This window comes from Dermacentor variabilis, chromosome 2 (assembly GCF_050947875.1).
Source record: "Dermacentor variabilis isolate Ectoservices chromosome 2, ASM5094787v1, whole genome shotgun sequence".
Classification (NCBI taxonomy): Eukaryota; Metazoa; Arthropoda; class Arachnida; order Ixodida; family Ixodidae; genus Dermacentor; species Dermacentor variabilis.
In genome coordinates, this window is record NC_134569.1 from 205,261,420 (window position 1) to 205,333,508 (window position 72,089).

General features: G+C 48.8%; 1 protein-coding gene across 1 annotated transcript; it reads left to right on the plus strand.

Moving 5' to 3' along the window:
- Positions 1 to 11,292: 11,292 nt before the first annotated feature.
- Positions 11,293 to 36,165, plus strand: LOC142570643 (neprilysin-2-like). Its single transcript, XM_075679004.1, has 4 exons — positions 11,293 to 11,870; positions 19,036 to 19,255; positions 22,860 to 22,993; positions 33,217 to 36,165. Exons 1-4 carry the CDS (start codon positions 11,346 to 11,348, stop codon positions 35,293 to 35,295), a joined length of 2,958 nt encoding a protein of 985 aa, XP_075535119.1. The 5' UTR covers positions 11,293 to 11,345; the 3' UTR covers positions 35,296 to 36,165.
- The last annotated feature ends 35,924 nt before the right edge of the window (positions 36,166 to 72,089 follow it).

The window sequence follows — 72,089 nt, forward strand, 5'->3', positions numbered from 1 at the left end:
AAACGGATAACCATCCTCGTTAGTCATGGGTAGATAACGTATTCCATGAGGGTCGAGGGGAAATTGTTTCTTTAACGTTCTTTGTAGTACGTCCCAATATAATACCCCTCCCCAACAATGAAGAAAAACGTGCTCTATCGTTTCTGGTTGTTTGCAGATAAGGCAGTGAGATCCCCATGGAAGAAATAAGCCCTTTTCCTGTAAAAACATTTTTACTGGCAACGTTCCAGTGTGTAACTTAAAAAAAAAGGCTTTAACCCCTGGCGCAACTTGCATTTTCTTCTCATGGCTGAGTGAATATTTTCTTTACTCACTCAGCCGTGAGTTCGATGCTTCAAAGCTGGGACAAATGCGCCTCTAGTGAATGCGGTGTTGCCTTAGAAACGGCCGTAGAAAGTTATACTGCGGTGTATATCCGTAATTATGAGCATGTAAATTACAGAAGTCGCAGTTAAACGCGTAGCGAAGTACGTTTCCGCTACATTTCTTGTGCGCTTGCCCCGCACGCAGAGCCATCTTGCGGCAAACACACAAGACCCCCTCCTCGCAATGTACGGCGCTGCCCCTACAGCTGGCGTGCCACTCGTCCGCGCGATGCGCCTCCTCTTTCCGCTCACAGCGCGATTCCTAGGTGCAGCGTCCGATGCGGGACGCCTCTGACGTGATTGCAGCGCCGTAGCGCGTCTGGTGGGAAAGCGCCCCCTGCGAAGTGTGCCATGCTGCTGGCGTGGTGCTCCCAAGCGAGATAGAGGACAATCCCATCGAAGCGTCAGCCCCATGATCGCGTCCGCCTACATGGCGCGTCGCGGCCCAGCTGCCCGTGCCGATCACAACGTTTGGCTCGCGTAGATCGGTTCGCCCTCCGAGACACCGAGTTCTTTGGTTCGTTCCGCTTGCTCAGCCGCACGTTTCGTCGTTGTGTGACTCAAGAGCATGCCGAGCCAATGAGTGGGTGGTACGAACGGGGTGCGATAACTCTATCGAGTTCCAGTCTTGAAGGCGAAGCTTAAGCGTCCTCCAATTTTTTTGCACCACGTATGCGGTTTAATGAAAAATAATACAGTCACTTTAACTTGAATTTGATCCAAAGCAAGTTTCTGGCGCGAAATATAGTTTACCGCCCACTCTTTCGATGCGGTGTCATCGCAGCCGGAATTTTGAAATATTATATACATATTCCATTGCTCTTCGCGTTTCGTGCGTGGTCAGAGCGGTGCTTCGGCCGCGTTATTAAGGAATTTCTGTTACCAGTGTGATCAATCGGCTTTGAGAGATGGATAATAAGTGTGACGTAGAAATGAGAGCAAGGCATAGCTTCGAAGCCGCGAAACCTGCCGCTGGTGCTCCTTCCGTACCATTACCAAGGTGATGCGCTGTCTCTTCGGGTTTGCGACAGGCAAACCAGTTACTTTCAATCAGCTTATTGGAGGGCGTACTTTATTATGCGGGTGGGAGCGCAGTTACATGGTATTTTTCATTTCCCGTGATGTTTCTTTCCCAGTTCGAAAAAAATTGTACGCAATTAGTACATCGCTTAAAACACCACCGTTCGGTGTCATTTGGGCGTGCGTAGAGATGCCTCATTGACACTTTGGTAATTACGACAGTACTTCTCGAGTTATGTAATTAAATATAGTCATCTGATTAAATCTCAGCAACAAAAAACTTTCTGGCGGCTACTCCTCTGTGCTGCTAACAATATGCACTAGGTTTTCGTCGAGTAACACAATTGCTCATTTTAAAAAAAAATCTTCGTGCATGATAGTTAAAACACCCTGTGATATTCACTCAGTAACCGAAATGAGAAAAAAGAATTAAATAATGGGGTTTTACGTGCCAAAACCACTTTCTGATTATGAGGCACGCCGTAGTGGAGCACTCCGGAAATTTTGACCATCTGGGGTTCTTTAACGTGCACCTAAATCTAAGCACACGGGTGTTTTCGCATTTCTCCTCCATCGAAATGCGGCCGCCGTGGCCGGGATTCGATCCCACGACCTCGTGCGCAGCAGCGGAACACCATAGCCACTGAGCAACCACGGCGGGAGCCGAAATGAGATCAAGCCGGTTTCCCTCTAAATCAGAATCAACAGCAGTCATGCGCAGCAGCGCTTATAGTCGGACTCACAGAAAATAGGAGAGAGATTGGATTGGAAAAACTTTAATAAAAGTCCTGCAGGACGCACGTCAGCGCGCAGTGGGCGTCTCCCACGCAGGGACCGACAGGGAGTACCTGGCCGCCGCTGCGCGAACCTGCTGGACGGTGTTGCGTTTCGCCTGCGACACGCGGTTTTGCCGGCGCGACTGAGGCGGGGCGGCAGACATTTTGGCCCGTTCGGCGTCGCCGCAACGCTCCCCGCCAGGCGTTTCCAGGCGTTTCCAGGCATGTTCCGATGCCACGTGTCTTCATGTGCGTGTGTGAGTGTATGTGCCATTGTGCCCGAACCAGGCGATGCGAAAGCAAGGGGTCACCCTCTCCTTCCAGTCTTTGTGCCCGACCGGCGGCAGTGTGCGTCACCTTAGCCCATTGTACAATCACGTGCTCGTCTATTGAGGGGTTCCTTCTTGCCCTCAACTGCGAGAGTATAAAAACAGCTGCCCCCGGACGCCAAAGGAGGGCTCCGATTTCTTCTGTTGAGTAAAGTGCTCTCCCGTCTCTCTACTTCGGTCAACCTGACCGCCAACTCTTTGCGATGTTAAAATAAACAAGTTGTTTTGTTGTTACCAGTCGACTCATGCTTTGCCGGGACCTTCGGATGCTTCCAGTTGTACCCCAGGCCGCCAGGCCAACGCTACCCTTGGGGCTTGCGACCCAGGTACAACCACGGGCGTCAGCGCCGAGTTCCCAACAACCGATGCCATCGGTGGGATCGAAACATCTGGTTGGCAGCGGTGAGATCGCCTCCGACTCGAAACAACTGTCTGCCAGCGGTGAGATCGCGACAACGGAGGCCAGCAGCGAAGAGACGCAGTTGACTGTATGCTGAGCAGCTCAACGACGATCCGGGAGCAGTGCAACGAGCCCTGTGTGATGACTGGTTGCCTGCAGCGGAACGACTGCGCTGGACTCTTGGCTGCGAGGTTTGGTGAGTGCGGGACTTTCTTCTTCTGAGCTTTGCCAGGCTTTTGTTAGTGTCAGAAACAGAGCTGGTAATTGTGGTTGTCGTTGCTGCCGGGTTAGTTTGCGGCAAGACAATAGTAAGCAGTAGAGAAAGCAGCATTCAGAGCAGCCATGGATTTGAAGTCGTTGCGCAAACCGAAATTGTTGGAGCTTGCAAGAGAGTTGGGTCTGGATGTCTGAGACAAACTCAGAAAACCAGAACTGCTGAAGGCTATTCTTGAGTTAGAGGCTGAGGATGACGAGCTGTCGGAATGCCTTGAGACTATTGAGGAGAGGTCAAAAAGACAGGAGCGCGAACTTAAAGAGCAAAAAGAGAAACAGGAGCGCGAACTTAAAGAGCAGAAAGAAAAAGAAGAGCGCGAACACGCTTTGGAAATGAAGCGTCTCGAGGTAGAGATGGAACGCGCTCGTAATGGAAGTCAGGCACACGGTGCAGGAGAACGCGTATTGTTCAAAATGACTGACCTGATGCGGCCGTTTAAGCTTGGAGAGGACATTGGTTTGTTCCTGGTTAACTTTGAGCGAACGTGCGAGAAGCAGGGGTTCTCTCGGGAAACGTGGCCACAGCGCTTGCTCACTTTGTTACCCGGCGAGGCGGCCGACGTAGTCGCTCGCTTGGATAGAGAGGAGGCAGAGGATTTCGACAAAGTGAAATCGAGTCTGCTAAAAAAGTACCGGCTGTCTGCGGAGGCGTTCCGTCGGAAGTTTCGGGAAAATGAGAAAGGCAGAAGTGAGTCATATACAGAGTTTGCGTATAGGCTTATGTCAAACATGCAGGAGTGGCTCAAAGAAGAGAAAGCGTTCGGTGACCACGATAAAGTTCTGCAGTGTTTCGGGCTAGAACAGTTTTATAGTCGGTTACCGGAGAACGTGCGATACTGGGTCTTGGATAGGCCAGACGTTTGTACGGTGGCTAAAGCCGCTGAGCTAGCCGAGGAGTTTGTGACGCGTCGGGCTCGCGGAGCTAAGGACGGTCAAAAGGGTGAATTTGGCTCGAAGTTTGAGAGGCCGAAGTTCACGCCCATGAGATTAAAGGGGGACACACGTAGTGCGGATGCGAGTGAAAGCAGTCCGACAAAACGTAAGGAGACGGCGGCAGCCGAAGCCAATCGCAGAAAGCGGTTCGAGATGAGGCATGCGCGCGTGTGTTATACGTGCCAGAAGCCGGGTCACTTTTCGGCGCAGTGTCCGGAAACAAAACCAAAAGTTGTGTTTTTATCAATAGGCAGCACTGACGAGAACATGAAGCTTCTCGAGCCTTACATGCGAGACCTCCTCGTGAACGGGAAAGAGTGCCGAGTGCTTCGCGATTCCGCAGCTACGATGGATGTAGTTCACCCCTCCTACGTAGAACCCGATATGTTCACAGGCGAGTGCGCATGGATCAAGCAAGCCGTGGAAGCTCATAGTGTGTGTCTGCCGGTAGCAAAAGTGCTTATTGAAGGACCTTTCGGAGCGCTTGAGACGGAGGCGGCAGTGTCATCTATGCTGCCCCCCCAGTACCCGTACCTATTTTCGAACAGGTCTGATCACCTCCTGCGCGAGAAGGGGCTTTTGTTTGGTGAGGCTAGCGTTCAGGCCTTAACCAGATCGAAGGTTCGGGAGCTCGCTGCAAAGGCGGTAGTTGCGGGGCCGACGTTATCGAACAATGAGAAAGGGTCAGAGGCGCAGCAAGGTGATATTCAGAGCACGCCCGAACTGAATAAACTTGAGTCTGTAACGTTAAAGGCACCAGATACCGGAGAGGAAATTGCCGATGCGGGAAAGTTAGAAGAGCTATCTGCAGATTTGCTCATCGCGCCTACGTCAGACGGACTTGATAGGTTGCTAAAAGTCAGCCGGTCGGCTTTGATAGCCGAGCAAAAAAAGGATGGCAGCCTAGAACACATACGCTGCATTGTCAAGGAAGGTATCGCCAGGAAAAATGCGCGTTTTGTGGAAAGAGGTGGAGTCCTGTACCGGAAGTATCTAGACCGCAGAGGAGTGGAGTTCGATCAGCTGATCGTGCCTCAATGCTATCGTCAGGATCTGTTGCGCTTGACGCATGGGGGTTCGCGGTCCGGACACCTAGGAGTTAAGAAAACTAAGGACCGTCTCTTGCAAGAGTACTATTGGCCAGGGTGTTTTCGGGACGCAGACCACTTCGTGAGGTCATGTGACACCTGTCAGCGGGTGGGCAAACCAGGGGACAAATCGAGGGCGCCGTTGAAATTGGTACCTATCATTACGGAGCCTTTTAGACGGCTCGTTATTGATACAGTGGGACCTCTGCCGGTAACAGCCACGGGGTACAGACACATTTTGACTGTGATCTGCCCAGCGACAAAGTTCCCTGAAGCAGTGCCGCTTAAAGAACTCAGCTCAGTTGAGATAGTCAATGCACTACTGTCCATATTTGCGCGAGTTGGTTTTCCTGCGGAAATCCAATCAGATCAGGGCACAGTGTTTACTAGCGCTTTGACGACAACTTTTCTCGAAAGGTGTGGGGTAAAGCTGCTACACAGCTCAGTGTACCACCCACAGTCGAATTCCGTTGAGAAGCTCCACTCCGTCATGAAGCGCGTGTTGAGAGCGTTGTGTTTTGAACATCGAACTGACTGGGAGCTGTGTCTGCCTGGGGTGATGTTTGCTTTAAGGACCGCGCCGCATGCGGCTACGGGGTTTTCGCCAGCTGAACTGGTGTACGGTCGCTCGCTTCGATCTCCGCTTCGCATGCTTCGAGAATCATGGGAAGGCAGGGGCGACGACCCAGTCGTGGTGGAACACGTGCTTAAGCTCCTCGAACGCTTAAGAAGGGCACAGGAGTTGTCAGGTGAAGCAATGGCAAAGGCCCAGCAGAGGGCCAAGGTTTATTATGATCGGACAGCCAGGGCCCGTCGTTTTGAGGTGGGCGATGAGGTCATGATATTGCGCACATCGCTAAACAACAAACTAGACGTGCAGTGGGAGGGCCCAGCACGAATTGTTCAGAAACTGTCGGACGTTAACTACGTGGTAAGTCTGCCAGGAAAGCGGAAAGCACAGCAAGTTTACCACTGTAATCTGCTCAAACCTTATAGACAAAGGGAAGCAGTGGTGTGCATGATGGTAAACGTTCCTGAAGAGCTTCCGGTCGAGCTTCCGGGACTAGGCTCAGTGACGAACAGGGAAGACACCGGTCAAGTCATTAGTGACCTTATCAGTAAAGCACCGCTGTCGCCCGAGCAGAAAACCGAACTACACCAGCTATTACAAGAGTTTCAAGGTCTGTTCTCTGAGAGGCCTGGTAGGACTTCTGTACTTACTCATGATATAGAACTTACCTCCCCAGAGCCAGTACGATCCAAGGCGTATCGGGTGTCACCCCGCCAGAGCGATATTATGGAGGCTGAGGTAAAGAAAATGCTACAGCTCGGTGTTATTGAGGCAGGTGAGAGTGATTATACCTCCCCTTTGATTTTAGTTGAGGTACCGGGCAAGGAACCTCGTCCTTGCGTCGACTACCGCAGGCTTAATTCCATCACTAAGGATCAAATTTATCCGATCCCTAACATCGAGGAGCGCCTTGAGAAAGTTAGTAGCGCTCAGTTTATTTCCACCCTAGATCTTGTCAGGGGTTATTGGCAGGTTCCACTTACAGAAGAGGCTAGTAGGTATGCGGCGTTCATTTCACCAATGGGAACATTCCGTCCTAAAGTGTTGAGTTTTGGTTTGAAGAACGCGCCATACTGTTTTTCAAGCCTCATGGATAAAGTGTTGCGGGGACAGCAAGAATTCGCTTTACCGTATCTAGACGACGTAGCGATATTCTCCGCATCCTGGTCTGAGCATATGACACACTTGCGGGCAGTGCTAACCCGCCTGCGCGAAGCGGGCTTGACAGTCAAGGCTCCTAAGTGCCAGTTAGCACAGGCCGAGGTTGTCTACCTCGGTCACGTGATTGGTCAGGGTCGTCGCCGCCCCTCTGAAATAAAGGTGGCCGCTGTGCGAGACTTCCCGCAACCGCGCACGAAGACCGATATTCGGTCGTTCTTAGGTGTCGCCGGCTACTATCAGAGGTACATCCCCAGGTACTCTGATATCGCGGCTCCCCTGACGGATGCTCTAAGAAAGTCAGAGCCTCAAACAGTCGTCTGGGACGAGACAAAGGAAAGAGCTTTTAGCGCCCTAAAGAGTGCCCTAACAAACCAGCCTGTGCTACGATCGCCAGACTATACAAAAGGGTTCATTGTTCAGTGCGATGCTAGTGAGCGAGGCATGGGCGTTGTACTGGGCCAACGGGAAAAGGGAGAAGTAGAACACCCCGTCCTGTATGCTAGTCGTAAGCTGACCAGTCGTGAGCAGGCGTATAGCGCCACCGAGAAAGAGTGTGCATGTCTCGTGTGGGCCGTTCAGAAATTGTCATGCTATCTAGCCGGCTCGAGGTTTATCATTGAGACGGATCACTGCCCTCTCCAATGGCTGCAGACCATCTCTCCCAAAAATGACCGCCTCCTGCGCTGGAGCCTCGCTTTACAACAATATTCCTTTGAGGTGCGTTACAAAAAGGGGAGTCTCAACGGTAACGCCGATGGCTTAAGTCGAAGCCCCTAACGTAGGAATCAGCCTCAAAATTGTTTGTTACTGATGTTTTTCTTCCTGAGGCAGGATTTTTTTTAACATATTGCTTTTGTTTAGTGTTTCAAAGTGATGATATGCTTTCTAGTGCAATTTTCCAATTTGTGGACGCGTTCTGAGTGATGCTAGACTACTGTAAAGAACTAGGCAGTGGTATAAAAAGGGGAAAGAGCCTGGCAGGGCTTAGTGAGGGTTGTGCCGTGCTTGCTGACTGAGCGGTTGAGTTTCAGCGTAGTTCTAACGCTTGCCGGGAACGAGAACAAAAATGTGAACTCTCCCGAAGTCACTTTGCAGTGTCCCGTGCGAACCTGAACGAGAGAACGAGGCCTTCTCTGTGCGCTGCGCTCAAGAAACGTCGAGGGACGCCCGACTTCGGTTATGAGCATCATCGAGCGACATCCCTCCGGACAGCGGATGCAGTCCCCTGTCCATCGGGATCTCCTTCCCCCGGCGGGGCGGTCTGTTGCGTTTCGCCTGCGACACGCGGTTTTGCCGGCGCGACTGCGGCGGGGCGGCAGACATTTTGGCCCGTTCGGCGTCGCCGCAACGCTCCCCGCCAGGCGTTTCCAGGCGTTTCCAGGCATGTTCCGATGCCACGTGTCTTCATGTGCGTGTGTGAGTGTATGTGCCATTGTGCCCGAACCAGGCGATGCGAAAGCAAGGGGTCACCCTCTCCTTCCAGTCTTTGTGCCCGACCGGCGGCAGTGTGCGTCACCTTAGCCCATTGTACAATCACGTGCTCGTCTATTGAGGGGTTCCTTCTTGCCCTCAACTGCGAGAGTATAAAAACAGCTGCCCCCGGACGCCAAAGGAGGGCTCCGATTTCTTCTGTTGAGTAAAGTGCTCTCCCGTCTCTCTACTTCGGTCAACCTGACCGCCAACTCTTTGCGATGTTAAAATAAACAAGTTGTTTTGTTGTTACCAGTCGACTCATGCTTTGCCGGGACCTTCGGATGCTTCCAGTTGTACCCCAGGCCGCCAGGCCAACGCTACCCTTGGGGCTTGCGACCCAGGTACAACCACGGGCGTCAGCGCCGAGTTCCCAACAACCGATGCCACCGGTGGGATCCAAACAACGGCCGATGGCTGGTCTTCTAGGAGCGGGCTTCGTATGGTCTTCTCCCACTTGTCGCAGGTAGAGTCGGGCGGAGAGTTTCTGCACTCCCTGAGCACGTGTGCGAGTGTCGCCGTGACCACGCTCGAGGGGCACGCATCGTCTAGGTGGACGTCCGGGTAGATTATGTGTAAGGTGGCGGGGTTTGGATAGGTATCAGTCCGTAATAAGCGTAGCGTTATTGCCTGCGGCCTGTTTAGTTTGGAGTGAGTGGGCGGAAAGAGACGTCGTCCCAAGTGTTTGGTGGTTTCATTGTATGTTACTCCATTCAAATATTATTAATAAAGATGTTTTACTCTCTCCAACTCATCGAGACGTGGTTGGCCGGGCGTGACGGCGCGGTCGGTAAGCGCGCGTGCAGCGTCGTGGGCTGTCTCGTTGAGGTTGGGCGGGGCGCCCGGGATCCGACCCAGGTGGGCGGGAAACCAGATGACGGGGTGATGTTTGAGGGTGTTCGGATCAGCGCCACGGAGGACGCATAACGCCTTGTCGGAGACGACTCCTATCTTGAACGCTTTGATGGCCGGTCTCGAGTGGCTGAATATTGTCGTTCGCTTATCGCTATGGCATCTTGCTTCACAACCTCGGGGTCACGTGTGCGTACCATGGCGGCGTTTAAAGTCCGTTGCGAGGTCGAGACCGCTACCGCGACGAAGGCTCGGTTGCATCCGTAGGCGGCGGCGTCCACGAAAGTGACGTCGTCCGCTTTATTGTTTATTCGTTTGAGGAATGCGGTGGCCCGGGCTAGGCGCCTGCCGCGATTGTGTTCCGGATGGACGTTTCGCGGAATGGGTGTGATCGTCATCAGGTCGCGGAGCTCACGGGGAACCGGCGTAAACACCGGTGGATCCTGGGTGTTGGGTGGGAAGTACCCGAGCTCGCGCAAGATGTGACGGCTGGTCTTCTTCATCGCCAGTCGTATCATCTGCGCTCTCTCCTGAGCCTCAGCTATCTCTTCGAGGGTATTGTGCACTCCGAGCTCGAGGAGTCGATACGTCGGCGTCGTGATCGGGAGCCCAAGGGCCCGCTTCACTACCTTTCGAATGAGTGTACTGAGCTTGTCACTCTCCGATTGTTTCCACTTATACATTGCTGCGACATAGCTGAAGTGACATAGGACGAACGCGTGTACGAGACGCAGAAGATTGTCTTCTTTGAGGCCGTGGTGACCGTTGGCCACCCTGCGTACGAGTCGCACTGCGTTCTCCGTCTTTGTCGTCAGCTTGCGGACCGTTTGGATATTTGATCCGCCTGCCTCGATAATCATTCCTAGTACTCGGACGGAGTCGACCCGGGGACTGGGCGACCGTCTCTGGTGCGGACGGTGATGTTGCGCTCGGTCGGTGGTTTCCATCCCTTAGGCCTTTTGCCTTGTCGTTTTGGGCTGTACAACAACAGCTCCGATTTGGCGGAGGAGCACTTGAGGCCTGTGTGGTCGAGGTAGGATTCGGCACTTTCGACTGCCTCCTGCAGAGCGGATTCGATAAAGCCGTCTGACCCCGCGGAGCTCCTCATGGTGATGTCGTCCCCGTATACCCTATGGTTGAGGCCTTGTATCTTGGCGAGGCGTTTGGAGAGCCCAATCATGACCAGGTTCAACAGCGTCGGCGAGAGGACGGAGCCCTGGGGGGTGCCACGCCGTCAGAGCTCGATTTCTCCCGACGGGAGGTCTTCGAAACCGGCGCCCGAGCCCTAAGTCCGCGATCGCCTTAAGTATTGCTGAGTGCTGGATTTTATCGAAAGCCTTCTCCAGGTCCAGGCCGAGTATGGCGCGGGTGCCCCAAGTAGCTTCGAGGTCTAGGATCTGGTGTTTCAGAAGAAGCATCGTATCCGGCGTCGAGAGCCCTGGTCGGAAGCCGATCATGTGGTGTGTGAGAGAGATCATTTAAGGCCGCAACTTCAGTGAACACTTCTTTGAGGGCACACGAAATTTCAAGTGCAAGATATATATATATATATATATATATATATATATATACCTGCGTGTGGGGGGGCTGAAGCCTGGTGGGGCCCAAATCCACCACGCCCCGGAGCAATGAAAACTTACCGGCGTGCCCATTTTGGGAGCTTTTATTGCGGCACGACACTTAGCGCGCATACAGCTGACGAAGCATTGTTTGTTTGCTATGACCACAAGTTAGTCACCTACGTGTCCCTTATTTGAAGGTGATTGAATGCCACCCGATGCTTCGCCAATACGCCATGATGGCTGTGCGCCATGTCTAAAAAAAGAAATCGAAACGCTTTCGTTGTTCAAAATGTCACCAACCTCGTCAGTTACAATTTTCACCATTTCGTTTTCTGAAATTTGACGTTTATAGCTAGTCGTTTCATTTGCCTCCGTGTAGCCGATCCTCCTGGTGGGCGTGTGCGACGCTTCAAGAAATCAACATCAACGTTTAGTAGGCACGCGCGCGGGACCCACGAGCGAGATTAGAAGAAGAAGAGCGAAGCACCAGACCGGTTGCGAGCTGCTCCGTTTTCTCTTTCTTACCGCAGTGAACCGCAAACGCCATGACCTCAAACTCACTGCCGCCGCAGACGGCCGCTCCAGATGAGGTTGGGTCGCCCCTGACGCACCCACCAGGACGGCCAGAAGCTTTGTCGGTTGGTGAAGCGCCAGCTGAGGACTTGGCTCAACCGCTGGCCGGCGAGCGACCCGCCATCACCCTCGCGATGCCCCGAGAAAACGAAGCCGCCACAAAGGCTTCGTCTCTGACGCGTGGTCGGCGCCCGAGACGTCGCAGGCGGCACGCGTCTTCGGTGTCTTCCACCTCCTCCTCCTCTGGCCGCTCAAGGGAACCGCGGCGGGTCTCGGCGGCCACAGCACGCAGCGACATCAGCACGAGGGACACCCCGCACGACTTGCCGCTGCTGCCACCGAGTGACACGACTGCGAGAGACGCGCGACGATATTCGGCACCAGACGGCCGCGCTTCACATCTGCATACGGAGCGCACCGCTGTGCCTCGGGTGTCGATCGAGCTGAAACCTGCAGCGCCTGTCTCCACTCAGTCGTCCCTAAAGCAATGGCAGCAGGTGGGCGCTGTTTACTTTGTTGTATGCTAGCGCCTAGTTCATCATATATATATATATATATATATATATATATATATATATATATATATATATATATATATATATAGAAAGAGAGAGGAGACAATTTGTAATTGCCACTTACACTAATGTTATAGTATCGTCAGTTGTTTGTTCCAGATAATTTGTTTACACGGATTGGGGGTGGTTTTCTAATTTCATTGAAGTTGTTTATTTATTTATTTATTTATTTATTTATTTATTTATTTATTTATGCAGTTATTTATTTATTTATTCATACCTCAAACGCGCCACTTGGGATTTTACATGAGGAGTGGGCATATCTAGGTCTTATTTTCAATGAATGCCTTGGGCGATAAATGACTGGAGTGGTGCACCACTTCAGCAAGTTGATGATTCCTGTCCTTCGCATATTGAACTAAGAAACAGTTCAGATGAGCGGCGGTGGGAGCTGGAGGGCGATAAAGGGCCTTTGAATGGATATGATGACATGAAGTGTGATGCGCCGGCGTGATGCCGGTCTGGTGAAGCAGTGAGTGACAAAACTTTTAAAAGAGACATAGCCTTGCTGTTTTGCGGCGGTGCTGGGGCGTCGGAAGTTTCATTGGTGACGCTGTGCTGTGTTAAGAGTAGTCGGAGTAAATAAACCTTGCTGCGGGGCTTTGTATGAATTCCAATGCTGTTTCCAAGTTAGATTGGTATGGGTCCCACATGTAGCATGCGCATTCTAGTTTGGGTCGAACAGGTGTTAAATATGCTAGTAGTTTTACTGAAGGCGGAACAAGACGTAGATTACGGCGCAAGTAGCATAGAACACGACTGGCATCATTGTTAGTGATGAAAATTTGAGAGGACCAACCGAGATTACTAGTCATGTTCATAACAACGTATTTATAAGCAGTAGCGGCACATATTTCAGAACCGGTGATAACGTAATTACCGTATTTTCGCGATTCTAAGCACCCCCCGATTCTAAGCTACCCCCCTCTATTTTCGCGAAAAGATTGGGTAAAAAGTTTGCATGCGAATCTAAGCACCCCCGTATTTGTTAGGAAGCGCGCATAGCGAAGGCCGCCAAGCGCGCTTGCTCACACGGTCATCGAGCCGGAGCTGTCGGAGTGCCGAGGTGGAACGGCGTCCGCGGTGCGAGTACGCGTACAGTCGGACCGTGCGGATGTATGGCGAAAGCTACAGAAAGCGTCCCCATCAACCATCGCAAAGTGGATTTCGGACGCGTGGAAGCGGGTCCAAGTGGACGTTGTGGTCAAATCATTTAAGAACTGCTCGATCACAAACCACTTCGACGGAACGGAAGACGACCTGCTGTGGGATAACGAGAGCGGCGGTTCAAGCGGTGCGACGAATTCGAGTGGCAGTGATAGTAACTGAGCATCCGACACAAGCGGTGGGTTCACTGTGTGCACCGATTTTTCTTTTGAATGTTTGCAAAATAAAATGTTATTATCGCGCCCGTCTCGTCATGATGTCGCAGCGAAAAGATGCCGGGGGGGCGGGGTCATTCTAGATTTTTCAAATCTAAGCACCCCCCCCCCCCCCCTCACTTTGGGCATCGCGATCGTGAAAAAAAGGGGGTGCTTATAATCGAGTAAATACGGTAGGTGAAATAAATTATTGGCTGTGGAAAGTAAGTAGCAACGATTTTGTGTTTTGTTTTTGACGTTGAGAGACATTAACCAATTATATTGCACCAGGTTTGAATGAAGTTAAGGTAAGACTGGAGAACACGAGAATCAACGTCGTTAGTAATAGGACGATGCATTACAAATCATTATCAAATAAACAAATTTTCGAAGGACGACTTCTCGGTAAGCCGTTAAATCATATTAAGAAGGATGGTGGTCGCAGGACAGTACCTTGCGGCACGCCGGAGATAGCGGGTGATAAGTTAGACCAGCAAAGGTTAGCGTAAATAAACTGTTGACGGTCTGTCAGAAAGTTGCGTACAAATTAGAGAACACAAGGGTTAAGATTAAGACGCCATAGCTTTAGAAGGAGCCGTTCCTGGGGAACCTTGCCGAATGTCTTTTGGAAATCTAAATAGAGGGCCTCTATAGGTAAGTTTTTAACAAGGTATGAGCTGATGTCATTAACGAAGAAAGCTAGTTGAGTCTTGGAGCACATGCCTTTCTGAAAACTATGTTGATTAGGCTTAATAAATTTAGCGAATGTTAGACACTTTACAATAGAGGAATAGATTATGTGCTCCGTTATATTAGAGCAAACACTAATGAGTGAAACTGGATGGTAAATGTGGCACGATGACGATAATCATTTTTCTGGCACTGGAGTTATCTTGCCTCTTTTACAGTCTTGCGGCACCACTCCAGGTGAAAACGATTACTGAAAGATATGACACAAAAATACACTAGAGATGTGCCCAGGGTTCCTACACATTTTGGAATTCCATTGATGCCGGCCGAGGTTATTAATTTCAGGCGTTCTATTTGTTTGGTGATACCGTATGCCTCAAGTGTTATGTCTGGCACGGTTGGGTGGTTGAGGTAAGGACAGTTTGGCTGGGAGATCAGTCTTAGGTTCAGAAGTGAACACGGAAGGCAAGACACAGTTTAGTACTTCAAGTTGTTTGTGGCCAGGAACACGCTTATTGCAATCATCATATAATAATAAAGGTTTATATTTATCGTAGTTGATGTGTTTCGAGAATTGTTTCAGATAATAATGGTTTATAGTTATCGAAGTTGATGTGTTTTCAGAATTGTTTGAGATTGTTTTACAAGATGGTAGGGAGTTTTGTTGAGTAAAAGGTTTGTTTATGTGCTGCAGCGAATGAATCAAACGCCTTTTCACCGGCGTGATATTCATCCCAGCCAGAAGGGGTATCGGAATCTTTGGCTTTGCAAAATAATCTTTTTTTTATTGCTTACTCGTCTTTATGTGTTTTTACAAGCATGGGGAAGAACGTCGCTCTACCTATAACTGACCAATGACACTTTTGTCAGCTGCATTGCAGTCAGCAGTCCTTCTTGAAGGGGACTTTTCGAGGAAATGAACCGGAATATCGATTAAGATTAGAAACTCCCTTGTAGAGTGACAATAATAAAGTAACAAGCATGTACCTTATAGCTGTACAATCAATGGCGAATGAGCAGCCGGCCAACTTTGACGGTTTTAGACAGTGCTTTTGGCATTCTGCTTAATTCCGAATTAAAAAAAAATGATGAGAACAATGCACAGTCGTACTTGCAATTTTATTTGCGCAACCTTCTGGGGAAATTTATTTTTACACTGTACTGGATGTTATGGGTGACTTTGACCGCATGGCATTCTTGGCGCTTGCTGTAAGGTGGCTATCGACTTCTTACCCGAAACTAGTCGGGCGACCTCAGTGCCAAGTCAAGACTAAAGATCTTCTGGCGCTTTTGATCAGCAGTGGAATACGCTACTGGCGATTGTCATGGACCAAATTGTAGTCTATGACGATGCCTATTCCTATGCTACCTTCTAGGTGTAGCATTTACCCTTTTCATGGCGACTCTATGGCCTCTGCCATGTTTGATCACGTGGTGACGCGTCCATTCCTTCCCTCAGCCGCCTCCGTTGCCTCCGTCTTTACAATGGATGTGCATGGCCCCAGTGTAGCCCAGTTAGCCTGTATTTCGGCGGTTATCATGGACAGTGACTGAGTGGACGACACGAAGCTTTGGCCACAGCTTCATAGGACATGTAACGCTATCGGATCTCATTACGGCTTGCCCAAATATGGTAGCAGCGTGTATACTGTGCTTGTGCTAAAAACGGGGCTAGAAATGTATTTCAAGATAACCAAACTTTCCCCTCACGAATTAAATCAGGATCAGCGTGTTTTATCCTAGTTCTTTATTTGCAAAGGACATTAAACAAGTGGCTTGTCATGTTTGTGACTCCATAAAGTTCCTCGGTGCGTCCACTATCAGATTGTTTATTTTCAGCCTAATCGCTCCCGGGTGCGCCCAGTTGCGATAAATTTTCCTTTCTACGTTCAAGGCTCGGAACGTAGATGTTCTGCACTTTGTAATAGCTTGTAGCAACGATGCATTATCGCTATTAACTAGCTTACTCGGCAGACCGTCGCGAAACGTTCAACTTCGAACATTCGTTCGCTGTCGCTGTGGTCTCCGTCACCCACAGTCGCCGTCACCCGTGCTTCGGCAGATTGATTCAAGAGTGCGCCCACTCACTCATTTTCGATACGTTTGCGACAGAGTGGGCGTAACTTTGCGTATGAGCTAGGTTGGACAGGTGCAAATAACGTGCGGGAGCTTTAAAGCCGGAAGCGGCGCTACTCCTTTTGTCACTATGTAACGAGCAGTACTCACTCTTGCTGATGTTCGGTGGTTGAAATCCTTGCTGGGAGCGGGTTAGCCATACAACGCAGACGGATCAGTCATTTTCTTTTTCTCGAGGAAAGCTGCGCATCGCGAAGCGCCGGCAACGCAAGCAGTCGTTATGTAGCAGCGGTCTGTGAACTTTGGCACGCAGATTAATTCCATTCCTTAGAATGCTGGTCATTATTTTTTGTAACCAACAAAACTGGCTTCTTTCATGTTTTCTTTTTTTTTCAGAGAACTAGGAAAAACTGAAACGAAATTACGATTGCGCACAGAGCTATGAAAAACCCGACACCTTTATTTCTCTAGCAGTAAAAAGAGATATTTGTTACATTATTACATCACAAAAGTCCCAGCAGAGCTTCCGGATTCAATAGCTAGGCACGATTTCACGTCGCGCATTGGTTCCACATCGAAGCGCAAAGACCGATAGTTGTGTCAACCTGAGTCCGATTCATTTCCACTTGACGCGTCAACGCGTCACTGTGCAGCGGAAGAAGCATTCCGGACGTTCAGGTTCGAGTGCACGCACAAAAGGTTTGGCACGCGATCCCTTGCGAGCAAGTTGCGTAGTTTGGCGTGCACATTACCAAACTCGGACCATCTTCTTTCACATGGTGCAATAGACGGCGGAATCTGCAGTGCACAACAAGCGAGGGGGCTCAAGTATTGGTTGAAACAAAGTCCTTGTCACCACGTGGATGGATCCACGTGGTGCAACAGAAGAATTCCGCAACAGAAGAGTTCTGGGGGGAAGCACTCTTCGTTTTAATTTGATCCCGTTTCAAAACAAAAAAAAAAGAACTCGTTTTCCCCCCGAAATATTCATTGCATATTCTTTTTTCAACCGCATACATCTCTAAGGCCGACACGGTAATGGTTTCTTATTCGTGCGCTTTCGCTGAGGCAATGTGTGGCGCGACGGCGAAAGTGCCATTTATTCCCTCTAGAGTTAACAGCCCAGCGAAAAGGGTCACCACGCTCGTGTAAAACAACACTCCTGAGCCAAAAAAAAAGAAAAAAAATATCGAGGACGCTAACGCTTCCCGTTTAAGAGTGGAGCGCGATAGCATCCAAATACCCCTGACTGCTTCTCACGCTTCCCGCTAACTGGAGCGTGTGTAACCGTAATGTTTATTCGACAAGCGAAGCCTGCGGCATCGACAGCGGACTTTCTGCGACACGGTGTCCTTAACGCTTTCGCGTTAGTACATGACGAGAGTGTGGCACAAAGCAAGGAAAAAAAATTAAATAATCGGTTTTTACGTGCCAAAACCACTTTCTGATTATGAGGCACGCCGTTGTGGAGGACTCCGGAAATTTCGACCACCTGGGGTTCTTTAACGTGCACCTAAATCTAAGTACACGGGTGTTTTCGCATTTCACCCCCATCGAAATGCCGCCGTGCCCGGGTTTCGATCCCGCGACCTCGTGCTCCACAAAACAAGGACGACCAGGGAAGCTCGTGTCAAGATTTACGCCGCGTCGCATCTGCACCATGCCCTCTGGATGCCTAACTAGGCAGAATCCCTCACAAAAGCTGTGTAGGAGCTGCCATGCCTGTCTCCATGCTCATCCCCAACAGCAACGACAGTAGTGGGAGTAGGTGGGGAGAATGTTAGTCAGGGTGAAGAGAGAGAGAGAGAGAGGAGGCAGTTTTGTGAGCTACTATACTAACATCCAGAATGGCACAGAAACGTGCACTGAGTGCCGACGAGACGAAGGCTCGCATAAAGCGACGAGCGGAGCAAGAACAACAAATACAAGCGCAGCAGACAAGGTAACATTTCACATCCCGTCCCGACTGGATGCTGCTGATGCTGCTGCTGCTGCTGCAGCAGCATCACGTTATGCCCTTTGGAGCTGCCTGGCCTTCGCCACTTAGCTTACTAAGGTGCGATTCCAGAGGGGACGTAGGTAGAACTCTAGAGAGGAGCGAGAAGTGGCAGTTCCCATAGAAGGGAGGGGGAAGGGACATGAGAAGTCAAGCAAACATTGCTACTATACGACGGCGATTGTGAGAAAACTAGATAAGCTTATGTTCAAGGTACGGTACATTACGTGGCTGCTATTTCTGAAAAGTAAACACCAGGGAAATATGTGAAGCAGACAAACCACGCAGGGCATGCAGAAACAGTGCCGTATTAATTAAAGCGCACCGCAGGGTCCATGCGAAACTACGAATGCGGTCGACCGTCATATCAACACTTATGTGCCCGCCACGTTAGCTTTGCGGTTACGGCATTACTAGAGGTTGTGGATTTGATGGCAACCGCAGCAGCCGCATTTCGACGGGGGCGCAATAGAAAACGCACGTGCACTTAGGTTTTGGGACACGCTAATGAACATCACAGTGTCAAAATTAATCCGGAGTCTGCCACTACGGCTTGCCTCATAATCCGTGTGTGGTTTTGGCTCGTACAGCCCCATTATCCAATTCAAGTTTAATAGTTCTGCCACAATGCTATGTGCCATGTGAGGAAATGACTACGCTCAACCCTCTCAGAGGTTATCAAAGGTGGCGCACAACAACGCCTCAAGCAAACACCTATCCCTGTGTGTTGTGTGTACTACGCAGACAAACAGCAGTGGTGCACCGAAGGTAACTTTTAACATAAACTCACAACTCTCGTCTTAGATTAAACGTTGAAGAAATCATTCTTAAGCTGTCAACATCACCGCTAATTATCGTAGTTCAAAGCATCCTGCATGGAAAGCTTCGCTTTCATTGATTCCAACTGTGCATGGGATCTGCATAATGTTTAATCTCTTACGTTGTCACCGTGCACGCGCCACAGCCCTCCGATGCACCTGCACCTAAGCGAGCCTCCATCATTAAGTGCACCGCTACCCGATCGTCGAGCGCCAACCCGGTAGTGGCGGACAATCTTTCGAAATCCGGCGGCCTGGCGCCCTCGTATTTTGGGTCGGAGGACGCGCTGCCACGCAGGTCGTCCATGGCCCGGCGACGTTCGCTGGACAGGTGGTTTGCGAGGAAGATGGAAGACCAAGCACAAGGTGATCACTTATATATATAGATATATATATTTAGTTTTATGTTTGATTTCAACTATTTAGAGGCTAACAGCTCCGTGAGCAAAAATAACTACCAAAGCAAGAAAGAATGCGTCACGCAGTCCCCGGCCTTTGTGGCACGTTCAGCATTTTATAGTAAAACTGCTTTATAACGCAGTGAGCCTTACCCGGCATATCTCTCGTTTTATAGGTTACAGCGTGGTAAAGCTGGTCTCTCAGGGAACTAAAGAAGGTGACACAAGCGTGCTTACACCGACCAAATTTTATCGTGAGCAGGCTGGGAGGCTCCGTGTTCCTTTTTGCTATAAACACCGCGTCGCAGAAAAATGCGTGCTCCAAGGAATTGTTATTGCGCTCAAAATAAAAAGGAAACGGGGTTCTACACGCGCAAAAAAGACAAGCCCTTTTTTGTTATGGTAAGGTTTTTAAATAGATATGAACTACCTGGACCAGGAAGGAGCCATCCTGTTGACCACCCCCGAACTGATACTGTTGGCGGAGCGTGTTCAGTTGTGAGTGCCGGCAGAGATGCACAGAACAGCCATACGTAGCTGAACAATGCTTTTCAGCTCCGGGGCCTCAAGGAAAGATGGAAGGTGTCCTTTGCGTGACTCTATTATTAAAGCACTGGCTCGACTTGCACGCTGCCAACGCAAATTCACAAGAAACTCCGCGTAGGCGCTTTGGTGTAACCTCGTTCTGAAACACCGAAATATGACCATAGGCGCGCGTAAATTATTAGCTTAAAAGGCAATTTCTTTTTAAAATTATTCTTTAAAGTAGTGCTCCCAATACATCTATGGTAGAGAAAGTCGGCCAGATCCTGCTGTCCACTTCAAGACAGGGGTAAATTTGTAGTATAGGCGAACGTTCTAACAACTTCTGATTCTACCGCGAAGAGTTATCAAAATTTGCAGGCTAGGATGGCTTCCTCACAAGCAAGACAGAGGTAGTTTGAGTTCGACAAACTTTCAATCTGCAGTGAACCTAATGGGAGATTATAGAGAAAACTAAGCTGAGACAAGCAGGTTACTATTATAAGATGGCAAGTAAATCAGTGTTACCTAGAGCGGAGCCTTGACACGAAGCAGTGAATGCGAAAACTTAATGCTTAAAGCCATTTGAAGTTCCCGCATCCGCGCCGCGACACATAATCTTTTTAAAAGCATCAGCGTTATGTTTCTTATTCTTCATCAGCAAAATAGAATACTTGGCGCAACTACTGATACTTGGTACATGGCACAACTACTGGAGCTATGAAATTTTGCCCACTATCATTAGACAAAAAATGCTGGCTCTCCCGTAACTGACAGTAGATGGAAGCATGAAATGACTACCGGCAAAGCAGATTGGTTAAAGTAATTACGACCATTACTCACAGCCACAACGCATCCATGTTCGGTGCGCCGAACGTTGAGGCCTGGTCATAGAGTTATTGCCTCGTTACATGCATGAGGTAGCCTGTTCACGCAGTGTTGCGCAATCTGTCGAAGGAGGCGGCGCAAAACCTGCGCCGCAGAACTCACGGACCACTGGCACAGCGGACCGTGAGCACAGGCAACTCTGTCTCAGCGGCAAAAGATGACATTGAAGTGTATGGTGCATTATATTTGCCTTTTGAACGTTGCTATTGAAAATATTGGAAACCACAAATATTTATCGTAGTAGAAGTTACAGCTTGATCGACATTGCGAACAAACATTAAAAAGAACTTGGAAGCAATATTTTCTGTAACTTCCTTGGTCAGTAAATAGCGTATGTAATGCGGTATTGTACACATGGTTGGGGGCCAGAGACCGCATTTTCTTAAGTTTTGACTCATTGCCCGGGTGGTCTTGTTTTGTTCTCGCAACGATGCCCAGATTTTCTCGTTTCGTTCTTATTTTGAGTATCCCAGGTGAAGGCTCAGTGTTTTTCGCTCAAGTTCACTTGAAGGTCACTGGGAAAGGGAGATAGAAACATTTCATGCTTAAAAAAGCCATTGCTTTGTCGATGAACCGTAGGCGGTTTCTGTTCGCCTTTTCTTTTACCTGTCACATCGGCACAGTAATCTATTAGTGGTACCACTTAGAATTTATGTGGGCAGCCTCGATCATGCTCTCATCTTTCCTCCTCTTCCAAAGGCGCCTCGATTACGCTCTCATCTTTATACGTGTCTGAGTGCTTCCTAATCCGTGTCCACAGCAGGACCATTGCCTCTACCAGCTATCTACAGTTACCTGTTTTGCGTCCACCGGCTACATTATATGCCTGCAAATGCGAAAACATGCAAATAATTCCCTAATATAAATTTGTCACCTAGACCTCTGCTGTTGTCGACTGCGTTTACCTTCACAAGGCGCACACACTGGCACGCCTTAAAGAGCACGGATTATCAGCTCTGGAGAGTACAACAGCTGCTAAACTGCACTTCGCCATGATATAAAGTTTTTGCTCTTTGAGCACTCTTCGCGTCTCCCTTAAGGTTGTACCTACAAATTTCTGTTTTATCGCTGGCTGCGCGATATTTAGCTTCTGCTCGACTTTCACGCACTGCGACACTACAAACCTGCCGACAAGTATGAGCAGTGGTTCTTTCCCTGTGGGCGGAAAAAGGCCTGGTGGCCACTTATAGCGCGACCGATAAGAAATACGCCCTAGGTCACCAAAATGTCCTGGAGCTCGCATTATGTCCGCTTCCAATACGGGTACCAGCAGAATGTGCCTACATGCCCATATTCGCTATAACTCTAACAAGTATTATTTGTTTCTAGCCGCAGTAGCCTACAGGATCAAACTACCAGAAGTAGTCGCTTGCCTTGCCTAATTTTGCCGCGTGTTTTAAGGTTACTGCAGACATGAACTTCTGTATGTGACGTGTTTATATTACATGAGCTAATTAAATATATGTTGCTTATTTGTATTACATTGCGAGTAGCTTTCTTGTGAGACTGTTATCTTAATATAGCGTTCCATGTATCGCTGTTTACTCCTGCGCTTTTGCTAGGACCCGACCAGGGCCAGGATCACGTGTAAATAAAAAAAGAATGACTGTCAAAGCTATGCGCACTCCCCCACTCTCACAGCTTAGATACCTTATTCAACTTCCATTACGACCCCTTCAGCGGAGCGCGACAATGCATCTGTTCGTCGCTTTTGCAGCAAAACGCTCTGCCAGCCTCTAAAGACACGTCGACGCCAGAGAAGCGCATGCGCGTTGATGTTGTGGAGCACGACGACGGCGGTGCTGCGCCGTCGTGCTGATACGCCTCAGCTATTGCACGCCCCTTCTCACCTGCTGGCGAGACCGCGCGTACAGGCACTCGTTCGCCACGCTTCAGGCTCAGGTTGCATTCCTAGTAGGTGCTAGATTTTATCAGTTAGTTCTGCGCGGTCGTGGTATCTAGTATAGACAGAAAGACCAAAACGGGGTAAGGTAGCCTAAGAAGTGACGCTCTTGAAAAGCGCATCTGCTCCTGATAAAGCAATCGCTTCGGAAGGACCTAACTGGCACATATCCGAGCCGCTTATCATTGAGTGTTCGCGCTAACCACTGTGCTACAGGTGATGTTCTGAATAAATCGGTGCTTATACGTTTCTGCCGCAGCCTTCGCCACTTCGCGCGAGAGGGCCTTCTCGGGCAACTGGCGGAGCACGAGCGATAGTGCAGCGTCGAGGGCCGCCACAGTGGCGCAGCAAACCCTCAAGGGACTTCAACGCTGGTCCAGTTACCGACATCCGGTGAATATTCGCGGCGACAGCAGCGTAACGCACGCTCCGCGCGGTTTTCGCCGATGCATGCGTGAGCTTTACGTATCCGTGTAACATGTTACACGTGTCCCACTTAAAGAAAAATTTTTTTGCCACACCGGTCGTAATTTGCAGTCGCGATTCCAGCGGACATATGACAATGGTTGTCATATATCCGCTTATACAATCAATACACATATACTAGGTGTGCTTCTTTTCTGAAACATTTCTGGAACAAACTTTGAAAATCTCCTGCGGCAGGTGGAGTCTCGTTTGCGCTTTGTACGCATCTCGTCTGCATATATTCTGCCTACTTGGGCACAGGCATCGAGGATACTATGCTGGCCTTCCGTACGGCCACATCAGTAAATACAAAAACAATTAATTCTTCCGTACCTGTCCTTGTTACAGCTCTAAACCCCTTCCCACGCAAGAAAATGAGGGAACATTGACATAGGGGAAGTTTATTACCTGTTTCAGTGTCGCGTAACAGTTAAGAAACTTTACATCATTAAGCTAGCCGTACGAAACTGGCCAGCAATCATACAAAGAAACGACAAAGTGAGGTTATTATCGGCCGTCTTAAGGTACACCACACTTATGGCACACAATGCGACCTGTTGACGTGTGATGAATGTTCGGTCCGCGATAAATGTAGGGAGACGCTAACAGAACTTCACGTGTTGTAAGAGTGCCGAGAAGTAGACGATCAAAAAAACTACTCTGATCGGCATACTGGCAACAAATTTCCGTCCACCAGGCAATGTTTCAGAAGAATTTCACTTTGGCCTAGTTGGTATTTACTGCATATCATATTGACCGCAAATAAAGACGGGGACAGAGGGAGAGAACACATAAACAGCACGGGCGGTAACTTTCAACTGTTTAATTCACAGCAGCCCGTGAGCATATATAGGCAAATAGAACATGCGCAGATCGCAGCAAACAAGAATATACATCAGCTTTGCGTGGCAACCAATTATCAAAAAAATCTATTTCCGATTGAAACAACCTAATGGAGGTATCGCTAACACAGCCGTGGCCTTTCATTTTTATGTGATAAGCCTCCATTAGTTCACGCGCAGTCTGGTCATGGCTTCTCCCCAGAATCTTTATCTCCTCAAAAAGAGGTGCACAGCGACAGGCATTGCAGTGCGCAGGTAAGTGCACCAATTCATCTTTCGTTAACTTTTGTTCATGTTCCCTGGCTCGATCATTTAGGCACCGCCCAGTCTGCCCTATGTAGGACTTGCCACACGCCAGGGGGATTTCGTACACAACTCCTACATTGCATTTTGCATACGCCTTGGTGTGGTTCTTACCACAACCTTGCCTTCCTTTAGGAACACGGGAGGTGCGGGGGCAGAGCCGCGACAGCTTAAAAGGGGCTGAAAAGACAAGGGTGACTCCAAACCTGCCTGCCACTTTCCTTAGGTTGTGAGCGACCCTGTGAATATACGGCACCACTTCAGGTCTTACGGCCATAGTAGTCGTCTTCACCCTTGCTTTGCCCCTAGATCCTTTTACCTTCTGCAGGAGGGTTTCCACGACTGGCGTTACCATCGAGTCAGGGAACCCTGCCGTCTTAAGACGGGAAATCTGATTGTCACAGGCAAGCTGCATCTTGTGCACACACGATTTGCGGAGAGCCGATTCTAAGCAGAGCATCGCTACTCCTCGTTTAACAATCTTTTTCTGGGAGGAATCATATGGCACCAAGTCCTTCTGTGCCCGAGGGAAGTACTGCCAGCACGCGTGGCCTTTAGCAAAGGAAATGCGTAGGTCTAAAAAACGCAGGGAATAGTCGAGTGGAAGTTCGTGAGTAAAAAAAAAGCCCTTTCCCAAGTTGTTTAAAAACAGCTAAAATGCTGTCACAAGAAGTTAAACTTCCTTGCCCGTTAAAAACAATTAAAAAGTCATCCATATACCTAAAAACTTTTAAAATGTTTAAAAACGCCCCCCCCAAATGCCTGATCAAGCGCTTTGTCAATGGTAGCTAAAAAAGTGTTACACAAAAGCGGCGCAATGCACGAGCCGATGCAGATTCCACGTTTCTGCAAATAGAACTGTTCGTCATAACTGATAAAAGTGCTATTAAGATAGGTTTCTAAAAGAGTTAGAAAATCTTCCACCGAAATACCAACTGCGTTCTGGAAGGGAATGGAGCCGTTTTCTTCAATACACATCCTCACAGCAACAAACAAATCTCTATGAGGAACGGAGTAGAAAAGATCTTCTACATCAACCGAAAAAGCCGGACCTATGTCCTGGTTAGCCCTTAGAAATTAACAACCTCGTGAGAGCTTTTTGCAACAAAGGGGTCAGATATAGCAAGCGTCCTTAAACTCCTTAAAATGAAGCGGCTAACTTGAACCTACCACGTTCCACGCTCGCTAACTATCGTCCGGAATGGGATGCCAGGTTTATGCGTCTTCGCAGTAAAGAAAACACTTAACGCGGCACCTGAAGCTCTACTGACATCCCTAGCTAGTTTATCGAGATTAAGAGACTTGCACATTCTCATAACCCTGCTTTTTACTCTAGTTTCAGAGTGCCTAATAGGTTTAAAACTCTTCTTCAGTGCCTCAGCGGCCTTAGCACCAAACATTCCCTCCGGGAGCACAACAATCCCCCTTCTTTGTCTGCTTCCAAAAGAACAAGCTCGTTGTCTTTACAAAACGTCAAAGTCCTATGAATGGCGGATACTGTTCGATTGCAAGCCGGTTGCGAGAAACTCCTGCTAAGACAGGCAACACCTTCCAACAGGCACCTGTCTTGGTGATCCTGCGGAGCCTTCTTCGCCACCCGCCTGTTCAGAGCAGCCAGTTCACGGGCAGGAACTTGATGCTCGACGCTGTACTTCGGTCCGTAATGCCGCGTGCTGGCAGTACTTCCCTCGGGCAAAGAAGGGCTTGGTGCCATATGATTCCTCCCAGAAAAAGATTGTTAAACGAGGAGTAGCGATGCTCTGCTTAAAATCGGCTCTCCGCAAATCGTGTGTGCACAAGATGCAGCTTGCCTTTGACAATCAGATTTCCCGTCTTAAGACGGCAGGGTTCCCTGACTCGATGGTAACGCCAGTGTTGGAAACCCTCCTGCAGAAGGTAAAAGGATCTAGGGGAAAAGCAAGGGTGAGGACGACTACTATGGCCGTAAGACCTGAAGTGGTGCCGTGTATTCACAGGGTCGCTCACAACCTAAGGAAGGTGGCAGGCAGGTTTGGAGTCCCCCTTGTCTTTTCAGCCCCTTTTAAGCTGGCGCGGCTCTGCCCCCGCACCTCCCGTGATCCTAAAGGAAGGCAAGATTGTGGTAAGAACCACACCAAGCCGTATGCAAAATGCTATGTAGGAGTTGTGTACGAAATCCCCCTGGCGTGTGGCAAGTCCTACATAGGGCAGACTGGACGGTGCCTGAATGATCGAGCCAGTGAACATGAACAAAAGTTAAAGAAAGATGAATTGGCGCACTTAGCTGCGCACTGCAATGCCTGTCGCTGTGCACCTCTTTTTGAGGAGATAAAGATTCTGGGGAGAAGCCATGACCAGACTGCACGTGAACTGATGGAGGCATATCACATAAAAAAGAAAGGCCAAGACTGTGTTAGCGATACCTCCATTAGGTTGTTTCAATCGGAAATAGATTTTTTTGATAATTGGTTGCCACGCTAAGCTGATGTATATTCTTGTTTGCTGCGATCTGCGCATGTTCTATTTTCCTATATATGCCCACGTGCTGCTGTGAATAAAACAGTTGAAAGTTACCGCCCGTGCTGCTTACGTGTTCTCTCCCTCTGTCCCCGTCTTTATTTGCGCTTAATCTGATATGCAGGCAATGTTTGTCGGCATTAAAACTACTTTTTAGTGGTACGAGCATTGACTGACATACTTGTTTCTTGTGCAAGACTTGCGATTCACCTCCCTAGACAACCGGGGACGAAACTCAAGATAAATCAGAAAAGTAAAAAAAGTAGAGCTTCATTATAGATATGATATCAGAGCATAAGTTAGTTACAGGTTGAGTTACCTAAGTGTGTGGAATAACTAGAATTAATTAGAAATCACTGATTACCGCACACCAAAGCGCCAAATCATAGACTTTAGAGACCCCCAACGTGAGCACGACTCGCGAAATTCCTGGAAGCCCGGAAGAAGAAAGCAAAATTAATGACGTCACTAATGACGTCAAGCACGAGACGGTGTAATTATATTTAACCGGCTAATTAATCAAAAACAATTGCATGGCCTAGACTGAACATCTGCCTACCTGAGCGGATGTGACGTTGCTCCCTCCTCTCTTGTTTTTCCTCTCCCGGCGCGCATCTCTTTGTTCGCTCGCAAAGGCTGCGCGCGCGCGCACGTCGCCTGCTCTGACGTCAGCGCCGGAGAGGGCTCATAAGATGCACTTCGTGCGTCTCTCGCTAGGGGGCTACGCACCACTAAGTGGCAGGCGCTGCGCTTGCTCCTCGCCTTCCCTTGCTCTTCGCCCGGCATATCATGCCAGAAAAAAGAATTTCACTCGCTTAAGCTAAGGAACAGCAGCGTCGAGGTGCGAGTGCCCCTAAGCGATGGCTTATACCACTAAAGCACGGCAAATCTAATGCCATTTACAACATATTGCATTCGCTGATAATGCTATTTGTTTACTCTCACACGGTAAAACGTAATCATATTTGTCGAAAATGACATTTACAAACGAATAGGTTCCCCAAACTCATTCGCATTCGTTTTGCAGCCGAATGTGTATCCTGGACACCACGAGCATACCGGTCAGTATTTCAAACACTACATGCTTTCTTTTTGTTTAACGAACAATAACTATTATTCTATGAATTTCATTACCAAATTATCTCTTTGACCACATTGAAGTGCATGACAGTGCCTAATTACAGAAATCTACTCTAAATCTGAAGACTAGACAGGCGGCTTTAGCTTTCGCTGCAAGAGTCGTGTTGGTTCGCACACGAGTATCGGCCACGGCCACTTCGATTGACACGACGTAAATTCATGCACGTGTTTTCCTGTCGCAAGCACCAAAAATGAAGATATTTGGAGCACGCAAATCAGAAGGGCGGTGACACGCAACTGCCGTTCTCGTTCCTTCTTAGTAGACGTAGGGGTCACGCCCATCGCGCTTTTCACCATGTTGCTTGCGATATCTTCGGCTTGGCTTGACTAGACTTCACCGGAAATGTCGACAAGTTAGTGTCCGAACACTACGGTGTGAAAGGGACGATCACATATTCCAGTGGGATGGAACATATTGGAAAATAATTATTGGACAAAAGTGGGTTTCAGGCTGTCTCGCAAGTCTTTTCTACTATCGCCATTGTCATTATTTTCAAATGACATTAGTTTTCGCCGTGTGACAGCGCGCCGTGATAATGACATTATTCGCAACAAATTTCATTTCTTGGAAATGACATTAGATTTGCCGTGTTACAGGGGTAAGTCAAAGTGAAGGACCCTACTATTTCTTGACAATAAGTTTTCAAGATTTTTCTAGTGGCTGGCACATTGCGTGTTATCAGCATAGGGGACTGGTAGCTTATCTTCTGACTAGAGGCTGCTGCTGTTGCGACAGCACTTTTCGAAAGCGCGTGCCTCCCAGACCTTGTTTGAAGACTCACTGCTTAGTCAACCCTTTGTATAGTACTTTAATGGTCCTAGCATACATCACTAGTGAGTTTCATTGTTTAAATATTTATATATTTTACGCACTTTACGGCGATCAATTTCTAGACCTCCCTTTAAGGTAATTAGAAGTTAATTATTAACCTCAAAGTTAACTTTAGTGTATTTACTCAATTTTCGATAATTGACCGGCCAGCACCGGCAATTTTAATCTCGCTTCGCGTTCCCCTGACCACATAACTTATTTGCACAGGTGAACTTTACGTACCTCTCAGCGCCTAACTTTAAGGAAACCGTAAAACTTTATTTTGATCGCCCACTATATTCAGATAAAGTTGTCGAAAAATTCACGACGCGGCTTCGAATCCACCTACCACTACACTGATCTAAATTACTTTTGTCTATGAAGGTCAACACATACGCAGCGTCACATCCCCATTGACACCAGTTTATTCTCCTTTCAGTAACAATGAATAATTACCAATTATTATGCAGGTGAGTGTCTCAAAGGCAATGATAGCAACGGGACTCTCGGTTCTAAAAAGAAAAAAATATATATGCAAAACATGGATTAAAGCAGCAAAATTTAAAAAGTACTAACAAAATAAATGAACGCGGGTGATGCAATAAATACAACGGTAAGGGAAAACAAAGTACATATACCAAAAACATAGTTGTACAGACGAACATGTCAGAGGGCGTGAAACTTACACAAGAAAACATTTTGATTCATGTTTGGATACATTCAAAGATGTCGTTAATTTAAGTGAATATTGTACGTCGTTCCATACTTTTAACGCTGAAAATGAGGATGTCATTTTCCCCTAGCTGTTACATTTAGGTAGCAAAAAGTTGAAATTATGCTGGAACCTAGTCTGCTTGGTATTAGTGAATAATCTGTGGTGCGCAAATTCGTAACCAAGCTGCTTGTTAAGGAATTTAAAAAGAGAGCACTTAAATGATACTTAGAGAAGCCAGATACAGGTAGTGTAACGTTAACCTGGAGTAGCGGGAGAGCATTTGAGCAAAAGCAACTAGTGGGGACTATGCGAATAGCCACGTTCTGTGTGTGTGTTGAATAGACGAGAGGTGACATTTATGTGTTTCCCCAGTAAGTAATAGCGTAAGTGACATGACTGTGAATGAAAGCAAACGGCAAATATAATAATGCGTGTTCATAAAAAATGCTCATGATTTAATTAGCGCTCTTATGCCGAAAACTGCTTCTTGTTTAACAAACGCACCATAATTAGTAAACTTCAAGTTAGGATCTAATTTTATGCCAAGAAATGACGCAGAGTCGGCTGCAAGAATAAGGTGACTGTCGAGAGTTACTTGATACATACATTGCCCAACCCTCTGCTTTGTTTTAAACATTGTCACGTAGTAGCGACGGTGAAGAAAGCAGCAAAACTAGAATTGACGAAACTAGCGCTTTATTGGGCGAACGTTCCCTCAAAAAAAGGCTGCGCTCAAAGAATGGCGACAGCGGCGAACCCAGTCGGCGATCGTCGAACATCTGATCAGCTGGTCAAGCGCGTCAGTTGCCATACATGAGCCATCAGAGGTTCCAGAGTAATCACTGCTGCCCGCGTGTATTCCAGAAAGTTCTACACAATTCGCGTCGCACATGCAGTCAGATTGCACAAGCATGGGTGACAACTGGCCGCAGGAGGAACAATCGATAACATTCGAGAAACTTCCGATACATGCGTGCGCGTCCCGCTCTGATCGAGCGATAGCAATTGTTGGACGGTGAAAAGCGGTCACCCGAAAAAGGTATACAAGCACACGGGTCAATGCCCCCTCTCAAAAAGCATCGTCCCGCTTCTACAAACATAACAAGAGAGCGAAAAAAACAAAAGGAGACTTATTAAACAGTAACAAAAAATAAAGAAACGAAGTCCAAAGTAATACAGTAAAAGAAAAGGATGGTCAAAAGTTGAGCTATGCAACATCTCAAAGTTCGTTAGCGCTGGTAGAAGGCCTGAAATCGCACAACATGGACTATTTCTGGTCGTGAGCGGCGCTGCTGTGATAACGAAATGCCGTCTCGCACGGCCTCATAGTCGAGTGCGTCAATGCGTCGGATGATCTTGTGGGGTCCAAAATATTGGCATAAAAGCTTCTTGCAATGTCGTCGGCATACTGGGGTCCAAATCCAAAGACTGTCGCCGGGCTAGTACTCAGCGTAGCGTCGTCGTAGGTTGTAGTGTCGACTCTCCGTCCTCTGCTGGTTGTTGACCCGCAGGCGGGCGAGCTGCAGGGCTTCTTATGCGTGCTGGAGATAGGTGGCGACGTCAATATTCTCTTTGGCGATGACGTGTGGCATAAACACAGCGTCGGTAGTCGTTGACGGCTTCTTGCAGTAGACCAGCTTGAACGGTGGGATCAGTATTTCTTGCACCACAGTGTCGCAAGCGAACGTTACGTACGGCTGGACGGCATACCAGGTCTTGTGTTCAACGTCGACGTTCACTGCTAGCATGTCGGCGAGGGTCTTAGGCGCTCCGTGAGACCATTCGTCTACGCTTGGTAGGCAGTTGTCCTGTGGCTTATCTGGCTGTATTTCAGAATGGATCGGGTGAGCTCCGCTGTAAAGGCCGTTCCTCTGTCGGTGATCAGAAATTCTGTGGCGCCATGTCGCAGCAGGATGTCCCCGAGGAAGAATTTCGCCACTTGTGCTGTGCTACCTTTCGGCAGAGCGTTCGTTTCAGCGAAGCGGGTGAGGTAGTCCGTCACCACGACGAACTACATATGTCCGGATGTCGCGGGAAAGCGTTCTAGGAAGTCGATCTCGATCTGCCTAAATGGTCGGCAAGGAGGCTCAATCGGATGTAGTACTGCTGACATTGTCGGCGGTGTCTTGTGTCGCTGACAGTCTAGGCATGTCTTGACGTAACGGTCGACGTCCGCGGTCAGGCACGGTCAGTAATACTTTTCCTGTATCCTCGATAGCGTTCAGAAGAATCCGAAGTGCCCAGCGGTCGAATTGTCATGTGGGGCGTGCAGTACCTCTGGACGCTGCGTTGACGGAACAAGAAGAAGGTATTAGGCGCAGATTGGTGAGTTTTGCTTTATGGGTAGGTTCTTTTTGAAGCGAGGACGAAGAAAATCCTCCCTTAAGTCCTCTAGAGGCAGCGTAGGTGTGCGCTTCCAAGTACTCGAAGAGGCTTTTTAGCTGCGGGTTGTTTTAGCTGCGGGCTGCTAGTTGCTGTTCAGCGAAGTCTTCCGCGCTTGTTATTCCAAGGAAGGCGTCGTCATCCTCGTCACCGTGCCGCGGCGGCCCAATTGGTTCACGTGATGGGCAATCGGCATCCGAGTGTTTACGCCTGGACTTGCAGGTTACAGTGATGTCATATTCTTGCAGTCTAAGGCTCCGCCGCGCCAGCCGTCCTGAAGGGTTATTTAAATTCGCTAGCCAACACAGCGCGTGATGGTCGCTGACGACATTAAATAGCCTGCGAAATAGATAAGGGCGCAATTCGGTGTAGCCCAAATGATGGCGAGGCATGCCTTTACGGTTGCAGAATAATTGCCTTCTGCCTTTGACAGCGACCGGCTAGCGTAAGCTATCACCCGTTCAACTCCATATTTCCTCCGGACTAGGACGGAACCGAGGCCTAGACTACTGACGTCAGTGTGGATTTCGGTATCGACGTTTTCGCCGAAGTTCGCAAATACCGGTGGCGACTGCATCCGTCGTTTGATTTTTTGAAATGCGTCGGCCTGCAGCGTTTCCCACTTGAACTCGACGTCACATTTAGTTAGATTTGTCAGCGGCTTTCCGGTGCGTGAAAAGTCCTTGACAATACGAAGAGCGCTAGTCAAGCAAACGTGTTACGTCGCGACGGACGTACTTGCGCGGAAAACAACAATGCGCAACCTCGACGCGAACGAAGACAACTGAAAAACGAAAATGTGAACTGGGAATATACTAAGGAGATAGTGCTTGTAGTAAAAAATTGCGAGCTGTCTTTCTTTTCGCGGTATCCCGACAGCTGAGAGCTGCTTTGGCAACGCGAACGAGAAGCATTGCGGACGATGATTCCCTGTTGCTCTTCCCCTTTCGCGGTCGCATTTGCGGACTCTGTGGCGTAAATTACAAAGTGAATGAGTGAGGCTCGTGATCTGTGAATTTGTGCAGATAGGCTCATTCCAGGGAGTGTCACAATTCATGGGCAGAGATGTTGTACGGTGTGCAATACCTACGGGTTTCGCTGCGAACACAGAAGCGTCGGGCAGAACCCGTGATGCCTGTAGTGGCCTATTGCGGGAAAGTCTATCGATATAATACTCAATATAATATGGGCACAAATCGCGGTACACGAGTGCATTTGCATTCCACTTTCATCTGAATGCGCCCACAGCTGCTTCGCATCGAACTCCTGGAGGGTGCGTTGTAGTACTTGCGGCTTTTTTACGGGGCGCATTATATTGCGTGTATGTAGCCTGAAAATGTAGCAAAATGGTTGCTTCGAACATTCTGGACTTGCGTCTGTCCAAGTAGTTTTATAATCGGAGAAAAATATTTCCGTACCAAGATTAACTATTTCCCTCATTGCTTGTGGCCTTCTTTTGCAGCCTGCCAGCAGCGAAGAGAGCGCTGTGCCGCCAACCTCCAGAGAACAGCCGAACGACGTCAGCAGGATGTTGCGTATCTTGTCGTTCGTAGCACTCTTTATTCTCGCCGCAGTAGTAATTATAATACTGCTGTTGCCGCAATCGCGCCAGACCAATGGGGATAAAAAGGCAGTCTGCTCTACGGCTGACTGCATCTACCATGCACACGTCCTGGGCCTGAACCGCAGCCGAAGAGCCACACCGTGCGAGGATTTCGGACGCTTTGTATGCTCTGGTTGGGACAACAAGTACCGCGATATCGCATTCACGGTCCAAATGGATGCCATAATGGATTGGATCGCGCGTTTAACGCAATCTAGCCGTCGTGCCAACTGGACGGCAAACGTTTCTGGCAGACCTCTGAACATGATGCGGGAGTGCTTGCGAAGCATCAACAGCAAAGACGACGTCCGAGAATTGGTGAGTTTCGTCAGTGGTCGCACATTTTCTTGGCCCACAAGAGACTGGCACGAAACAGGGCCGGTCAAGCCGTGGTATCCCTTGCGAGCTCTACTGGAACTGGCCGTGTTATGGGGACTTCCGCTGTGGTTTCGCGTCGACCTTGTACCCAGCTATCTGGAACATCGAAGAAGCCTTGTCGTTATCAGTCCATCACCGTTTCCTGCGGCGTTTCACTACCTTCATAGCCGGTTTCTCCGCTATGCTGATGTGTACCCTCTCTACGTGCAAGATTTCATAGACATTATCCTCAGCCATCGGCCTGCAGCACCTGCTTTTGAGGCATTCATACGGGCTAGCGCAGAGATGCAAGGTCACGTTTTCGGGAACATGACTGCAGCGACTGAAGTTGTGCACTTCACACCTAGAATTCTAACCGTTGAAACGCTGCAATCGCTTGTGAAGAACGTGAGCGCCGAAGATTGGATAATCGCTTTTCGGTCCGTTGACACGACACCTCTTCACAACGATAGCCTCATCCTAGCAGCGAGTGAAAGCATCTTGACGGCGATGGACACCCTCTTTGGAGTTTACACAGCGAGAGATATTTGGTTCCACACGGTGTGGTGGTTCGCGCAAGCTATTGGAATTGTAGCTGTCAAGACCCTCTTTTCAGACCTCAAGGTCCATCCACTTGGGAAAGCCCTGCAGTCCATTGTGTGCGCCATGCACGTCGACGGCTCGTATAGTGCGCTTCTCGCCGCCAACTTCAAGTCGCATCTCTCCACCACCGAGCAGCAGACCATCAGGCAACTGTTCGACAACATCCATGCAGTAGCTGTGGAGAAGGTGCGCTCATCCACCCTGCTCACTTCATCCACCAAGTCTGCACTAGCAACGATGCTTGAGAACACCCAAAACATGGTGTGGCCGCAGCATGATTTCGAGAGCAAGGGAGCTCTCGAGAGCTTCTACGGATCAGCTTACGCTAAGGCTGACAGTTTCCTTGGCGAGTGGTTGTGGAGCAGGAAGCAAATGCAGCGAGTCGGGGTCAGCGCTGTGCACACTGAGGCGAGGACTGTGCATAGGCTATCCTTAAGGTACCTTGGTTGGTACGACGTCGCTCTTAACATCATTTCCATCGCACCTGCAGCTCTGGCGCCTCCTTTCTACTACGCCGCTGGTACAAGCGCTATGCTGTACGGGGGGATCGGTTACATTTTCGCTGCACAAACGCTATCCGCTCTGAACACAATGTTCTACCTTTTGAAAGGGGATGAAATCCTTTTGCCAACTGACGTAACCAGTCGCCGTGCTCTGTGGAGCACGTTTTCGTGCTCTTCTAATAACGATACCTACCTGCTATTTCCCGACCTTCCAGCTGTGGACGTAGCTTATTCGGCCTACTTGCAGTATAGAGACCAATCATCTGATCTGCCCCTCCAAGGCTTCAAGAGATACAGCGCCGAGCAGCTCTTTTTCATCAACTACTGCCATGCAGGATGTTACATTGACAATAAGGGCGCTCACGTAAATCCCCTGTGCACCGCCGTTCTAGGCAAGTTCGCCCCTTTCGCCATGGCGTTCTCTTGTCCGCCGGGATCAGCAATGAACTCTGGTGACAGGTGCAGCTACTTTTGACATTAGAACTTTGTGAACTACAGTGCACAGTTTGCCTCCATTTCATTATTTGCTTTACTACGCTGACACTGGGAATATAATATTCCTATCAGTGGCCCAAGTGACCGTTAGGAAGTGCCATGGCTTCTTGCTACCTTGTGTGATGCACGTAGCTAGTGTAGACAAGACACAGGACCGCACCTGTTCTGTTTTTATGCATATTCTTTTTTGCAGTGTATTCCATGCAAGAATCTGCTCATCTACTGTCATGCGCCTACTACCCAACCAATCTTCTTAATGTGCATGTGAAACACATTTTCAGTGTTGTTTGTCTTCCTTGCTTTATTCCTGAACTATCTACCTCTTTACAGGGCAGCAAACCGGACGACAGTCTGGTCGACGAACCTTGGATATCTGTCTCTTCAGATATCCCCTGGTTAGGCCCCTGTCTAAGCTATCCAATTTCTGTTTTCTCTCGTGGCTAGTGACACGTTTGACCCGTAATATTCGAACTGATTGCTGAAACTCCTACTGATAAATTAGCAGAACTCACAAGCTAGCTCATTATCCTGTCCGACATGATGACTTGCTGTTTGGAGACTAACATATTCGTACTTTAGTTCCCTCAGTTGGTTTACTTAAAGCAGCGATGACAGTAAAATTTCAAGCTTGAATTATGCGCTGAGTATCAAACCGTATGCGTCGCAGAGCAAGGTGGCAAACCTTCTTCTCATTCCGTACTGTGAAGATATGAATCTCAATTTTTTATCATTACAATGTAACCCTAAATGACTCTGATAACAGAGAAGGGTATAGAATGAGATACCTTCTGCGTGGTCAGTGTCGTTTTGTTTTTGCATGTTCGCCTCGCCGGTTATCCCGACACCCGCTCGCTCAACCTAACACAGCGGTGGCTCCGCACGTCTTGTCACTAAAGCATGCCAAAATGGCGCTCAGGGTCCATGAGAATTCTCAGGAATGCGAAACGTACCCCTGCCGGACATACCAGACAAGTTTCCAAAACTTTTACAACGTGCCACATGAAGTTCAAATTCTCCTTTCCTCGCTATGCTTTCTCACAACGTTTCAGAGGGAAGGCTGTCGCTGTTATAGTCGCGCCGAGCCTCTCCCGCGTTAACCGGCCTTTCCAACCAGACACCTATTAGAGGCATGGCTAAATTCACTACTGGGCACAAGCTAAGGCACAAGAAAAGACAGGACACCGTGCTTTACTTGCAACTAAAAATTTATTCGAAAGGTTGCAGACTTTATAAACCCGACATGTCCTATGTCATCAAACGCCATCAAACGATGTAAAAGGGAAAAAAAAAGACTATTCAGTTTTAGCACGGCAGAAAATTGCCACTTGCTGTAGCCTTAGCTTATGTCCCGGTAGTTCGCGCTCTGAATTTAGACTACTTCCATAACATCTCGCCCATTTTTCACTTTCGACCTATTAGAAGTGCCTATTAGATGAGTGAAGTTAGCAAGCAATAAACTGTGGTAAAGGTTTTGCGGATGCCTCATTTTAACACCTCTACATGTCTCATTTCACTCAAGGAATCGGGGAATAGTCACTTTTTTAATTTCTCAGAAAAAGAAAGTGTTTTCTGTACGGTAACAGAAGTGCAACGTGTTCTCACAAAAGAATGGAAGACGCAGAGAACAATACAATTGTATTATTTTCAAATATGACACAAAGGTTGGCAAATTCAGCAAAGCATTGACACAAACTGGAAGGTTTAGTGCTGCGCTTGAACTTCCTTTACGGTGCTCCTAAGTGGGTGCGGCCGTGACACTATGGCGCAGTGCAGCACGTGTAAGACAACTGCTGCTGTCGAGATGCTCCAGAGCCTACCAGGCGTGTCGCAACGCAGATGTGATGACAATTACCGCCCCTGGTGCTGGAAATCGACTGGAAACCGTCAAAAACAGCGAAATTAGAGTTAGTATACCAGCAGTAGCACCACGGCAACACGCAAGGAAATTGCGGTATCAGACCGCACATGCGTTGCATGCCACGGCACCTTCGCGTTGCGCATTTCCAGTTTATCTCTTTTTATTTAGCGTGAGGCGCTAACGCTTGTAAATATGATTTTGCTAGAGGAAACATGGCGGTGTATACCCGGCATGGTCTGCCAAATCGTCTTCCTGCACTGTTTGCTCCAATCTTTTCCAAGGAAAGGTTGTATTTTCTTTAGATTTGAGTGATGAAGCTGCGAGATCGCAATATTAGTGACAACTGGGTGCTGTTCTAAAGTTCCATTCTCAGTTTATTTTTCAATGCGATTGTCATGCTTTGCCTAATTTCGGTCACCTTTTATCCAGCTTCTTAGGTAACTCAGGGTCCTAGTTGCCTACTAGCATGGCTGACTATGTATCGTCCCATGGCTGTCATGCTTTCGTCGTCCGTTCCTCATCGTCATTCAAGCTTCGTCAACAGACTCGTCATCCCATTGTTGTCATGGCTTGACTCCTAACAACTGGACTAGGGGCTATGTAGATGCTTACCGCAATCACTTAGGAACATCTGGCAGGCATCCGGACTCTCCAGTAGTCATGGACCGTATAATGTAAAACTTTTCCAATCAGTTTTTATTGTAATCTCCTGACGTCAAATTTGCGTAAGCGCCGACGCAAGCGCCCGGCGGTTACCCACAGGGTTATCTGAAAAGACCAATCAAATGCTCTCCTCGTTTATAGGAGGTCACGTTTGTTTGCATTAAGAATGAATAACATTGCCTACACTGAGCGGATTGTCTCATCTAATTGGCAGACAAGAGGCAAAGAGCACGCTGAAGTGGAGAGGGATTCGATGGGGCTAAGCCAGTTCACTGAAAATCGATAATGCGATGAAGAAGGTGGTACCGGCGTCTGCGATTGGTCCACTTTCCCTGACTAGCTTGCGCTGGCTCGTCGAAAATCGCGGTGGTATGCAAGGGAAGGTTAAGCTTGCAGCTAAGACGGATCCTCGTTAAAGAAGAGTTGGCCGAGTGAAGTCATTAAACGTGCCGAAATGCTCGAAAACGTTACGGGGTCACGCAAAAAGCTTTATTGTACACAAATAAACCCATGCTTGCCGACAGGTGCGAGATAGCCACTGCCTGTGCGATCGGCGGCAGCCATCTTTTATTCCTTTCGGAACGGCACCGCCTGCGGCTATTCAGAAGAAAATTAAGTTGTGTTCGGCATATTAATGCATCTTTCACACGTGGACGTCGCTTTGACGCGGTGAGTTTTTGCGGTTTTGTGACGTCGCGCAACAGGCAGGTGAAGTGGGTTGCAGCCAGAAAGCTTTTGACCAATTGCAGAGGACTAACGACGGAAATGCGTCGAATCAGAAATAAATATTTTTCTTTTGTTCGGTAAAATCATGCATAATCAGTGTGTACACATCATATGAGATGGGGAGCTATTGCGGTTAAATGGCGAAATGAAGATCTGAAAGACGCACTTAAAGATCCGTACAGTCCGTTTAGAAGGTGATAAATGGTGGTATATCGGTGCGAATGTCTGGCGGCTATGACTACTTCAAGAGGTTCTAGAAACCCCCTTAAAGCAGCTTAGAAGAATGCTCTCTTGAAATGAGGGGAAGGGGATATTCATCCGCAGTAGTGACGGCATTCAAAGCTCGATAATCACCACAAGGCCACCAGTCTCCATTGTACTGTTTTGGAACCAGTTGGAGACGGCACTAATTGCTGGAGGAAGGACGAATAACGCTGTAGCATGTGTTCAAACTCACGGCGGGCGACTCCCAATCTACGTCCAGCAACGCTCCTCCTTGGCCGGGCGGAGACAGGAGGGCCGGTGGTGGCGATATTATGCGTCACCTTGTCTTTCACAGGAAGCGCACCGTTTTGGGGCTTCGTGAGTTGCGGGTACTCAGCAAATATATTGTACGTCGAGACCGGCGGAAACGTATGAATGCCAGATGAGGTGAGGTTGTACTGCAGACGAATTACATCGAGGAATGTGACGCTATCCTTTAGGCGCCGATCACGAGCAGTGGCATCTAGGCTGAAATGGCTGAGGAAGTCCGCTTCCACTATGGCAAAGCTGACGTCGGCGATCACAAACACCCATCTCTGCAAGCGCCCGAGTCCGATTACTAGCGTTATTGACCGGAACGGATACGATACGCGAAGGCAGCGTTGTTCACTGCATGGATCATGGGTGTGGACTTGCAGCGTTGGCGATCTGCGGCAGTGGCGGAAACGATGGGCAGCTCGGCTGCGTCGTTGACGAGGAGGCGGGTGCCGCTGATGCGGTCGACTACGAAGATAGGCGGCTTGCGCGAAGGTCGTTGTCGCAGGCAGCCGTTAGCGACTGGCTGGTGCGTAGCCGTCCACAAATAAGGCTGGATGCAGTGACTTGCTTGTTCGCGAAAGTGACGGTGATAACAGGACAACTACCGCAGCGAGTCTCTAGGTGTGCTGCGAGAATGTGCAGGCGAATGGTTCCGCGGAAGTTGATCTACAACGTCGCCACCCCTCGTCAGCTTCTCCAGTGCCCTGGTAAGGCGGTCGACTGTTTCCTCCAGGCGCGAGAGTCGGTCTCCTGGCTCCGAGGCTCTCGCAGCGGTGATAGGTAGCTGCGCCGCAGATGAGGAGTAGCATATGCAGTCAGTGAGTGCAGCTAGCTGATCGAAACTCGTCTCGTCGGAAGCCGCCAGCACCATGCGTTCGGACTGTGGGAGGCGCCGCAAGAACAGCTCGTGCAAAAATAGAAGCTTGCTCTCGTTTGCAGAGTGGCCACCCATCAACTGATGCAAACGGTGCTGGAATTGTGACGGTCGTTGTTTTCCGAGTTCCTCGGAGAGGAACTGTTGGAGCCGACTTGTTGCAGTGGCTCGAGGTGCTGCAAGACCGTGCGTTTCAGGTTGTCGTATGCTGAGGCCTAAGGTGTACCCGCTAGCAAGATGTCGATGGCATCGGCGATGCAGCAGGGTAGCGCTGCGACGACGTGCAGGTACTTTGCTTTCTGTGAAGTGATGCGCGGGAGTTGAAAACGGGCCTCTACTTGCATACACCAAACTCGTGGGTTGTGCCACAAGCTGGGAAGCTGAAGATCTGCGTCGATGGCAGGAGACGTAATCCTGGCATCTTCTCTATTAGCAGGAGTAGGACAGCGTCGTCCATGTCTGTGTTTGAAAAAAAACGTAAATGTCCTGGGTCACCATTTCTTGAGAGCACGGCATAGCGGAGGCATGTAATACGCATTTTGACAGGTTGAGAACGATAAACCGACTGGCTTTATTGCACAGTAAAAGCAAGTTTGCCGAGTGGCGCCCCAGTCGGGCAGCCACCTAACTTCCGAGAAAGAGCAGGCGGAAACGACCCGAACGTGGAGGCCAGGCGAGGTAACTGGATTTCGCAGAAGCGGGGGACCACGTATAGTGACGGACGATCGCTACACATGCAATAAATTTAACTGAGCAGGTTGCACATACAAATCATCAACCAATGTAAGTGTCGCCTATTCAACAAGTTTTCAAGAGGCTGTTGTCTTGAGTATTTTGTAGATGGCTGCAGTCTCCCGAAAATTTTCAAAGTAGGTACCACTTGGCATTCAAAGAAGGGAATACAAATGTTCTTCAGGTAAAGTTCTACCTAGAATTAGGCAATTGCGGCACTGCAATGGCACAGCTGCAATGACATAGCATTGCTACAACAGCATTTTCTATGGTAAACTGAAAGCTCCAGTTGCTAACGAGATCACATGGCTAATTCAGAATTGGTGAAGGCTTGAGCTTATACCTACAATACCATTACAGGCAGGCGTTACGTTACAGCGCACCCAAGAGTGGCGCCAGTCAGAATATGATTTAACCTGTGTAGATATGCCGTGGCGGCAGCCGTCTTGTTATGCATGTTGTCTCACTTGTAAATATTGTAAACACATCGTTTCATGTGACTATTCCAATGTAACAATATTTGTTTCATTAGCTAATGAATTCATTGTTATTGAGCCAAGGTTATGAGTTGGTGCACATGCTTAACGGGCAAAAACGGCGTTTGTTTAACGATATTAAGATACCGTCATTCTCAAATGGCTTTCCCAGTCCTGTCACCGCTAGGGCGGTTCAATTTGCTTAGAAATTCATCGATAATTTTAAATAACCAATAAACGACATACCAGCAACGAAAACGGGTACCTGCTTCGTGTGAGCTCACCATGAGTCAATGACGTCATTTCCTACACTATCATAATTTAAACACGCAGAACGCGTGCCAAACACGCAGCACACGTGGCGCTAACGCCAAACAAGCGAAGCTGATCATGTCTCCTGACGACACAGGGAGCATTTAGAGTTTCCTAACTAGACAGCGGTGATTTAAGCGACGATGTCGGAGGCAGTGGCGGTGTATTCTGTGACGTAACAAACACAAGGTGGCCAGTAGAAAGTCATGAAGCTTAGAACGACAGAAAGCTGAGCCAGGTGGTAAGGAATCATAATGTCAAGAAGGAGCAAGACGAGCAGACACGGACACAAGAGAAGTGGACAATACGATTGGTTGCGTTCCTGTTGCCCACTTCTCTTCTCTTGTGTCCATGGCTACACGCGTTACCCCTTCTTTGTATTATGAAAGCCAACAGTCGGGAACGCAACCAATCTTAAAAATTTTGTTTGACGAAGATATGACTTGCAGCCATATAGTTTGGCACAGATTATCACAGTGCAAAATGGAAGGTATATTCAAAATTTTATTTAGATGAGCGGACAACGAAAAATCGCCAGAGTTCCTCTTTAAGCGAATATGCACATATGATATTGCAGCAGTCTGCCGTTGCAGCTTGGTATCGCGTCACTTGAGAACCACACCCATGAAAGCGGGAGCGCAGCGAAATGGCCTCTGTGACCTCCCGTGTGCACTGCACGCATCCGGCACAGTGATTCGCTTCCTAGGCGACCAAAGCACGCGACACAGCCTCCCATGTACGAAATTATCCGTAATTTCCACCGCAGCGCAGCTGAGACGAGCCTATATACCGCGACACCATGCATTCACAAGCAGGGCATCGCGTTTTGTACTACCCGAAACCTATAAGCGCGGCACAGAGGGCTCTGTCGACTGGCGTTTCCGCAGCGTCGCCTGGGCAGCTTCAGGCCAATGTGAGCTTGTCATGGCTTCTTACATTCACAAGAGCAGTGTGGTCTGGCAAAATGCTTCTTCGCAGGGCACAACATTCCAGTGCACTTTCGATATCACCCAACTTTCCTATATCGGTCAGTTCATCCAGTATTGCAATCTGATTTTCTTGTTCCACCTTCGGAGCAGAAACCGGTGTAGTGATATGTTCTAGAACACAGTTTCCTGACTTAAATGGTTTTACAAGGTTGTAAAATACAAGTGAGTTGATTATAAAGAATAACAGCGCAGCGGTAGGGTGATCATTCGTTGCAGAATATTGTCTGACAATGCGAAACAAAGTCCAACTTTGTGGCAGCTGAAATTTAATTTGCATTAAGTACGTACTTGAAGCCAGTGCTGTTGAAGTATGAGAGCAAGTCCAGCGTGATTTCGGTTGTCACTCGCACGTCGTCAGTGGTAGTTGAGCTAAGAAAGCCTCCAACTGTTCTACGAGGCGTCCACTCGGGATAGTTCATATGGCATCGTGCTGTTTACTGCACTATACTGGTATACAAAGGACAAAAAAGATGTTTGTCAGTCTACTTTTTTCCACATTTCTATAACAGTATAGCACAGGAAACAGAACGCCGTCAGCTGTTGCCTTTGCGTACTCTCCCGATTTCCTCAGATACTGCAGGAGCTCTTTTAGAAGCATGTAGTTCTAAACAGATAATCTACTTGGCTACAGGCAGCCAAGTAGACGACAGCAAAGAGCGTAACAGTAGGCCAGTGTTCCTGTATATTCTCTCCTTAGATTGATGTCATGAGCGTCCCCTTTGGAACAGGGCAGTGTGATTGCGCCACCAAGCTCTTGCTACTATACTGCTTATAGTAGGATACAGCTTTATTAAAGCAGCAGTTGGCAACCAAAGCACATGGGCCCCGCGGGGTTGTTACTCCGCCAGCCAATAACAGAAGAAAACAAAATTGTGTTCATGCGACCATTTCAAAATGACGTCTTACTTGATATCTCTGGAGCGTCTGGTGTTCTTGAAGAGTTTTTTCATCGGCGGAAGCGATGAGGTGTGTAACAGACATGGACACAGTGTATAGAGTCAGAGCATTTCTCTCTTCAAAAGTGCGCGGTATAGTTCACTTCACTGCTGGCTCCGTTTTACTCACGAAACTTCACGGCCAACTGAACTGAAAGTTGGCAATAAATAGATGCAGCGAAAAAAGCGTTTTATGTCAGTTCAATAATGAAATTGGCTTTCACCGTTCCGCTATAATAGAGGAGTGAAAACGTACGAAATGATCCGCTTGTAATTATATTTTTGTGGTTACCGCCTTATTTAGTCAACAGGGAAAGCTTGAACTATTTGCAGCCTCGAGGAAGAACAATGGCTGAAGGTTATGAGGCCGTGGGCTGGGCTTCACTGCAGACTTGAGTTGTATTCGACTATAATGTCCTGCCTTTGTTAAAACACACAAAAAAAGAAAAAAAGAACCATGATGAACTCCCATAACCAAACTTTCTGACGCCCTGTCGTCAACTTTGTTGTTCTACGTTTCCGTTTTTTATTGTTTCCCTCGTTTTCTTCCACCAATCTTCCAATCGCCTCTTACTAATCTCTATTGCGGACATGTTTAATTTCCTCCTGCTCTCGCTGAACCCAAGGGCTTCAAGGAAGCCAATGGTGCCTAAAGCGACCGCTGCGCAGATACCTTTAAATTCTAATAAAACGTGCTCCATTGTTTCCCTAGCCTTCTTTTTGGGGAGCATGTAGCAGCACCCTCTGCGCTTTCATTCACGAAGCATCCCGCCCGCTACATACTGCGCGGCGCGCGGACGCGGCAGGCTATAGCCAATATTCTAGGGCTGATACCCTTGGAAACTCGACTGGAAGGTCGTCTGCGCACAATAAAAGGTAGACACGCTTTGCTATGCCCTTAACGTAAGTCACATCGTGTTTTTTATGGGTTCGCTGGCGCAGATACTTAAAATGCAGAAGTGATGTGTGCTTTTCTCAACTTTTCTTGCCGCGAGGTGGCGTCGCATCACAGAAGCGTCTTCCAGACGGTTCGAAACGCGTTCCATTACTTGGCCTCGAAGCTGTCCCGGCTGTCTCCTAAGCTGTCTACGTAGGCTCTCTCCGAAGCTGGAAAGAATTGGAACACACCCTATAAGAGCCGGCTTCGGCTCTTATAGAACCAGCTTCGGCTGGACACGACCGAGTACCCAATGTTTTTCCGATGCAATAGTGTCCTTCGAGGGCAGGGTTAAATTTAGACTTTGCAATGGAGTGTGACTCCTTTCCGAAACTACGCAGCAGAAAACGCTTTTAAAAAACAAAGGGGCGCATAAAGTTATGTTTATCTTTAAACGAGGGGTCCTTCTACCATTCCTTCTTGTATGCGCGTGTATAAGGAACTGTACTTCGCCGACTTGCCGATGCTGAGTTTGAGAAGGCTGTATACAAGGGTTTTCTTCCCAGGTTTCTCAGCCAGACGACTAGGGCAGCCAGAGCAAGTTCGTGCCGTGCAAGTTACATGTCGCTATAACTCTTACCAGGTTTAGTCCAACCAGAATCTCTGAGGAAGCCAGTGCCTTATTCATTGGCTGTTAGCGCTACACTAAGTGGAAGCCATGAATGCAACGCCCTACCATGCTTTACACAGCGCACTCTGCTGAGAAAAGCTTTCCCCATCAAAAGTTGCCAATGTTCTCACTTGAACACCATGCACATGCACTGCTCTCGCGAGCACGTAGACCGCAACTGGAGCAGGAGGGGAATCAGATATCGGTTCGGAAAGCGAACCGTTCACTTCGCCCCTTGCGCCACTAATAGTGCCACTCCCAGACCGGAGGTGCAAGAAAAGGAGGACGCGACCAATAGAGGAAAGGGTGCTACCTCTGAAGTGTAACTCATCATATGACGAGCTATTCGAGGAAGTGCAGAATTTTTCTGCTTGCTGAATATGTATGAAACATAAATTAAATATTACACGGCCAGTTCTTAAGTATAAACGTGTAGTGCCGAACTATATAAAGAAGGGCAGCCAAGTAAGAGGTCTCCACAATATCTTCCGTTCCTGACTGTGTAGTTTTATCAGCCAAAAGAAGGAGTGGTGAACCAGCCTAGGTTGAATCTTTCTGATTGCTGAACGGCGATCTGCGAGCTATGCACGCGGGCGATAGCACTCAAAATTCGACCTCACAATGCAAATATATCCTTGGCAATGGCATTGAAGCTGAGGTCACGGGAAAGCTGACCCAGCCCTTCTATCGGACAACTCATTAATTGCGAGAGCAACTTCGTGGACAGTGTCAGCAGCAGAGATCTACGCCATTCGGATGAATGCTTCGCTTCCGACCGATCTCTGGGAGTTGCAGGTCAATGGCGTTGAACTGCACCGCGGAATTTCTTGCTCTGCGTGGAATGACCACTAGTACGCTTGTAGTCTCTGCCAGTTGATGGCGTAGCCTACAAAAAGTCTAATTAGAAAGGTGACAGGGGCGGTGAAAATCATTATCCATCATTTATTCGAACGCGTATCGCACTTCCAGCGCAGTCAACACCGAAAAAGCAGCGCCAAGCAAATGTCAAAGGCATGTAATAGCATCTGGTGCAACCAACGCACGACCGCCTGCGCGGCTCCGGGGTCGTGCGACCGGCGCGCGCGGCCAGGGTTGCAAGCCAACAGATAAGCCACAGCAAAGGAACACAAAGCGCACTACCCCTTCGCCGGTTCCGCTCTTCGCCAAAGACGGGTTTGCTTTCGAAATGATTGACATATGCGTGACGTGATGATAATTTGCGCTGCCGCCCCGCTGTCTCTGACGGCCTCTGACGCGAGCAAAATTTTGACCAATCAACTGAGGCCAAATGAAGCGTTCCCCTTCCAAACCGTTATAAGGTTCGGCCGGATCACACGTAGTAGTAACGGTCAAGAAACCAGCAAAACTGCGAATGACGAAACTAGTGTTTGATAGGGCGAACCTGCGCCCTGGAAAACAGGCTACACTCAAACAACAACGATAGCGGCCAACACAGTCGGCAATCGTCGAAAATCTGATCTGCCGCTCAAGCGTGTTAGTTGTACATGAGTCATCGAAGGTTCCAGAGTAGTTGCTGGTGCCCACGTGTCTTCCAGAACGTACTACAGAATTCGCGTCACGTATAGAATCAGATTATACACTCTTTGCTGACAATAGACAACGCATAGAACCATCGGTAACATTCCAGTTAGTTCTAATAGGCAGGCGTGTCCTGCGCTGAGAGATATCTTTAAACTGTTAGTGGGCGTAAGCAGTCCCCCAGAAAAGGATAAATAAGTACACGTGTCAATGTCCCTGTCATAAAAAGCACCGTCCCGATGCTACATACACGAGCGCAAGAAACCAAAACACATGCAGTAAAGAGAAATAAAAACAAAGAAACGAAGTCCCAGAGTTAGCGTGGGTAGAAGGGCTTAAGGCGCGCAACATGGACTATTTGACGCCGTGAGCGGCGCCGCTGTGATTGCGAAATGCCGTCTGACACGACCTCATTGTCCAGTGGGCTGCTACTCGACGAAACGTCATCGAAGGTAGTGTCGGCGGTCAGTATTTTGCGGGTTCTTGATCCGCAGGCGGGTGAACTCTCGGGCTTCTTGGGTGTACTGGAGATAGGCGGTGACGTCAAGTTCATTGTCACAATCCGCCCAGGTTCGTGAACAAGGGAGGGCTCGAGGCACCCTCGGTTAGATGGACGCTCTGTAGCGTGGTGGTGCTGAACTATGACTGACCGCCGAGCAGCTGTGCTCGTCGGTCTTTATTGCGGCGCAGTGGCCACTGTTGCCTACCGCGCCTAGCAGGCCACCAAGCCTGGCGGGCCAACAAAGATGACGCCCAAGGGGGCGTCATATGCTTGCTACACCCCCTTACCTCCAGTTTGTTTGTCGACAACAAAAACTTGCAAGTTCAACGTACGAGGCTCTGCCTCCATTCTAGCCGGGTCGACAGTGCCTGCTACCCAAGCGAGTAATGGTCCCGTGGCCTCCGCCGTCGAGTACTCCGCCTGGGGGGCGCTGGGAGCTGTCAAGGAGAGTGGACGTATTTCCCGTTGGCTCCATCGAATCGATCTCCTGTCGCCAAAAATTTGTTCTGCACCGCCCGAAATCAGTTGGACTACATCTGTGAAGTTACCACGAACCCGTGAATTCTTATCTAGGTGAGACAATTTGTCGCAGTTCTCCGGGACTTTAGTCTTCAACCACGCGAACGCCGTAGGTGAAGTAGCCGCGGACGCAGCACCAGACGCGGCCTCCATGGCTCTCGTACGGGGCTATGACCCAGACAGCATGCGATAAGTGCAGCTCTCGACCGCGGAGACGCCAGTTTTTGATGAAATTACGGAGTATACCATCCAGAAAAAGAAGAGCGGGAGCGAGCAACCTCGACGCGCGCGCCTTCCGAACATCAAGGCAGCCACGGTGGTGGTAGTGACGGCCACGTCACCACTCTGTCTCTTGGCAATCAAGCTCAAAGTAAACGCTGGAAGCCACAAGTTACGCCCAAATTCGGAGCGGAAGATGCTTTGGTCATCATCAAGCCAAAGGGAACTCTCGACCTCGCACAATTTAAGGGCAGCAACTAGATCGGGGAAGCAATGTACGCTGCCACCGGCATTCCGCGGGCGTCGCAGGTGCTCGCTATGTGGCCGGCCTGGGACCAGAATATAATTATTATTGGCATCAAGAGCGCCCAACTTATTCGTCAGGTCCTTGGGATCGGACAGCTACAACTCGATGGACAGGCCTGAGTGGTTGAAGCCTACCTCAAGTCATCGGGCAACACAAGCCATGGTGTTATTCAAGTGGATCCCAGAGCCACTGAAGCAGATATTGCTCAAGCCATTTATTCGCCAGAGGCTCCAGTAGTAGGAGTCGGAAAATTAGGAGAGACCAACGTAGCAGTGATCACGTTCGAGGGCCGCAAGGTGCCTTTCAACGTTTATTACTGGTGAGAAGCTGTGCCGGTTCGCCTCTACCACAAAACGACGCCAGCCTGCCGCCGCTGCGGCACGATTGGACATCGCGCCGATGTTTGCCCTAATCCGCAGGCCGGTCGATGCCAGGCTTGCGGCGAGACGAATCTAGAAGAGGGCCACGAGCGTCAACACAGCTGCCTCATTTGCGGAGGCCCTCATGCCCCGGGATCACTTCAGTGCACTCAAAACTACAGGAGAGGCGGTGCTGGAACTGGGGCCAGGCGGAAGCCCGTCAATGGAAAAGCCAATCAGCAACATCACTCCAGGAACGCTGCAGGGAGCGAAGCCCCCGACCTGCAAGCTCGGACGCAAGGGGAGACCCCTTCGCCTCGACCGCGTGCGGGAGCCTTCAGAAGGGGCCCTAGAGAGGGTGGTGGTCGAGCAGACAAGCACGACGGGCCAAAGGCAGAACACAGTCCCGGAAACAAAACGAGCAGCAACAAGACGAGCTGGGCCAGTGTGGTCGCCTGCCCTTCCCTCACGTTGTCTAATGAGAAACTTAGAGCGGAGAACGAAAGGCTCAAACTAGAAATACAAAATCTTAGAGAGAAGACGGCAGTGAACGATCCAGGAAACTCTAGAGCACTTCAGGTACCCTCAGCTCAGGCGATGGAGGAGGACAACCTTCCCCCGCTGCCGTCAGGTAGTGCAACTAAGTCACGACCTCGTATGACTCAAATCGGCCGTGGAGCGTAGGGCGGTAGCGTAGCGTTGGCGGCTGCACCCTCGATTCAGGAGCGTACGACATGCGCAGATGTGGACGCAATTACAAAGGAATTCTGTGCATGTATGGAAAACATGGAAAAGCGCTTCGGCAGGAAATCGTGAAGAATTTCGCATGCTACGAAGCCTACAGGCTAGCGTAGAAAGAATTGAAGAGACGCTACGCAAAAAAAAATGAGCAAAACTTACAAGGAATGACAGAGCAGACGATTCATAAAATGTTAGAGCCGCATCTCTCAAAACTCCATGCTTACGAGATTTAGATCGTCCATAAGTTACAAGAATTTGCTGAATGCTCGCGCACTAAGACACCCAGATTGACAGGAAAAATAAATGCTAGGCAGATTGCGTCTGATGATGCGCTTGACCTGAGTATAGAACAAGGACTGACCTCTTCCTGTTTGCAATATGGCTCGTCAAACTAAGCTAACGATATTGCCATAGAACTGCAGGGGTTCTAAACGTAAGCGGGAATCCATTCAACAGTATGCGGACTGTCTAGATGAGAGGCTGGATCTAATCGCGTTACAGGACGTTAAAGTGTCAGTTAAACTCAGGTCGTACACTACGCATCAAACTAACACTTCGACTTGCATACTTTTACATAAAGACAGTATGGCTTCAACCATAGACCTCGAACTTAATGCTGAAATAGAACATGTGTTTATTCGTATTCTCCCTAACACTCGTTCCAGTAAAGGGACGTACGTACTTAACATATACAGCCACCCGAAACACAGGACAGCAGTCTTTGACGAAATTTTTCGGAAAGCAGCGCAGGCTGCAAAAACCGCGCCTCTCATTATAGTGGGGGATTTTAACGCGCACAGCTCTCTTTGGGGTTACAACACTGCGTACGTAAAAGGCAGGAAATTGGCAGCAGCAATTTAGGATATGGCCCTTACTATTCTGACGGACCCGCAGCAGCCTACAAGAATAGGCAATAGCGTGTCAAGAGACACATGCCCCGATTTAACGCTAGTCAAAAATGTTAAAAATTGCGAGTGGCAAAATACGTACGAAACATTAGGCAGTGTTTATTATATATTCCCAATTCGCCTAGACCACAACAAGCATCGTAAACGCAGGGGACAAGCCCGGCTTGCGGATTGGTCGCTTTTTCGAGAGTCCAAGGGTCGTCAACTCGACTCGCCTACTGAAGATTATGAGCAATGGGCTGAGTCGCTGCTAGCTGCCAGAGAGAAAGTCACGAGAACGCTGCACACATCAGACGATCTCCTGGCAGTTGACAACCACCTGCTCCACCTCTGGGAGGCCAGGAGAAGCCTCACGCGAAGGTGGAAGAAGCAAAAACACAATCGCAAACTTAAAATCAAGATCGCCGAAACTACAGGACAAGCAGAGGAATACGCGTGGACTAAGCTTAGCCAAGAACAACTGGCTAATCAAGTGCGACTCATTGAGAGGCGGGCTTGGCGTCAAGTCCACGTGGATCCTCCTGCGATGCCTCATCAAGTCCAGCAAGACGAGCGGAAAGCAGCAGCGGAACCTCAAGAGAGCCCTCCATGGTGTTGCGTACTCCAGGGTAGCGTACCGTACTGCTGCCAAGAAGTAGCGGCGCCTGCCTAACGAAGCTCGACCCACATTACTTATTGGGTAGCGTGGCGTTGTCGGCGGGCTGCAGGCATCCGGTAGATCATGGCGACCAAGCAGGGGCGAGACGATTTGCTAGTGCGAAACTTGCACTGTTTATTCAAAGGTAGTTGAAAGAAAATAAGAAAAGCATGAAGTATGAAGTCTCAAGTAAGAAGTATATCAAAGTACATTTCGGAGCCCCTTAAATAGCTCTCTACAAGTGTGGGAGGGATCTTGCTTCCATCGATGACACGTGACAGGCACGGAGAGAGGCCCCTCCTCCTGCAATACCAAGCACGGGTAGGAGAGGTCGATCCTCTCATCGACGAATCCGGGGAGAAGGTCGGGTGAATGACCCCTCCGGTGCACGTGGGCTCCGGTTCAGAGAAGGTCGGGTGAACGACCCCTCCGGTGCAGGTGGGCTCCGGTTCAAAGAAGGTCGGGTGAATGACCCCTCCGGTGCACGTGGGCTCCGGTTCAGAGAAGGTCGGGTGAATGACCCCTCCGGTGCACGTGGGCTCCGGTTCAGGGGGGTAGGGTGAAAGACCTGTCGCCACGTGGTGTCAGACGCCAACCCTAACAGCATCTCCGGCAGGGGAGGGAGATCCCGACGTGTAGGGGCCAGCAGCCGCTGTACGAGGGATCGACGTTTCGGTACCAGGATTCCCCGTGGAGGTCACGAACCCTTCGTTCGTAGCTGGTAGATTCCGGGGAGTGGTCTTCCGTCCTTGGTGGCGCTCTTGACTTTTCTCGTTGGTCTGGTCCGGTGAAATTGGTCTTTGCCAGCAGGTCTCGCAACTTTTCGTCTCCTGCGAGGGCAAGCAATCACCCCAGAAGAGTGCCGGACCCACAACCACAAAGCAGCGAGCACACGGCCACTCTCCCCCAAGACACACCCGGCTTTTAACAAAAAAAGAAAACCCGCTACACTTTTCCCATTTCCTACGCGCGTCCTTCCCCCCTTAACACTAAAAACAGCCATTTCTTGAAAGCGTTAAGACGTGGCTATTAAAATCAGCCAACAATCGGCTTCACTTCGGAAAAACATATGAATGCACGAAAAGTATGCCCTGAAACCCGGATGAGCATGAGGCTTTCGATACTCTAGGGGCAACGACTTAAACCGTCGGCATTGCCGTTAAGCTTACCCTTCTTGTAGCGAATATCGAAAGTGTACTGTTGAAGAGCCAAGCTCCAGCGCAAAAGACGACCGTTTTTCGTAGACATGGACTGCAGCCATGTGAGGGGACAGTGTTCAGTCTCTATGGTAAATCTTGAGCCAGCGATATAGCAAGCTAGCTTCGGTACCGCCAAACTACGCAGGCGCATTCCTTTTCTGATGCACTGTATGCTTCCTCACGAACTGAAAGCTTTCTACTGGCGTACAGTAGAGGGTGTTCGTTCTCGTCATCTTTCTTTTAACAGAGCACCACCCCCATGCCCCTGTCACTGGCATCACACTGAAGAATGAATGGCTTAGAGTAGTCGGGCGCGTTCAACACTGGCTGACTCGTTAGTGCGTTCTTCAACATACTAAAAGCCTTTTCTTTCGCGTCATCCCACTTTACCGTTTGTGGTTCTGTTTTTCTGAGAGCATCCGTTAAAGGACTCGCAATCTCGGAATACCGCGGAATATATCGTTGGTAATAACCAGCCAAGCCAAGGAATGATCTGATGTCCCGCTTGGTGCGTGGTTGCGGGAAGTTGTCTATCGCGGTCAGTTTAACATCGGAAGGCCGACTATGGCCTTGCCCTATTACATGACCTAGATAAGCTATCTCCGCGCGCCCTAATTGGCATTTGGGAGCCCTAACAGTTAAGTTGGCCTCTCGTAGCCGACACAACACGGTTCGCAGGTGTTGCATATGGTCCGCCCATGATGAAGAAAAGATAGCTATGTCATCGAGATAGGGAAGTGCAAAGTCCTCCATTCCTCGTCGCACCTGGTCCATAAGGCTAGAGAAGCAATATGGCGCATTTTTCAATCCAAAACTCAGGACTTTCGGACGAAAGGTTCCCATCGGGGAAATAAACGCTGCAAGCCTGCTTGCCCTCTCGGTCAACGGAACCTGCCAATACCCTTGACTAAATCGAGCGTAGAAATGAAGTTAGCACTGCTCACTTTCTCAAGCCTTTCCTCGATATGCGGTATTGGATAAGTGTGGTCCTTCGTGATTAAATTGAGCCTGCGGTAGTCGATACATGGCCGCGGCTCTTTTCCTGGGACCTCAAACAAGATAAGAGGCGAGGTATAATCACTCTCTCCTGGCTCGATTACACCTAGCTCTAACATCTTGTTTATTTCAGCGGTCATGAATTCACGTTGACGAGGCGAAACGCGATAAGCTTTCGAACGAACCGAGTCCGACGAGGTTAACTCGATATCGTGAACGATCGCAGTCGTCCTGCCCGGTGTGTCTGAAAATACGTCTTTAAGTTCAAACATGCGTTCCCTCCGTTCGGCCCTCTGATGGGGATTCAACTCCGCCTGTTCCACTTACTTATCAATGGTCTCGTGAATGCCTTTTGTCTCCGTCACGGCTGTTAACTCTGGAAAGTCGACAGGCATTTCCTCAGATTGGTTATTCAAAGAGGCTTTCACGATCAGTCGCTTTTCCCCAACTTCAAAGCGTCGCGTGCGAGCCGTCCTGTCATAGTAATGCTCTGTATTGTTTTGTGCTTTACGCATTTCCTGCTCGGCAATCATTGTGGCAGGGCTTACGTTCAATAACTTGCTGCATTCTGCTTCTCGCGACATTTCAGGCTCCGCTGCTTTCCTGGTTTTTTCATTAGCTGGCGTACTTTCCGCCTAATCCTCTATAGGGCTATCCTGTTCAGTACTAGTTGACCAATCAGCTGTCAAACCGGTTTCTTTCAGCACTGGATTTTCATTCACTGCTTTAGCCGCGAGCTCCTTTGCCTTGGAACGAGTTAGGGCTTGCACTGTTCCCTCACTAAACCCGATTCCCTTGCGTCGTAGCAAATCCTCTGATTTGTTAGAAAACAAATACGGATACTGTGGCGGAAGATGTGCCGTGACGGCGGCTTCAGTGTCCAGTACTCCGAAAGCGTCTTCAATACAAATTTTGGCCACCGGGAGACAAACACTGGAGGCCTCTACGGCTTGCCTTATCGAAGCACATTCCCCCGTGAACTGGCCTGCCTCTACGTACGACGGATGCACTACGTCCATTGTGGCTGCCGAGTCGCGAAGCACTCTACACGGTTTGCCGTTTACCACGAGGTCTCGAATGTACGGTTCCAGCAAGTTCAGATTCTCTGCGTTACTAGTTAGTGACATCAAGACTAGTTTGGCATTTCTGCATCCCACGGAGATATGCCCCGTTTGCCGGCAGTTGTAGCAAACTACTGGTTTGTTGGCCTCGAAAGTCTTTTCTGCCCTCTGTTCGGGTGACTCCTTTTCTCCTTCGCTGTCATCGTCACTACTTTTCTCTGAATCTGATCTTTCCTTTGTTTTATACCGACTCGACTTTGACCATCGTTTTGGCTTGTCGGGTCTGCATTTATTCATCTCCTCCTTAGGAGCTTCGCTGCCTTCGTCCGCACGGCGAGTTACGTACTCCTCAGCGAGATCGGCCGCTCTCGAAACAGTGTCTACGCCTGGCCTATCCTGAACCCAATACTTGATGTTTACTGGCAGCCGGCGGTAGAACTTTTCTAAGGCAACGCACTGCATTGTCTTTTCGGCATCGCCGAGTGCACCCTCTTCTCTGAGCCATTCCTTCAGGTTTACCTCCAAGGTGTACGCAAAATCTGAATATGACTCACTCTTGGTCTTCTCGATTTCCCTGAACTTTCGCCTGAATGCTTCCGCTGATAATATATACTTTCTAAGAAGGATCGCTTTGACTTCATCGAAGTCCTCTGCTTCTTCTTTCCACATGCGGGCGATAATATCAGCTACCTCACGTGGCAGTAACGTAAGCAAGCGTTGCGGCCACGTGTTTCTCGCGAATTTTGCCTTCTCACACGTGCGCTCAAACTGCACCAGGAAAGGACCTATGTCCCCTCCTACTGCGTAGCGTGCCATCAAGTCTGTCATTCTGCGCTCGCTTTCACGTGCCTCTGTGCTAGGTCTTTCGCTATTTTCTGCTTTCAGAAGCTCAATCTCTAGGCGCTTCATTTCGAGGTCGCGCTCTTCCTTTGCCTCACGTGCAGCCCGCTCGCGCTCCTCTTTTTCCTCTCTTTCTTTAATGCCCTCTAGGCATTCCGTCAGTTCCTCGTCGTATGCCCCGGTCGCTTCGATTGCCTCAATGATCTCCGGCTTTCTCTTTGATTCGACAATTTGGAGGCCCAACTCTTTGGCCAAGCTTAACAATTCCGGCTTCTTTAGTGCCTTCAAATTCATGGCTGCCCTTAGTGCTGCTAAACCTTCACTCAATACAACCTTGACATACTCAAACTTCCGTCAACGGTTTAAAGAAAAATCACTGCTATGTACTTTCCAAAAAATACGTAAAAGCCAAGTGATATCTCAGTGAAGAAAAGCCGTGCACTCACCATATGCAGTCATGATCCAGACACCTTCCTTCCGAACGTTGTTGCCAGGACGAAGAGGCTACGATCTCGTATTTGTCGTCCAATTTGGGGTCTCCAGGATTCCGTATCCCAATCGCTGCCAGCCAGTTTGTTGCGTACTCCAGGGTAGCGTACCGTACTGCTGCCGAGAAGTAGCGGCGCCTGCCTAACGAAGCTCGACCGACATTACTTATTGGGTAGCGTGGCGTTGTCGGCGGGCTGCAGGCATCCGGTAGACCATGGCGACCAAGCAGGGGCGAGACGATTTGCTAGTGCGAAACTTGCACTGTTTATTCAAAGGTAGTTCAAAGAAAATAAGAAAAGCATGAAGTATGAAGTCCCAAGTAAGAAGTATATCAAAGTACATTTCGGAGCCCCTTAAATAGCTCTCTACAAGTGTGGGCGGGATCTTGCTTCCATCGATGACACGTGACAGGCACGGAGAGAGGGCCCCTCCTCCTGCAATACCAAGCACGGGGAGGAGAGGTCGATCCTCTCATCGACGAATCCGGGGAGAAGGTCGGGTGAATGACCCCTCAGGTGCACGTGGGCTCCGGTTCAGGAGGGGGTAGGGTGAATGACCTGTCGCCACGTGGTGTCAGACGCCAACCCTAACAATGGCTATGAGGGTACGGATGAGCAGCTGGTGGCAGCCCTGACGAGCAAAAATACAGGCGGTGCTACTAACACTGAGAAAAGGTACGACGCCAGGACATGACAAAATTACGGTCGGCTTCCTCGCCAATATGAAGAAGAAGATGCTAAGCCAGCTGACAGATTGTATACATGAGTGCTGGAGAGCTGGCAAGCTGCCCCTGGCGTGGAAATCGACAGATGTCAGCTTTATCCCTAAGCCGGTTAAAGAGGTAAATATTAACAACCTCCGTCTGATTTCGCTCACTTCATGTGCCGGAAAGCTGATGGAGAAAGCAGTGCATGCTAGACTTGCAGTGTATTTGGAGGAAAACGATTACATGCCCCACACCATGTTTCGCTTCAGGGAGCGCCTATCCATGCAAGACGTACTGCTGCAGCTCAAGATGGAAGTTATTGACCCACCCAGCAAACGCAGTAGCAGAGCCATCTTAGCCCTGGATCTCATGGGCGCTTTCGATAATGTGAAGCATTCAAAGATCCTGGAGAACCTGCCAAAGTCAAAGTGTGGAAGAAGAAATTTTGAATACATCAGACTTCCTATTAGACACAAATGCTCATGTAAAAATTGGTGATTTTAGGTCGCAGCCAATTCCTATGTGCACTAGGGGTACGCCTCAAGGAGCAGTCCTCTCCCCTCTGCTCTTCAATATTGCCCTTATAAATTTGCCTGAACAACTCGATCGCATAGAAGGAATACGGCACGCCCTCTATGCAGATGACATCACGATCTGGGTGAAGAATGGGAGTCTGGGGCAGATGGAAGAGGCGCTCCAAGAGGCTGCTTCGACAGTCCAAAATATGCCGAGGAGTGCGGACTGTGCTGCTCTCCGGAAAAATCGGCACTTCTAATCATGCGCAGACGAGAAGATGAAGCCCCGGTCAAAATTATGGTTCACGACGCTGCGATCCCTGAAGTAGAGACAGTGCATAACCTGGGACTACTGGTTAAGAACAAGGGTGTCAACGCAACAATGATTACTCAACTCCGTACATCAGGCGAACAAGTAATGTGAATGATCACACGTATTAACAATATGACGAGAGGGACAATGGAGAACGACACTCTTCGGTTGGTCAAAGCCTTTATACTCAGCAGAATTTTCTATGTGGCTCCGTACCTTCGGATGAGGAGGTGCAATTTAAAGCATTTCGATGTCATGCTCAGAACAGCATATAAGAATGCACTAGGACTGTCGGTCAAAACATCTACAAAGCGCTTGTTGCAGTTGGGGGTGCACAATACAACAGATGAGATAATTGAGGCCAACCTATTAAGTCAAAATGCCCGATTGGCAGGAACGAAAACGGGGCGCAAGGTACCGGAGGACCTGAATGTCAGCTGTCCTTACTATACGGCAACAAGACATTTCGAAAGAGTGGCGGGGCGAATTCGCGGCACTACCCTTTCCTAACTACATGCACCCAGGATATCATCAAGCAAGGAGGAGGGCAAGATCCAAGAAGATGGACCAGATCTATTCTAAATTAGCGGGAGCCTTCTTCGGGGATGCTGCGGATCTGGTTGGAGGAGTTTCCACTATATCGGTGGTGCATCAAGGGCACACGCTCAATGCACTTTCTGTTCGGCACGGGGAAATTGCAGAATTGGAAGAGGTGGCAATCGCCATGGCGACTTCGCATCGTAGTTGCCAATACATCATTACAAACTCGCGAACAGCATATGGAATTACACGCGGGGCCGAATTGCACCGCTAGCTTGCAGGATCGTTAAACCATCTGGGGTCTTCGCTACGCGCAAAGAACAGATTTGGGTGCCAGGTCACGAGGGTGTAGAGGGAAATGAGTGTGCACACACTGCCGCCCGAGCTTTTCTCCCCGTGGGTCCCTCCTCCTCCCTCCCAGAAGACTCGGACTTCCCAGTGCCATTATTAACTTATGGAGGCGTATTACAGCAGTTGCGCTTATCGCGACGGAAATACCCTGACCCGACTAAGGGATTAGATAAATCAAAACAGTGGCAGTTACGAAGATTACAGACCATGTCAGTTAATAACCCAGTTAAGCGACATACTATTGAGCCACAATCCTTTTCGGCCGAGTGTAAATTACGCGGGCATAAAGCAGATCTGTACCATATCGTATGGGCCTGACAGGCTAATAGTGCTTTGGAAACTATAAAACAGCCAACGTGGGAAGGATGGGACGCAGCCCTGTCCAGCTCAACCCTCAAGGACCAGCGAGCCCTCGTGGAAAAAGCTAGGGTGGCGGCCTTAGCCAACGGAATTCCCGAATAAGAATCCGACCATCCGTCCCCTTATTCCCCTCCCATTTTCCTTTAGAGAAAACGTTTTCATCATCACCATCATCCGAGTGGGCACCGTTGTTGAAGGGCCGGATGACGTAACGCCGGGTGCTACCTGAAACAGCCTCGCTCCATTCGGTGGGCCCGCAGTGGTCGACCTTGAGAATTGTGACGGGCACGAGACCGTCCCAACGGGCACCGCACCACTGGCAACGCTTGCCGTCTCCGAGGTAGGCGGTGCTCAGCTGGAAGCGACAGGTGCTGCCGGTAGTCCTCCTGCGGGCTGGAACTCGGAAGTGGCAGTTGATGGTGCTGGCCAGGTCACGAGGCGAGGGGGCTAGCATGGTCGGCGTGTCTGTGCCACGTGGCCCCATCTGGCATGCGGCAGGAGACAGGCTGGCAGGAAACACCACCTGTCCGACGGACCAGGGTGGGCCAGGACGAAAGTTCCTGGCGAAAACTGGAGCTCCTGACTCTGGCAAAGACCCGGGATGACACCCTTGGTCAGCAGCCAGCTTCTGCTTCAGCTGCTTCAAGAGCACTGTGGATCGGAGGTCCGGATGCAAGACGTCCAAGGGTGTCTTGACCATCCGACCCAGCAGGAGCTTACAGGGGGCACGGCCAGTGACATCGCGGGGCGTGGTCCACTGAAACAGTATCCGGGCAATTCGCTTCCGGAAATCCCCATTCTGGCTCTTCTTGAGCTTGTCCTTGATGGTTTGCACCACCGGCTCCGCTGCACCGTTTGAAGCAGGATGGTTCGGTGGAGCCATCATCCGATTGATTCCGTTCTTCGTCAGCCAGGCAAGGTACTCTGCGCTGGCGAAAGCAGGACCATTGTCGGACACGATGACGTCCGGCAACCCCTGGGTGGCGAAGGCCTGTCGTAGCGCTGCAATAGTCGCGCCTGCTGATGGAGTGGTGACAGGTAGAACCTCCACCCACATCGAAAAGGTGTCCACCACTACCAGGAAATAATGGCCCTTTGATGGGTCCCCCAAAATCCACATGTAGGCGGGACCAGGGTATCTGTAGGAACGGCCAGCAGGTAATTCACATGACATGAGGCCTGCTCATGCTCCTGGCAGATTTGGCAGCTCTGCACGATGTGAGCGATGTCCTCATCCAGGCCAGGCCACCAAACATGGGACCGGGCCACCATCTTGGTCTTTTCCACACCAGGATGACCCGCGTACAGCAACTGCAGGACCCTGGACCGGAGACTTTGTGGTATCACCACACTGGCACCCCACAGTAGGCAGCCCTGCTGCAAGCTCGGCTCGGCGGCCTTGTGGCTATAGGCTTGCTGACCCAATTCCCCCACGGGACACCGCCTTGACCACCTGAGACAGGACTGGGTCTCGGCTGGTCGCTTGAGATACCGCAGATCTGGAGAGCACCTCCGGGTACGCGTGCTCCAGAATGAACACTTCAGCAGGTTCCGGAACAGCATTAGGCACCTCTGGCAGGGGCAGGCGGCTCAGGGCATCAGCAGGTCCCAGGTCCTTTCTCGGAAGGTAAACCAGCTGGTAACTGTAAGCTGCCAGCCTCAAGGCCCAGCGTAGCACTCGAGGTGATGCCTGCACAGGAACTGCTTTGTCAGGCCCTAGCAGCCCAAAGAGCGGCTTGTGATCCGTGACCGCCTCGAACTTCCGGCCCCACAGGTACTGGTGGAAGCGTTCGACACCGAACATGAGGGCCAAGCCTTTCTTGTCGATTTGGCTGTAACGTTGCTCTGCAGCATGAAGCCGGCAAGAAGCAAATGACACAGGGCATTCATGGCAATCCTTGTCCCGCTGCGCCAGGACGGCTCCCACGCCGCACGGTGACGCATCTATGGTCAGGACAACAGGCTTGGCAGGATAGAAGTGTACTAGCGCTGGAGCCTTGGTGATCAGCTCCTTGCTGCGCTGGAAGGCCCGGTCCTGCTCTTTCAATAGCCATTGCTGAACATCACGAATCAGAAGATGAAGCGGCTGTAACGTTGCTCTGCAGCATGCAGCCGGCAAGAAGCAAATGACAGAGGGCATTCATAGCCATCCTTGTCCCGCTGCGCCAGGACGGCTCCCACGCCGCACGGCGACGCATCTATGGTCAGGACAACAGGCTTGGCAGGATCGAAGTGTACTAGCGCTGGAGCCTTGGTGATTAGCTCCTTGCCGCGCTAGAAGGCCCGGTCCTGCTCCTTCTTCAATACCCATTGCTTACCATCCCGAATCAGAAGATGAAGCGGCTGTAGATGCCCCGACAGCTTCGGCAGGAAACTCCTGTAGAAGTTGATGAGGCCGAGGTAGCTCTGAAGCTGCTTCTTGTTCTGGGACTTAGGCACCTTGAGCACAGCATCAACTATGCGGGGAGCCGGAGCTAGGCCGGCCTGGGAAATGACATGTCCCGAGTACTCAACACTGGGGGCGAGGAAAATGCACTTTTCCAGCTTGAGCTTGAGGCCGGCGTCCTGCAGTCGTGCCAGGATGTTGTGCAAGTTCTGCAGGTGGTCCCCGTCATCGCTGCCAGTAACCAGGATGTCGGCCAACTACACCGCCACGTGCCTCATGCCTCTGAAGAGGTTGTCCATCTCCCTCTGAAATATGGCTGGGGCTGAGGGCACGCCAAACGCTAAGCGCGTGTAATGGAAGGGCGCCAAAGTTGTCGATATTGTGACATACTTCCAGGAGGTATCCTGGAGCACCAGCTGCTGGTAAGCATCTCTGAGGTCTAGCTTGGTGAACTTCTGTCCACCGGACAACGCCGACCAGAGATCTTCAATCCGGGGCAACGGCTACTTCTCGACGGCAGCGACAGGGTGCATTGTGCCTGACAGAACTGGCACTGTATGGGGGAGTGGGCACCACCACAGCGACCACAGGCACTGCCCTTTGTCGCCAACTTGTTCACAGCCGCTTCCACCGACGGTGAGCTAGTCACACGGGCAATCTCGCTGGCCTCCTTAGCGACAGCGTCCAATGCCAGCGCTGCCTTCACGGCGTCGTCCAGCGAGGGGTCGGGAAGCTCCAGGAGTCGCGTCTGCATGGCGGTGTTGTTGATACCGCAGATGAAACGGTACCGGAGCGTACTAGCTCCGGCAGACCACCAGCCTGACAGGCCAACAAGCCTGGCGGGCCAATGAAGATGATTCCCGAGGGGGCGTCACATGCTTGCTACATTTCTCTTCGTCGGTGGCGTGCGGCAGCGTGGCGTCGAGAGTCGTTGTCGGCTTCGTTCCCTAGACCGGCTTGAACGGCGTGATCTGCGTTATTTACTGCACAGCCATGCTTAAGCGAAAGTTACATACAGTCGCGAGCTTTTTTGAACTATAACACGGGAAAGCGTGGTTTTCTGTACTGCCAGGGCCTTGGCCGGCCCAGTTAAGCGACGCCTCAAAACATCTGTGCGCATACGCGGCGAGAGTAGCTTCCCTTCGTGCGCATTACGTCATCGGAGCGCTCGCTTGTCCTCTGCTAATGTATTTTTTTCCTCGGTGGTGACTGCATTATCACAAAACAAAATTGGGGTGCTTCCAGACCAAATGGCTTGTGCCTCGTGCTTACCATTACCTTAGTTACTTGAAAATTATTGCCTAGGTTTCTTGTTTGTTATCTTCGCTAGGCCTCTTTTAGTCACTGTTGTGAAGAGTTCGACGAAAGTTCGCTGGTCAAGTAACATGATGATGAAGAAATTGTGGTCGCTGACCAAGTCAAGGTGAAAATAACACATAGACGTTTCGGACGCTTTACGCCTCCTGCGTCTTGTCAACTCAGCAGACGCAGACATACAATTTACTACAGAATACGAGTGTGACAGTAGCCTCCTCTTCCTTGAGGTCCTCGTGCGGCGAAGTGGAACGAGACTCTCATTTGCTGTGCATAGGAAGGCGACTCATACCGGCCGGTACTGAAACTTCATGTCACCCGGCTTCCCACAAGCAATCTACCGTCTCATTTCTCGTGACGCGGGCCACACTCATCTGCTCAAGTGACGACGAAATACAGAATGAACTGAAGGCAATTCGTCACGAATTATCCAGGAACGGGTACCCCAAGAAGTTTCTCAACAAAACGGAGGCTCGTGTCCTCCATCCCATGACGTTTCAAGGTAAGTCGCTCAAGAAACGCGCTGGCATCCCATATGTGCCTTGCGCCAGCGAAGCTCTTCGCCGCGTTTTCTCAAGATACAACCTTCGAATAGCACACTTACCATCCAAAAGCTGAGAAGTCAGCTTGTTAACGTAAAGGATCGACTTCAAAGCAAGAATTACACCGGTGTCATCTACAAGGTACTATGCGCAGACTGCAGCTGGAGTTATATTGGTGAAACTGGCAAATTCACGAGAAGGTTAAAAGAGCCCCAAAGGGAAGTTTGCAACAATAAGAAAGCTTCGAACGCCCTTGCCGAACACGCTGATAATCGCAGTCACCGCATCGATTGGGAAAACGCTGCTATAATAGCTAAGGAAAAGAATACCATGACGCGATTCTTGTTACAATTTTTATTTATTCAAACTAAGGACAACAGTATCAACAGGACTGATGGAAATCTGCCTGCCAACGACACCCGTTGTCTACGTCACATTTTGGCATAAAAACGACTTGCGGCTCTTGCCCGCTTTTAATCTGAGCAAGGAATCCGTACGGGTCCCGAAACGTCTCTGTGTTATTTTCACCTTTACTTGCTCAGTGACCGCAATTTCTTCATCATCTTTAGTCAGACAATGCAGAAAATGGGCTAAAAAATACAAACGACCGACCTCTTTTCTGTACTTCTCGTAAAATTGAAAGACATAGAGAAGTAACAGCTGTGAACTGCAATTATTCGCTGTTTGATTTTCGTTAATACCGGTATTTTGTCGTATCCCCTTTTGCAGCAGCCAATGCTGTCATTCTAGGCGGCAGTGAAGAGTACACGGCAGGCACTTAGTTATCATTTGCTATAAGATACTCCAAACCTTGGCAACCAAATACACACAGCTCTCAACAGTCGCCGAATAAATATGGTGTCGCAACATGGCTGCTTTTATGCGCTCCCGCACATTGTCGCACGTGCTTATGTCAGCGCCCTTTGCAGGTCAAGGGATCAGATGGACCCTACAAGCTTTTAGGCGCTCTTACTCAACCTTCGCAGTGTGCACTTACGCAAAGTCACGCGGCAACACAATAGAATAGAATAGAATTTATTGACAGGAAAGACAGAGAGTTCGACCTGAGCTATTGCGCTCTAGTCTGCTACTCTGCACTGGGGAAGAGGGTAGGAGAGTGAAAGTGCTGGGATGGATGATAATGATAAGAGAAGTGGTGAGTGCTTATGTGTATGAGACAGTTGCCTTGCTGGAGCCGCTCGTCAAGCTTGGTGTCCTGCAGACACTTCAACGACACTTTAGTTGCACGCAATCAACTTGCAGTGTCAGGCCGTGGGCCGAGGATAGCTTGCTCCTACAGTGGTTGCCTGCCAACGCTGGCTAGGAAACTTTCTAACGTCCCTTAAGATCAGCATCTTGGAAAGCGGTGTGGGTGTAAGAGCACGTCGCCAAGATTTCGGCACAGCAGCTCTGCGAATTAAGAGCGCCCTCCGTGCGGTGTGGAGACCCGATATCATGCATTTACACCGCGCCCCGCGTTTCCTCTGAGGCACGTGCGTCCGCTCGCGGCGACTTCCTGCACATTGGCTGGCTCGTAACTGCATAGAAATCATTTCAAATTCAGGCCTCCACGCAAAATAAAGTGCAGTCATAAAAACTTCTTACCACGTACCTGTTGCTCGCCGGCGAGGTAGTCAGCGATATGACGCGGCATTTCACCGTGTTGCGTGCCCGCTGTGTTAGCGCCGACACCTCGCATTCCCATCTCCTGGTATGGCATAAATAGGTGGATGGGTGGATAAAACTTTGGTCTGTTTAAATGTGGTTTGGCCTCTAGACGTCCTGGAACACTCTGGTCGACATCTCTAGGAAGGCCCCGTGCACCAGCCTAGGCACGTACCCAAGGGACTCCCCCCCCCCCCCCTGTATTCGTGTGGCATACCCCCCTCCCCGCTTTCCACGCCACTACTGCTCACACACATTACTAAAGCGCCGCCAAATTAATAAATTTTTAGACTTGACAGATAATATTCGGCCGGCAACATTTTGCTGCCTTTTTCTATCCTTTTGGATGCTGGTAGTTATCGGCATCTCCTGGGATGTGAAGGGCAATTCTCTCATCAATTCGCTGCCCGCGCGATTAACTGGAGATACGTTCATTTGTGACGATCTATTGGAACGGTCACGCGCATCACTGTTGCTTCGTTATTTCATCTTTCTTTGTTTAGACTGATCCATGAACTAGGAAAGGGATTGGCTGCGTAGCCAGCTGCACTGTAATAAAATTTCTTCAGTTTACGGTCAATGTTGAAGCTAAAACGTTGCCGGACGCTTTTCCGTAAATGAAAAATGGGGTTTCTGTAAAACGCACAGCCCGTAAAAATAACTTCCGTTAAATGGAAAACGGTGAATTCCGTAGTTATGATCACAGGATTGCCCGTATTTTGCAAATAAGAAAAACGGTGAGTTCGTAGAACGAGAATGCTGTACATTGAGCCCCGTACTTGTGATGACAGTACATGCCCGTACATTGGTAACGAAAAAACGGGGACTTGAAAAGCAGACAGAACACGATAAGGAAAGGTATGCATATAAAAGAGACAAAAATAAGGAAAAGAAAAATGGAAACAGGATTATTTTCATTCTTCTTGTGTCCATGTTTTATGTGCTTGCATTTCCATACCATGAATCCATATGAACTTGCTCAACTTTATGTTGCTTCGTATTGACAGGTGCAAATACTGTTTGCAATATTTCTATATTTTGTAAATGGTAATGCTGGTGTATATCTCCAGCGAATTGTTTCGTTCATTCGAATAAGTTTTTCGGGGCGTTGAACCAACCAAGTCGTGCATTACAACGTGGATAACTCGCAACATTTAAGATATAGGTGCAAACGGGGCAGAGACGACATACACCACACCGAACATGCAGTGTTTGCACGTTTCCTCCTAGTTTCATTCTCTTCTACACAGTTTATTCTTCATGCCAGTGTTGTCATGTTGCACTTCTGTTCTGCACACGACACGTACCCAGCATACGCACAAATTCGTGTCCGAGAAACAACAAGCCACTTAACTCTGAACATACCTGTGTTTTTTCTGGTTTACTGAAAAAAATGAACTTGCATGACTAGACACTAGAGCAGGGTGTGAGACCGGGCTAGCTTGTATTCCATGCTGAAGTGGCTAGCGCAAGAGTGGACACGGGAGACTAAAAAGGCGACAAAGACAAGTGCAAACTTCCAATTGGTGTTTATTACAAAAAGGTATGTATGATACTCTCGCGCACTTGAACATAATCAGTTACAATCAGTTGAAATTATGAATTATTATAAGTATATTAAAATTGTCCATGAGAAAATTGTAGAGCAACATGAAAAACTCCCCATACAGCTTTCTGTTCTTCAAGACATGCTACATATAAGTGTTTTTCCGAGTGTCAGAGAAGCTCACGAATACACTCAAAGTGCCGCGAATGGCGATTCGCGCCACAATTGTGTGTGTATTTGCAGGCTTCTTTCACGCTCGGAAAAACACTTCAATGTAGCATGTCTCGAAGAACAGAAAGCTGTATGGGGAGCATTTCATGTTGCTCTACAATATTTTCAGGGACAATTCTAATCTAATTATTATATTCGAGAAGTTGATTAATTAACGAAGACTAATTATATAATTTGGCGGAACGAAAAACAAGAGTATCTCCAAGCGACGGCAAACAACATTACCTTGGTTCTGTCCAGCTATGTCACATTTGCATATTTTTTATGTTTGGCTCAAGTTACGTGAGGCACCCTGTATACCACCCCAGCTACCAACGTTAAATATCTACATGCAGTATGATATGTTTCCTCGTACACCAGTTTCACTCATTTGAAAAGCGAAATCTACCTGTTTACTGCGCATATTCCAATGAGCTTGACAGATTTCACGAAAAACATGATGAAAAGCAAGCACTTGCGCCTGATTAGTGTGCTTCGCTCTTAAAAAACACAAACACTAAAGCTGCAGCAATTACACCACTCGTGAAAACCTCGCATTATGGCACACGAAGCACCGATGTAACGCAAGCAATACCTGAGTGCACGATATTTGCCGTCTGGAACGCGCAAAGTGAACTGAAACACGCAGCCTATTTTATAACATGTTGTCAATACCGTTTGCGTCTATTTAAGACAGCCGTCGTCTGCTAGCTACTTTCATATGTCCCAGCGAATATCTGCTGACAGCTCTGAAAGTCCGCAGACAGTCTGTGACTTCTGTTAATACGAACGCCATTCTGGCAGCTCTTGGACTGGCTGGCGGAGCATCCTAAGCTGATTGAGAAAATCGAATGCAGGAAAGCAGTCCTAAGCAGTCCAGGTCGGTCAGGGACTGATAATCAAGGAGGCCCACTGATGCTTTGTCTTCCTATCCTACGAAATGTCGTCGTACTGAGCAGCTCAAGCTGCATGGCGAAGAAGACTCTTGTTATTGCTTTAAGACAAGCCTTTTGCGCAAAACATTGACCCTAGAGACATCCGTCGTTCGACAACTGTTGATCTGTTCATAGAAGTGAGAATTGCGTGAAAAACTTTTTAATGAAGTATTCAATATGATGATGAACTTGTTTCATAAAACTTCATAAGTTTACCTGACCTTTGACTGACTTTTGCATGTAAGTAAATATTTTGATATTGTCCCTGTGAATAGTTGTGCCCCACTGCAGTACACTTGTGATAAAGAATTACCCATATTTGAAGGTTTGTATAATTAGGCAGGAGAGCAGCATTTGCTGCATGGCTCATCATTTAATTTGCAAAAAAAAATTCTGCAGTGAGCTGCAATTCACAACTTGCGGGAAAATGAGCGCCGTCTATGGTACATCACCAAAAGCTGCAGCGCTTTGGGCGCGAGTCTATCTGTGTGGAAAACTCGAAATGTTGAGGGTAGCAGCGCCATTAGCTTTATGGATGCACTTTCCTCGTGTATGCTTGCGAAATGATTGAAGAAAACCCAATACCGTTCGCATTTTCAGTGAACGAATGAACCGCAGACAAGTTGCAGTGTACAATAGGTAGCGACAGGGTTTGGCGTTATTTAAACTGAGTTACGCACTCTGTGCGTCAAGCTCATCGTGGATGGGCCCTTAAAGCAATATGGTACGTGATGACCGCAATGTTGAACATCAGCACGGCTGACGCTGAGCTCGGCCTTGTGCGGGCGGCGTGCAAACCATCTATGTGACCAGGTGCGTACACCGTGTCTGCATGGTACCGTCGAGCCTCGGGCAACATCGCTGGAGCACATTGTGAATATGTTGCAGCGTAAGAAACTTTTTACTCAGCTGTTTATTGAAATCCAATATAGCCGAACTGAACCGCTGGGACTTGCCGAATAGCTAACATTTCCAAAGCTCCGAAAATCAGCTAACTATGAAAATGAAACTGAAAATCTCTGAACTGAAACTGAACTAACTTAGAAAAACAGCAATCTTCTCTGTCGCAACATTTGTTACTTTTCAAACTTTCTGGACATTAGCTTGCCCCAGCTACACTTCATTCTTCCGTCGCGACTGCTGAAGCGGTTATCGCCATGCATTAAACTAAGTATGGTTTCGGGGAGGCGTTGACCTTTTTCGGTGACTCAGAGACAGGAAAAGGACTGTGAAATGCTTTGCCGCAGGAGACTATCGTGTTTTTAGCACATACATGCATGTTAATCTGGCTTCTTTCTCTGATTCTCTATAATATTGCACAGCGTGGCAGAAACGTAGGGGGCTCACGCTTGCAGTAACATCGCTTATTTCCGCGGTTCTAAGCCGCTTACATGACATGATGGATGGTCGTGCTTTAAGTAATAAAAGTCTCTAAGAGACTGCTCGGTTGTCAAAACACTTGGTGATTCCGCGGTTAAATGGCTGTTATATGGTCCGCCATCGACGTTCGCGCAATGTCAGTAAATAAAAACAACGGGAGGACCATATCATTCTCGGGCGTCCCGACTTCGTACGAGTTGTGCATTATGCTTTAGTATGTTAAAGCGCACCGGAAGAAAACGATGCGATGGTCGATCGCACTCAACAATATTTTTAGGTACTACAAATACTTGTAACTTTTCAGGTTGGATGATACCTGCCAGCACGTTCCCGGCCTCTTACCGTAGCCGACAAGGGGGCTGTGCCGTGTGAAAACAAGCCATCATGCACGGACTTAGCATGCAAGTGGATCGTTCCTTCAGAAGGTTTGTATCATTCCAGACGTGGCAGTAATTAACTTACTGTAATGAAATTACACTAATTTAATTACCTCTCTTAGTTATTTGTAATGTAATTCATTACTTCTCTGGTCTAGTAATTTAGTAACCTATTTAATTACTTTTGCTGAGTAAGTTGGGAGCGAAAACAATTAATTACTGCCTAATTTACTTCTATATCGAGGGTACACTCCTGCTCTTTGTGGTGTTGGCAAAGATTTGATCTCTTGTTTGCCGGGTTTGGCATCTTGAAAGCAGGAGCAACGTGAAAAGCTTGGGCCGGTAAGGCAATGAAGTTGAACACGTAGGGGCGTGTTCAACTACTTTCAACAGGGGTATGTTCAAGTGCTAAGCCGGATTTTTGAAAAGGGAAATATAGATAGCTTCTGGCGCTTCATGCGGACCCAGACATACCAACAAATAATTTAACAACTTTTTAGCTGTAAAAAAGAATAAAAAAGTGTTTTACCATACACAAGACACGGTTGCTTCAAACAGAATCACTAGAACGGCTATTTGGCCTTGCAAAGGGCACCCTGTCTTCAAAGCAGGGCAAATATTTAGGCGCTGAATTTGGTACTAAATTATGGGGTTTTACGAGCCAAAACACTTTCTGATTATGAGACACGCCGCAGTGGAGGACTCCGGAAATTTGGCCACCGGGGGTTCTTTAACGTGCACCTAAATCTGAGTACACGGGTGTTTTCGCATTTCGCCCCTATCGAAATGAGGCCGCCGTGGCCGGGATTTGATCCCGCGACCTCGTGCTCAGCAGCCCTACACCATAGCAACTGAGCTACCACGGCGGGTGAATCTGGAACTCAGCTACCCCTTCTGTGAAGTAAATTGAGAAATACGAAATGGCTGTAGGAGCTGCGTCCAAAGTTGTTTTTTAATATGAAGAGTAATAAGTAATTAAAAAGCAATTGCAATTACCTTCTGAAAGTAATTGTAATATAATGTCATTGTTTTTTGAGATCAGTAATTGGTAATGTAATTTAATTAGATTGTCACAACTTTCAGGATAGTAATTAGTAATGTAATTTAGTTACCTTTCTGAAGTAGTTTTGCTATGCATCTATTATTCTGCCAATTTTTTGCTAAATACTTCCTTTAGGTAAGCTTCTGGGTCATGGTTCTTGAAAATGAATATCACTGCACACCTACATGCTCAACTTGCTACTGGTGCATGTATAACGATAAAACCCTTTGGTGAAAAGCAGTACATGATTATGGGGCCGGCTTTTTGTCTCTATTTATACCCAAAAAGTGCACCAAAAAAACTCTGAAATGCTCAAATTTTCATTTCAGCAAAGCAACCAGCAGCAAAATGTCCACTGCAGAAAATTACTTTCAATAGGAACGTTATCAACAAGCCACCATGTCCAAAACGGCTATGCGATTGCAACTCGAGCCAAAAGGTAACTTTTGATGCTCATATTTCCAAGCTGAAGGCAAGCCTTTTGACTGCGTGCCCAACACTGCATGCAGTGCGATGCATGTGCCCCCGCGAAACTCAGCTTGTCAGGAAAGCAGCCGCAAATGTACGTTTGGAAATTGGTGACGAGGAAGACCTGTGGGGCAGTCATGCCACAGAAGTTGTGGCTATTCACTACGAGTCTTTGAAGGCGACATCAAGTGAGGAAAGACAGCGCATATGCACCCGTAAACTCGGACAAGCCAACAACAACAATTGGTTTGCTGGAAGAACAGGGCGCTTAATAGCATCATTATTTAAGAGAATATGTCGCGTCACGAAACCAGAGGGTTTGCTGAGGACTGTGCTTTACCGAAATGGCAAATCAATATCAGACGCAAAGGCATGTGGGTGGACGCACGAAGACTGTGCAGTGCAGTCTTATGTGCTGCTGATGAAAACCAGAGGCTACACTGTTGAAGTAAAAAACACAGGAGGGCACATGCACAAAAAATATAGATTTGTGGCAACATTACCCGACAGAGTTGTCAAAATTGATGAAGAGGGCTTGCTTGAAGTCAATAACCATTTTCCAAGAAAGAAATGACTACTGAAGCAGCTTGCGAAGATTCAAGGTTTTGCTGCAAGATGGTAGATGGAGGGGCTGTTTTAAAGAAGGACCATGCGTATTATTTCGAAGTACAAGGCCACAAGTGGTTTTACAGGCCACAAGTGGTGCGATTTTGCCATTTAGACTGAAGACAGTCAGCCTAGAATGCCTGCAAACGTCCATGTGCAGCGTGTGAGCTTCGATGAATCTTTTTGGCAGCAGGATAGGCTTCCTCCCGTCCTGCAGTTTGTAGAACATGCACTGGTCCCAGCGATTGTGACTAAACCTGTGAAGAGGCTTGCGAACCTTTGCACTTGCAGACAGTATGTGTCTTACAAGAAATTGCAGCAAGGTTTTTATGTTTGCGAAATTGTAGATGAGGGCCTCAGTCTAAAGATCAAAAGCTAAAGTAATCTGAAGTTGGGTTGGGACGGTTTTTGCAGCTGCAGGTGTGGTATCTCGCTGAAGGCAAGCGTGACAACATTTGTGTTCAGGAAATCAATACAGTTATTACAACATTTTGTAGTATCGCACATAGGATGAAGCAATTTTGGGGAAGTGATCGGCACACTGTAAGAGACGGAGACTGGGGGTAGGAAGGTGGACTAGCTTAATTGTAAGAAAATGCAGCAGCTGTGCACACACAGAATGATAAATGCAATGCTGCGAATTGAGAATAGAGCAGAGTAACTCCGAAAACAATTTGGGGTTTATAGTATCCTAGCTGAAATAAAAAAAGTGCACATAATGCGAAGGAAACAGCAAAATCATGTGCTTTTGTGATGCTGTATTACGGTTGCTTGTGCACCGTGATGACAGGCTGATTAAAAAATCTAGAATTTCGCAAGCCATTTGAGTGTGTCAGCTGATGTGCGTATGTCACAGGATGTGTTATGTGCATATGTCTTAGGGCAGTACACATGACAACACACCTTGGTGCCATATGTGTGCCTTCTCTGAAGAGACTGAAAATGAAACACCTTGCATTTTACGCTGTTTTCATCAATTTATTTCCTCACAGCACAGTAAAATTGTGACACAGTAGCAGCAGCAAAGAATGAAAAAGAGCAGTTTCTGCACTGAAACTCTTTTCCGTGCTTATATAGCCACTTCATCTTTTATGAGCGGATTGCTAAAATTGCTGAGGAAGCAGCACACTTGAAACACATGGTCAGCAATATCAATGATGGAAATCGGGAATAGTCGCTCAAGTACCCACAAAGTTTTCATGTGTGCAATAGCCGTTTCAACATGGACTCTTGCACAGGCAATTCGCCGTGTTTCATGAACTGCAGCTGGTGGGATCTATTTTTGATGACGCTGACGTAATGACGGTCGGTACACAGTCACTCCAGGTGGTATGCAGGGGAAGATGAAACCTTTGTGCACCACGACTGCATCTCCTTTTACTAACTCGCCGAGAAATACACTGGTTTCCAGGATCGTCGTGTCTCACACTTACCTACCACAAAGGCGGGAAACAAACGCTATGTATCCATGAGCGGTGCACCCCACAAGCAACTTGAATGGGTTGAAATGTTTGTACGAGGAGAATGTTTGCCTTTGGGCACTTAGCGACGATCGCTGAATTCTCACT

What these genes read in the sequence shown, in the direction of transcription:
- LOC142570643 (XM_075679004.1), top strand. Translation starts at nt 11,346, where the DNA reads ATGACCTCAAACTCACTGCCGCCGCAGACGGCCGCTCCAGATGAGGTT. An exon ending in CCCTAAAGCAATGGCAGCAG is followed by an intron (nt 11,871 to 19,035) that starts GTGGGCGCTGTT and finishes CACGCGCCACAG; the next exon opens with CCCTCCGATGCACCTGCACC. An exon ending in GGTCCAGTTACCGACATCCG is followed by an intron (nt 22,994 to 33,216) that starts GTGAATATTCGC and finishes CTTCTTTTGCAG; the next exon opens with CCTGCCAGCAGCGAAGAGAG.